The sequence below is a fragment of the Podarcis filfolensis genome (genome assembly GCF_964270895.1).
Source record: "Podarcis filfolensis genome assembly, chromosome: W".
NCBI classification, from domain to species: Eukaryota; Metazoa; Chordata; class Lepidosauria; order Squamata; family Lacertidae; genus Podarcis; species Podarcis filfolensis.
This window is the reverse complement of record NC_139619.1, coordinates 37,017,638-37,089,173: the sequence shown is the minus strand read 5'-3', so window position 1 is coordinate 37,089,173 and position 71,536 is coordinate 37,017,638. Positions and strand designations below refer to the sequence as shown.

The 71,536-nt window shown below is 48.4% G+C and overlaps 2 protein-coding genes across 2 annotated transcripts; both read left to right on the top strand.

Moving 5' to 3' along the window:
* Nucleotides 1-14,869: 14,869 nt before the first annotated feature.
* LOC310753735 (SCO-spondin-like) lies at nt 14,870-47,224 on the top strand (the record flags this gene model as incomplete). Its single annotated transcript, XM_083595079.1, has 18 exons — nt 14,870-14,874; nt 22,137-22,152; nt 22,242-22,405; nt 23,074-23,233; nt 23,336-23,390; nt 24,610-24,732; nt 25,712-25,930; nt 27,181-27,311; nt 29,016-29,157; nt 29,982-30,146; nt 36,715-36,898; nt 38,365-38,419; nt 39,362-39,413; nt 40,236-40,356; nt 41,607-41,829; nt 43,164-43,518; nt 45,701-45,847; nt 47,031-47,224. 18 exons carry the CDS (start codon nt 14,870-14,872, stop codon nt 47,222-47,224), a joined length of 2,511 nt encoding a protein of 836 aa, XP_083451205.1.
* A 2,465-nt stretch (nt 47,225-49,689) lies between these two features.
* On the top strand, nt 49,690-56,013 carry LOC310753734 (SCO-spondin-like; the record flags this gene model as incomplete). Its single annotated transcript, XM_083595078.1, has 6 exons — nt 49,690-49,729; nt 51,220-51,342; nt 51,470-51,599; nt 54,187-54,312; nt 54,860-54,951; nt 55,760-56,013. The coding sequence occupies 6 exons, from the start codon at nt 49,690-49,692 to the stop codon at nt 56,011-56,013; spliced, it is 765 nt and encodes a 254-aa protein (XP_083451204.1).
* Nucleotides 56,014-71,536: the final 15,523 nt, after the last annotated feature.

Sequence of the window (71,536 nt, the reverse complement as noted above, 5' to 3'; positions counted from 1 at the left end):
TTTCACAGCGAAGCAGAACACGGGCCGAATGGTCACTCTGTCATTGGATTTGGTGAAGTTAGACTGGCTTTGCAAAGGAGCTTGCCCCTGAAGCCAGTTGGTTGCCTGCCCGTGGCTGGCTGGTGGCTTGGCACCACCAAAACACAAAGAGACAGCCCCATGCAACCTCACACCCAAAGATTTCTGCCCATGCTTCAGACATGCAGCCCTAAGAGCAGCTCTGACTCCCACTCTAGGCCCCTCTGCCCCAGTCTTCCTCCTGATGTAGGCTACAGGATCTGGGAAGTCTGATCCAGCTTTGAGGTGTGGTTCCATATGGCCGTTAGTACTGTTGTGTTTTTGCCAGAGAGCCACGTGGTAAGGAAGATTTCCAAGCACGCTTCCTAGGGGGTCCTCTTTAATCCTCAGGTGTGCCCACAAAGGCATGATCCAGCACCCTCATGCCACAGCTGCCTCTGGAGTGACCCTCGCTCTGGTAAGAGGCGTGCCTCACAGCTGAGTGCCTGGTTGTTTGTGTAGGGCGGAGGCTGGGAATCTTGTGGGCTCCCAGATATTGCCAGATCCAATGGCCTTCTGCCTCAGCCAGCATGGCCGACGGTCAGGGGTGATGGAATCCAACAAAATCTAGAGGGCCACCGAATTCCCCATCCCTGGTCTAGTGAATTTGAGGTTCTTGGTTTCTCTCCCTCTGCCCCCTTTTGCCTGGAAAAGCACTTTGGCAGATTCCTTTGGAGGATTTGGGTGTGACAAGCTGTAGCAGTGCACTGAATAAAACAAATTTGAGAAGCTGAAACACTGGGCTGTTTTCTTTTCTAATAAAAATATTCACTGTGCAGTTCACAGGCACAAAACACAATGTTGATATTGTCCAGGAAATGGGTTTTCAGTTGGAGGGCATGGGTTGCGTGAGAGCATGTTGTGCGGGATAACCAGTCTCATATAACCAACATGCTTCAGTCTAATTAGTGCATGAAGGGGTTAACACCATAGAGTAAGCTGTCCTGCCATCTTAGCCATGACTCTTCCCCTTACCTTGGTAGTGAGTTCTGATCTATTCTGGTATTCACTTTTTCAGCGTTTAATGTACTGTAGGTTTTTCCTGATTTTATGGTTTTATCTTTCTGTAAACGGCTTTGATGTTTCTTACCATCTGGTAGTGTATAAATTTTATGAAATAAATAAATAATTTCGAACAAACAAACAAATAAATAAATAAATAGGAAGATGTAAAACCACAACCTCCGAAATGAAAGCTACTGTCCCACCAGACGGATGTTTTTGCCTGGAGGGGGGCCGTATTCTGCAATGTGCTATCGATGCAATAATAGTGCAGCTTTCTAATGGACTGTCCACGCAAACATCATTCTGCTTTCTCAGTTGCTCTGCAATGCTTCGCCAGGGTTACCACATCATGGCCACCTGGGGGTGCGCTCCTGTGTTGTAGCTCAGCAAAAGCAGGACAAAATTCCTCTAGTATGGCTCACAGTGAGGGCTGCTGAGAGTTGGGAGAGATCTCGGAGGCCAAAGAGTTTGCTTTTCTGCTCAGTACAGGGGATCTTGCCAGCTCTTCACCCCTGACTGGCCGAAGATGCCCATCTCTCTTCCATGCAGCTCCACAGTGTGCCTGGATGATGACTCAGATGGAGCTGGACACACCATTCCTGAAGGATGCAATAATATTGCAATTGTGGTGGACCAACTACATGCCAACAGGATGTCGGACTGAATGGGCCTTGGCCTGACCCAGCAAGGCTCTTCAAATACGCTTATGTTCCCGACTTTGGGGACGCCTTGCAGGAGTCTCACCCGTCTCATGGCTATTCTTCTAGTGTGGACCAGTTCTACAAGCTCTCCCCCGAAAGCAGGTGCACCATCCAGAACATGCTGGCGCTGTACCTGAAGAAGAAAGCGAACACAGACCAGGAGGCAGGGACTTCTAGGGGAAGCGAGGCCTTCATGCGGGAAGCCTTGACTCCTCACGTGCTCCCCGGGATCAGCTTCGACCCCACCACCCAGTCTTCTGCTGGTGTCACTCTTCCCCCTGGCCCAGAACAGGAGGCTCCTTCCCAACACGCAGAATGCCTTGCACGTGATCGATGGGCCTGTGCTCACTGTGACATAGGCAGGGCCGGATTTATGTATAGGCTAAGTAGGCAGAAGCCTAGGGCCTCTAGATCTAGGGGGCCTCGCCAGCCTGCCCGCTCCCCAGCGCCGCAGACAGTCTTCCCTCTCCCCAAATTGCAAACCCAAGACTTCATGCAGGGCATTTCTCCCCTATTTCAATGACATTTTGCTTCAAAAGGAAAGGTGGACTTGGAGAAGCCAAGCAAAATGCGAGGGAGATAGTGAAAGATACAGGAAATTGAATGCAGATTTCCAAAAAATAGCAAGGAGAGACAAGGGGGCCTTCTTAAACGAGCAATGCAAAGAAATAGAGGAAAACAACAGAATGGGAAGAACCAGAGATCTGTTCAAGAAAACTGAGCTATGAAAGGTCCCTGTGTCGTAAGAGAGTCAGGGTCAGAGAGGGAAATGAAGGAGAAGGACCCTACCAATATCAAATAGATCGTATTCTGCCTTAACACCCTACAAGAAGGTCAACTGTGCCTTTTTGCTGTATCTTTCTCATTGACTTTAAGAATGGATCTGAATGTATTTTTCGACTCAAATGTATTTTTCCTCAATATGCTGTACTTTTCTAAATGTATCCAAATGTATCCGAACGGGTTTTTGTATTTTCCCCCAATCTCATCGCCTAGAGAATGTTCCTTAAATGTGTATACTTTTATGGGAAAACGTAGCTAGGATAATGTGGAGATATATATATATATATATATATATATATATATATATATATATATTGCTTATAGTGCCTTTGAACAGTCAACGTTCCACCCTCTATCCTTTCATGAGCTGCCAAAAACACTCTCCACACCACACTGCCATCTACTGGGTCTACAAATGACACCATGAATACACACAAATACAAGCTCTAAAATAAATTAGTTTTATTTTCCCATAAGTATGCAAACATAAGACTATCACATCCGAATTGATAGCTATGCCATGGCATTTGGAAAACTCTGGAATTCTGAACTTGCCTTTTGCTTTCTTGCTCCTTCATTCAGTGGGTAGGTAGGTGTAGGTAGGGGCAAGTCGAAAGCTTCCTTGAAATTCCTCAGCCCCAGCCAGCATTGCCAATGGGCAGGATGATGAGACTTGTAGTTCAGCAACGTCTGGAGGGCCAGAGGTTACCCTCACCTGTTTTATCGGTTAGTGTGCTAAGATCTGGGCACAAGCCCAATTCAGCTGACGGTACTTAACAAGGGCTTGCTTTACACAAAACATGAGAGCTAATACACTATTCTGCTCCAATATACAAAACAGCCCCTTCTCTAGAGAAAGCTCAAGAAAATACAAACTTCGGGGTTTGTAGGTGGTTGTAAAGGTTGCTGAAAGGTTTCTAGTTCACTAGTTGGAAACAGCTTCCAGGCTAGGCAGGACCAAGGTTGATTTGTAACTGTTCCTGTCTGCCTGCTTGCCATCGTGCATATTTGTAAACCATTTCTGCCAAAATATATACATCTAGTAGTTTCTGGAAGCAGACCCTGCGAGAGTGCACGCTCCTTGAAGTCCATATGAAGAGTGTTACGGAATGGAGGCATATGAACGAAGTCTTACTCCCGAGTAAGAGACGTGGAGCCCGAGGCGATGACCTCAAGGGAACCCTGCCACACTAGGACTCCCCTCGCCCCGTCACAACGTCGCACCAAGCACCGCACAAAAGTCCAAAACCCCTTGAAGAAAGCGCCATTTCTGACCCCGTATCCCGATGCTATACACGATTGATGTATTTGATGAATGAACAATGTATTTGCAGGAGGATGCGCTCTAGCCAATCAGATGGCATTGAATGTAGCCCTTCAGCCAATCGCAGCAATGCCATGGCTCTGAAGAGGCAGCTCAGCTCCAGCTGTTTTGCACGCTCCACTGAGCGCTGACAAGCTGATGACAGCTCCCGCTGCGAGAACAACGGACTGAGTCAATCGAAACCTCGTTACCCTGTTAATCCAATCAAAACTAGATGTTGTTTAGTCGTTTAGTCGTGTCCGACTCTTCGTGACCCCCTGGACCAGAGCACGCCAGGCACTCCTGTCTTCCACTGCCTCCCACACTTTGCTCAAACTCATGCTGCTAGCTTCGAGAACACTGTCCCACCATCTCGTCCTCTGCCGTCCCCTTCTCCTAGTGCCCTCCATCTTTCCCAGCATCAGGGTCTTTTATAATTCCTCATAGTAATCCCATCTGATCACTACATCTCTCGATATTTGCACTCCTACATAGGCTGAGCCTGTGACCTGGCTCAGGAACTAAGTATTTGTCATTACAAAAGACTGGCCAGGCTCCCCAGGGTACCCAATCAAGTGAGCACTACCAGGTAACCTGCCAGACAGGAGGTAAACAACGCACTCAGATGTCTGTTGTAGACCGCCCTTTCTTTGATGTAGGTATGATGTATCTGGGGGGTTGTCTTGAGCTGCACCCCTTTCTGTGATGTAGGTACGATGTATCTGGGGGGTGGTCTTGAGCTACACCCCTTTCTGTGATGCAGGTACGATGTATCGGGGGGGGGGTGGTCTTGAGCTACATCCCTTCTGTGATGTAGGTATGATGTGTCTAGGGGTGGCCTTGGACTCCAGGGCGGGCAATTTAAAATGTCTCTATAAGGGCAGGCACATCTTTGTTCGGAGTCCTCCTCCTTCTCCTGCCTGTGGAGGGAGCACCCTGTTGCAACAGTTCAATAAAGATCAGGCTTACTAGCTGCTTTGCTTCTCAATCTTCTCTGCTTGGCCTCTGTTATTTTCTCCGACCGATGGAGAACCTACAAAGGACTCTAGAAGGGCTTTTGTGTTCCCCATAAGGGAATAAGGGCAGATTTTTGTTTATTACAACAAGCAGGAGTGGGCTGCAAATGACGGAGTTTGGCCTCATTAGGTCCCCCTACCATGAACTCCTTAGGTGGGCCACCCTGCGTCCGCCTCGGCATCGCGCCTCGCTATTCTGCAACTCGAGATAACACTGAACTGCTCTGCAGGGTTGTTGTAAGGATTGCAAGTCAAGGCATCCAAAGTGCCTTTGAACATTGAAAAGCCCCTAGTCAATGCTTTACTGTAGCTTTAAAAAGGAAACTCTGATTAGTAAGAGTTTGGGGAATTAAAAATTGGTTTGTCCTGGGGGCGCTGAAGCTGTGTTCTGGCTTGAAAAGCCAGTGAGACCACTGGGCCATCTAGTTCTGTATGGTCTGCCACAGCCAGCAGCTGCTCTCCAGGATTTCAGAGCTCTGCTTCTCATGAATGGATTGAAACTGCCGCTTTTTGCATCATGTGCCTCTCCCAGTGGGCCACCCCGAGCCATTTGCTGTATAGCGTTCTACATCCCATGTAGTCCTGCTTCTTCCAGCTCAGTTCAGTTCATTCTGCAACTGTGCAAGTTAGGCCGCATCTGCTTTATGCATTCAAAGCACCATCATGCCCCTTGACAATCTAACAGTTGCATCTTTGTATTCAATCCCTTCAGCACCTTGGACAGCAGTCTCTCAAGGCTCAGCCACAGGTACCTGGTGCCCCATGCTTCCTAGGCCCAGGTCCGTGCTTTAAAGGCACTGTGTCCGAGTGTTTTGTTGTCCCAGGGCTGTCTAATTGTGACTCATGTTCAGCATCCCTTTCCAGGGCAGCTTTATTTATTTCATGTCTTTAAGGAATCCTCTGTGCGTGGCAAAGGCTTGTTGCTGGGACAATAGGAGGCTGCCTTATACTGAGTCCCACTATGGTTCTATCTAGCTCAGTCTTGTCCACAATGGATGGCAAAAACTCTCCAGGGTTTCAGACAGAGGACATTCTAGCTGGAGATACAACAGATTGAACCGGAGAGCTTCTGCATGTAAGCAGCTGCTTTACCTTCTCCCATTGCTTCTGCCCTGAATGAACTGCAAGCCTGTCCTCCAGTCCTCCCAAAACTCTCTTTTGTGGCTACACTCTGCAGGAGGTCATTGGTTGCAGAAGTTGAGCTGTCTGCACAAGTGACTGAATCCGTGAGAAGGCTGATCTGTAATGAAATGCTGACTTTCAGGCATCTCTTGAAGACCTTTTCTATGCCAACAGGTCTGTGCTATCATTTAAACATTTCTTGAGCACCCAGACATTTGAATTCTTTGGACTGATTTTAATGTCCACCCTCCACCCACTTTTGTACATTGCTGTCTTTTATGACATGCCCTAGCTTCTGAGAAGCCTTTCGCTCAAACCAGTTAGACATGACATGAATTAGTCGTTTTATCCACCCGGCATGTATGGAACAGACCCTGACGAATCAAATGACAAGGCATAATTAATCCCCCAGCTGAACTGAACAGGGAGCATGCAAACAAGAAATTATTACTTCAAGGTACAGAAGCCCCAGAACACCCCAGCCACATGGAGTTAAGAATAGCAATTCCAGATTAAATGGCTTGCATCTGAGACATTTGTTCCTTCCTTTTTTCCAAGACAGGTGATGTTCCTACGAATACATGGGAAATTTTGAAAGGACCGTGGGCATTTGTCCTCCGCAGCTGAAGATCCAGAGCTATCTGAAGAGGGGAAAATACCAGGTCTTGCTCAGCTGGAGATGTCTTATTTCCTTTTTCAATATAAGCTAATGAGAATTTTAGGCTGCCGGGGGTGGGGCAAAATCTGAGGATGGGAAAAATGATATCACTGGCAGTCACATGGGAGGCTGCTGAAAATGCACACGGAGAAACAATGGGTCCTTGTACTGAGGGGACTGTTTGACCTGCAGGAGGAAGCCAGTTGTTGAAAGGGAACATGGATCTGAGAAGGAGCTTAGAGGGAGATTTCAACATCCAGCTGGAGCCATCAATGGCAGTTCGTCACTAGTTCGGAGTTGGGGACTTTTTTTCAGTCTTAAGGGCCATATTCTCCTCTGGGAAACCTTCCAGGGGCCGTGTGCCTGTGGTGGGAGGGGCCACAGGTGAAAGTGGGTGGAGTGATCAATGTAAACTTTGTTTTCCTAAGGGAGGCTGGTTTCTACACACATTCAACTCTCCACTCTCTGTCCTTCATGACTCAAGGGTGTGAGGGGAGGGGTAGTACCTCTGGTGGGGGGCACATTGTGCTCCTTCTGGGGTAGTTTGTCCACCTTTGGTCACTACAGCTCTCACCTGCGGCTCTTAGAAACTGTCAGCTTGCAGCAGCAGCCACACCCCAGGAATGGCTTCAACTGGCGGGCTAACCAGGTGAGGGGAGTTGATGGGTCTCAAACCCTCAGTGAGTTAGGGGCTTCCCCTGCATGCAACGCTAGTGTCGGGTACTGGCTAGAGGAGGAGGAATGGCAGGAGGCTACAGCCAGGGAACCCCCCAGGGAAGCATCAAAGTGGGAAGGCCCCAAGCCAGGAGACTGCTGGTGGGATGCAGGAGACAGGTCAGAAGAAGAAGAAGAAGAAGGGGGAACAGATGGCTTGGAGGCTAAACAAGCAACAGGTTTAAGGGAGACTGAGGCAGCTGAGGAGGAGGAGGAGGAGGAGGAGGCTGAGGCTGCAACAGATCCCTAGGCACCTGCCATGTCCACTGTTCCCTTCTCCCCACCTCCTCTGTCCCTAGGAACAAGGAAGGCATTACATGTAGCAGAACAAAAGGCACAGAGAGCCCCTCCACGACTGTTGGGAAGTCAGCCGACTGGGGAGGAGCCTTAGGCTAGGGATGCCATATTTCTAAAAGTAGAAACCAAGACACCCCGAAAGCTGTGGAGCTATTTTTAGGAAGACCCCCAAATTGTTGAGCTTCTTAAAGGAAGACCCAGAAGCTGTTGATGTATGATAGCCCTACCTTAGGAGGAGGCTAAGATCCTCCGTTCTGGCAACTGGGGCTAGTCCTGCCTGTGGAGTTTCTCTGTCGGGTTTTGTCTCTCTGAAGAAAGAGTCCACCTTACTGCTCATCTCTGAGTTTTGATGCTGAACTGCAGCTGAATCAGCCCTGACAGCCAGGCTCTGGACAATTGAGCAGATGAGACCACTAGGGGGTCCAACAGTCAAGAAGGTGGTTTCTGCCCGTGCTGTAGAGGGAAGTGAAGAGCAGTGGGGCTCATCCACCTGGGAAGGTAGCTCATTTAAGAGAAGGAAGTCCCTGATCCTAAATTTTGATTGATCCATTTAGCCCAGCATTGCCCACTTTCAGCCTGAGTGGCAGAAGCTCTCCAAGGTCTTGGGCAGAGAGAGGCTCCTACCTACATTGAGCTTCTAACTGCAGATGCTAGGGACTGCACCTGGGACCTTCTGCATGCAATGCAGGTGCTGACACACTGAGGCTATGGCGCCTCCACAAAACCTTCAGGTATGGGCAGGAGGCACTACTCGGCAACATTATATCCCACTCTTCCTCCCAAAGGAGTCCAGGGCAGCAAACACACAGCAGTTAAACAACCAAAACATCCAAAAACAGTTCCTACACAGAAGCAGACTAAGAAAAATCTCTCCTTAGAAGGCTTCTTGAAAGAGGAAGAGGAAGTAGGCATTGAAAAGATAGCAGAGAAGGGACCCCCGATAAGATGGTACCTGCAGGAAGCCGTCATCTGCAGAGCAGAGCCATCCATTGGGTATATAAGGGGTGATATGATTTTTCAGGTGCCTTAGCCTCAACCAATACCTCGAACTATCAATCAACCTCCTCAGTCTCCTATATGCTTCTGATGAAATAGGCTATGCCTGCATAAGTTTTTGTTATGTTGTCCTAAAATACCACTACTCTTTTGTCTCTTCCTTCTGAAGGATCCCGGTGAACAAGCAAAAAGCCCTTGGAAAAACACACACACACAAGAGGACAAGACAAGACAGGGCTGTGCACCACAAACTATCCCAAAATAAGCCTCCATTCCCCATCAATCAATATTGGGCTAAAAGCTATAGAACACAAAGCTACATGCACCTAAAAACTGGTTTTGAAACAGCCTTGGTCTTGCCTAGTCCCTCAGCCTTGTGAGTTTGGGAGCTAGTCTGCAAGGGTGAAAATCTAATGGAGGATTCCAATGTTGAATTAACCAAGCAAGGGTCATAGTTGCCACCTATGTACATTGTAGTTGCTCTGTGCCAGAGGGCAAATGAGGGTGGGCCTCCTCCCTCGCCTGGCTGGGAATGAGAAAGGAAAAGGTCAGAGTTGTGTGAGAGCTGGGCTGGAAGTTGGCAGAAGTCACAGAGAGAGAGCCATGCCTGATTTCTTCTTGATTCGAAGGCTGTAACTGGAAGAAGCAAGACCTTCTGGGGAGTTAATGCTGTGAGCCTCTCCATCTTCGGCTCAGGTTGTATATGTGTGTGAATAAACCATATATCATAAAGACACCACAGTCTCCGCTGAGCCTTATTCCAAGGAAACTTGCTCTAACAACCTCACTAATGCAGCCCCTTCAGTCCTTTATTCTAGTTCCCCTTTCCATGCCGTACCATACAAGGCTTTTCCAGTATTTTCAGGGTCATCTTCCACCACAATTTAGGGTTGCCATATGTCTGGGGAAACCCGGACATGTCCTCTTTTTGGGGACCAACATGCCTATCTGGGCGATTTTTTTACATTTTAAAGGAAATGTCCAGGTTGTTGTTTTTTTTTTTTATAATATTTTTATTTTTCCATATAGACACAACAGAACAAACATAAACATACAAAGACAAAAACAAAACAAAAAACATGTATCATTTCATATCCTAATTTCATATCCTATCTTCCCCGACTTCCTCATGCCTCCCCTTTCTGTATTCCAAATTCTTATCGATTGTTCAGCAAATCTTCCCTTATTTTAATTTAAATTTAGACTATTCTTCCTTATTCTCCTTGTCTTAACCATTACTAATAGTAACCATTTACTTTCCAGTCCAACATCATTCTAACTTTCATTAACTTTGTAATATTTCTTTAGATAGTCCTTGAATTTTTTCCATTCTTCTTGCGCTGCTTCTCTTCCCTGGTTTCGGATTCTGCTCGTCATTTCTGCCAAGCCCATATAGTCTATCACCTTCATCTGCCATTCTTCCAGTGTGGGTAGTTCTTGCGTCTTCCAGTACTTCGCAATGAGTATTCTAGCTGCTGTTGTAGCATACATAAAGAAAGTTATATCCGTCTTTAACACCCCTTGGCCGACAATACCCAAGAGAAAGGCCTCTGGTTTCTTGGGGAAAGTATATTTAAATACCTTTTTAAGTTCATTATAGATCATTTCCCAGAATGCCTTAATCTTCGGGCAAGTCCACCAAAGATGAAAAAATGTACCTTCAGTTTCTTTACATTTCCAACATTTGTTGTCAGGCACATGGTAAATCTTTGCAAGCTTGACTGGGGTTATGTACCACCTATATATCATTTTCATAATGTTTTCTCTTAAGGCATTACATGCCGTAAATTTTATCCCGGTGGTCCACAACTTTTCCCAATCAGCAAACAAGATATTATGACCAATGTCCTGAGCCCATTTAATCATGACCGATTTAACCGTTTCATCTTGTGTATTCCATTTCAGCAGCAAATTGTACATTTTGGACAAATTCTTAGTACTGGGTTCTAACAGTTCTGTCTCCAATTTTGATTTTTCCACCTGGAAGCCAATTTTACTGTCCAGTTTAAACGCTTCATTTATTTGATGGTAGTGGAACCAGTCTCTCACCTTCCCTTTTAATTTCTCAAAACTCTGCAATCTCAATTTGTCCCCTTCCTTTTCCAAAATTTCCCAGTATCTTGGGAAATGTCCAGGTTGAAGGGGAGGTGTTGGGGTCTCGGGCTCAGGTGGCTCGGGAGTGGGCTGCTCTGCCCGTCATGGCCCCTGCCAGCCCGAGCTGGGGAAAGGGGCATGGCAGTGGTGACCCCGCACACCTCTTTTCACAGCTCGGGCTGGCAGTGCCTCAGGCTGTCCTCTTTTTTTGCTTTTATTTATTAATTATTGAATTTATATACCACCCTATACCCACAGGTCTCAGGGTGTTTCACAAAGTAAATTGAAAATATAAAACCAAAAAAATAAATACAGTTGTACCCTCGTTTTCAAACAGCTTAGTTCTTGAACGTTTTGGCTCCCGGAACTGATTCCATTCAACTTCCAAGGTACGACTGTAATCAAAATAAAAACAACAACCACCCAGTAACCCACAATTGGATGGCCCCATTGGGTTCTGGAATTATGGAGGGATGAAAAACTTACCGCATTCCACTTTCTCTACACTATGCGTGTACCCCTGACCGTGTCCTCCCCCCTAAACTAGAAAGCCCCAAATGTTTTAGCTTCTCATTTGGGAGTTGCTCCAGCCCCTTGATAATTTTGGTTGCCCTCTGCTGAACATTCCTGCCCCCCCCCCCCAGCTCTGCCTTCAACTGCAAACTTGGCAGACAATGCCTTCCCTGCAGTTGCACTGCCAAAAAAGTTCAGTTTTACTTTTAAGGACAGGAAATTCTCCTGCAGGCCATCTGTGCTAAAGAGAGGGTGCAGATATAACTCTCCTTGTTTTGGACCACCCAATTTGCATAAAAATAAGACAAGATTAAAAGTGTTGAGTTTTCCCCGAGCTGTGGCTGCTACTTCCTGAGCATGAGAGATGAAAAGGGCCTGTATGGATTTGGCAAAGTCAGCATTCAGAGTTCGAGAATCACACTTGGCTCATGACCAAGGGTGTCAAAAAATAGCAAAAGCCAAACTTTTGGCTCAGAGTTGATCTGTGTCCCTCCAGATTTTGATGGTCTCCAATGCCCATCACCATCATGACCAATGGTCTGGGGTTATAGGATCTGGAGTCCAGAAACACCTGGGGGGCCTGAGCTTGAAATTAGGAGTGTCTGTTTTTCACTCTGGGCCTGTGACATTCTGAACAAAGGGACAGTCTCTGCAAGAGCGCTCCAATGCTGAAATGAAAAATATGGCATGTCAAACAATAGCTTGGGATCACACATCCACTCTGGAAGTCCTAAGGCCAGATGTGTGGGAGCTGTTTGGGCTTACTCACTGATCAGAGAAAGGAGTTCTGGGCACATCATTTTTTAAAAAAAGCATTCCCTTCTTTTCCTTTTTTAATTTAAGCAAGTGGGTTCTGAAACAAAACGTTGCAACTTGGAGAGTACTTATGCCCAAGGCCAGCCTAAGACATTTTGCTGCCTGAGGGAAAGGACAAAATGCACTGAGGTCAGCTGGGTTGTTAAAAAAGTAGTGGACAAGGCACGTGACAGCTCTCTTCTCCCACAGAAGCCGCCTAGTCAGGAGGAGGAGCTGAGGGGAATACTTTGCTGATAAATCTCATGCTAGTAATGTGCCTAGATAATTAACATTTTCTGTACAAGTATGAAATTAGTATTGTTTAAACAGTTGAACAAAAATATATATTTCCTAATAACATCAACTCTGATTTGGACCTATTTATAGTATATCCTGAGATTTTACCAATACATCTATATTTTGCATTATTCTCCAGACATGCCTGGAGTTGTTCAGTGACCATCCGTTCAATCACCTTGCCCAGGAATGGTAAGTTTGAGACTGGACAATAATTGGACATAATGGCCAGGTCCAAATATGTCTTTTTAATAAGCCGTTTAACAATCACTTCTTAAAGGGGGTCCGAGAAGACTCCCTCACAGAGGGAAGCATTCACCAGCCCACTGAGCCTATTGCTCAGCCATGGCTGGTTCCCTTTTAGAGCTAGGATGGGCGAGGATCAAGGAGACAGGTGGTAGGTTTCACTCGTTCAAGTCTGTCCACATCCTCAGAGGCAACAGGTTGTAATGGATCCCATCCAAGTTGACTAGACCCAGTGGCGTAGTGGGCTGCGGGGCACAGGGGCAGTTGCCCCAGGCACAAAATTGTTAGAGGTGCACAATTTCAGCACCCGGTGCTGCCTCAATACAGCTGCACGGTTCCATCACTGGGGTCCGATGACAACGGCTTGTCCATGCGATCAGGTAAGTGACCTCTCCAGACAATGGGATGGCTCTTCTTTTCTTATCTCTGGGGCTGTGATCCCCTGGGTGATGTGGATGCCATTAGGCAGTCGAATGCGCATGCATACTCCGTCTGTTTCCCTCCCTCCTACCCCCTCCTCCACGTGGCCCCGGGAACTGGCAAGCCATCCTATGTCTCTGACTAGGCAGAGCTCTGGCACCCTCCTACCTTGGTGGAGTCTACCTCTTTTTATCTGCAGAAAAACTCATGACAGGAGTCATTACAGGAGATCTTGGACTCTGTATCAGACCCTGATGGCAAAGGTGGTTCTGTTAGACTATGAACCACCTGAAAGAGTCTCCTGGTACTGTTTTCACCAACAGATCCAGCAACAATGGTCCTCCTCACCGTCGCTATCGCCACTTGGTAGGCTCGGCGTTGAGCTCTAACCCGTGTTTGGTCTCATTTGAAGTGGGTTTTTCACCACCAGCACTTTAGCTGTCTCAGTAATTGTTTCATCACCCTCAGCCCCAGGGGTAGAACCACAGGGTCATCCAAGTGCCATGCCATTGGAGAGGGTGCTTTTTAAGGTTTGTGGAGCAGCACACTCTTATCCCCCACCACCAAATGTGCTTTCCATGTGTTTGGTCGCCGTCTATCGGGTCTCCCCAGATGAATTTGCTATTAGAAGGAGGCATGTGAAGCCATAATCCTGGAAAGAGATTCTGGAGAGAAGCACTCGACCCAATTTTAGCCTTTGATTCTGTGAGAGGCGCCCAGTGCTTGGTCTTACTAGCTGCAGCTCAACTTTAACTATGTTTACAGCAGAGGAGCAAGTCCTGGAGGGCTGGCTTCCTATTCTGCCTCTATGGGTGAGTTGGCATTGATGAGGAAAATTCCGGGGTGTGAGGCTACTCAACAGCCCAGCTCGTCGGGCAGAGCCCGCAGGTACTTGCGGTCAGAAATGAAGGAGATTCCAGCTACAAATTGGAGCAAAACTTGTTCAGGAGACCAAGATCTTTTTTTCATAGAATCATAGAATCATAGAGTTGGAAGAGACCACAAGGGCCATTGAGTCCAACCCCCTGCCAAGCAGGAAACACCATCAGAGCACTCCTGACATATGGTTGTCAAGCCTCTGCTTGAAGACCTCCAAAGAAGGAGACTCCACCACACTCCTTGGCAGCAAATTCCACTGTCGAAGAGCTCTTACTGTCAGGAAGTTCTTCCTAATGTTTAGGTGGGATCTTCTTTCTTGTAGTTTGGATCCATTGCTCCGTGTCCGCTTCTCTGGAGCAGCAGAAAACAACCTTTCTCCCTCCTCTATGTGACATCCTTTTATATATTTGAACATGGCTATCATATCACCCCTTAACCTCCTCTTCTCCAGGCTAAACATGCCCAGCTCCCTTAGCCGTTCCTCATAAGGCATTGTTTCCAGGCCTTTGACCATTTTGGTTGCCCTCCTCTGGACACGTTCCAGTTTGTCAGTGTCCTTCTTGAACTGTGGTGCCCAGAACTGGACACAGTACTCCAGGTGAGGTCTGACCAGAGCAGAATACAGTGGCACTATTACTTCCCTTGATCTAGATGCTATACTCCTATTGATGCAGCCCAGAATTGCATTGGCTTTTTTAGCTGCCGCGTCACACTGTTGGCTCATGTCAACTTTGTGGTCAACCAAGACTCCTAGATCCTTTTCACATGTACTGCTCTCAAGCCAGGTGTCACCCATCTTGTATTTGTGCCTCTCATTTTTTTTGCCCAAGTGCAATACTTTACATTTCTCCCTGTTAAAATTCATCTTGTTTGTTTTGGCCCAGTTCTCTAATCTGTCAAGGTCATTTTGAAGTGTGATCCTGTCCTCTGGGGTGTTGCGCAACAGGTTCCCACAGGAGTAAGAACCCCGAACATGGGGTGAAATTGACTTTTAAAACTTCCCACGGTCACCCAGAATACATTGTGTACAGACCCAATCGCCTTCTCAATCGCTGGTCCAGGAATCAGCGTGTTTTAACATGAGTAGAATGTATCCTCTTGCTCAAAATGCATCTCTGGGTTATTTGTGGGGCATAGGAATCCGTTCATTATTTTTTTCAAAATATAGTCCGGCCCACCACATGCTCTTGTGGGATGTGAAGCACAAGAGCAGTCAAGTACAACATTCCTAGAGTGCACATGTTTACACATGGGGAGGAATGTTTGTCCAGCCAGCAGGTAAACTTCCTGTTTCCTTCTGGGCTGGGACAAACTTCCTCTACATGTGACTAAAGGTGGGTGTGGCCTCACCTGTGCAGGTAAGGACAAAAGCACAGGGCAGGGCAGCCATCTCTCTCTCTCTTTCACCACATGCATCGAAGAAGCAACATCTGCTTAGCCAAAGATGCCCTATTGGCCTCCAGCCAAGAGAGGACAAAGGGACTGTCTTCTTACGGAATAGTTTTCAAGTGTATGTTACTTTTCTAAGCTAAGTCTGCCTTCTGGGATCCGATTGTGAACAGAATGTGAGTAAACTCTTTTTACACTTTTCTAGAAGACTGTGTTATTATAGAGGCTATTATAGAGGCTTTAGCGAGCCTCTATACAGTTATTATAGAGGCTTTAGCGAGCCTGAGCAAACGCATCCACTGCCAATTTTAGAAGAGGGGAATGTTACTCTGCTAAATTGTGGAACTTGTTAACACAAGTTGGATAAGGATATAATCAGACAATATATCCTCTCCTGCATCCCTGAACATTCCCACAGGTCTGAGGGACGGTGGACAGGCCATAGGCAAACATGTCCAGACTTCTCACTCAGTACAAGCTTAACACAGGCAAACATGTCCAGGCACCTCTTAAGTAAAGCTAAAGGTAAAGGGAGCCCTGACCATTAGGTTCAGGGTTGCAGCACTCATCTCACCTTATTGGCCGCCGAGGGAGCCGCCATAAAGCTTCCGGGTCATGTGGCCAGCATGACTAAGCCGCTTCTGGCAAACCAGAGCTGCGCACAAAAACGCCATTTACCTTCCCGCCGGAGCGGCACCTATTGATCTACTTGCACTTAGACGTGCTTTCGAACTGCTAGGTTGGCAGGAGCAGGGATTGGGCAACGGGAGCTCAGCCCGTCGCGGGGATTCGAACTGCCGACCTTCTGATCGGCAACCCTAGGCTCTGTGGTTTAGACCACAGCGCCCCCCGCGTCCCTCCTGCACATCCATACCCTGGGGCAAGTCTGGGGATGGGCTCTTGGTTTCTTTGGCCAACTAACTGCTCAGTAATTGTCACCTTTGGGCACTTCCCTGGGTGTACACGTGTCCTCACGCTTGAGGGATTATGGCGGGAGATAGAGGGGAAAAGAGTCCTTTCCTTAAGGGCAAGAATGGCGTTGGAATGGAGGAAATTGATGCAGGAGGTTGATTTTCGAGGATTTTCTGAAGTGAGGGGCTTTTCCTAAGCCGGCAGTCCATAAGGGAAGTGGCTTGACAGATTTCTTGCAACAAAGGATCACTTTTGGCAATAGAAACCAGGTAATGGGCTTTTGATGGACTGAGTCCATTGTTCTCTCAGCAGGCGGCCACTCAGGAGCTCAGTCAAGCTGGCAAAGCTCCACTGCTCTGCAGAACGGAAACAGGCAGCGGCACAAGAAAGATTCTGTCCACTAGAGACCGCTATCCGCTATTGGCTACCTGTCCAAATCCGATGCTTTTGATTGGGCTATACGCAGCAGTATGTAAATACAGAGTTCATTCCCAAGTCCCCGTTCATATTGATACGCTTTCATACCAGAAAGAGGGAAGCAGGGTCTTTTATTAATAAAAGAAGATGTGGTGCTTGGTGCGACAGGGGAAGGAAAGGGCTTTCTCGAGCTCATTTTCTCGCGCCCTAGCTATGTGGAGGGGTTTCTGGGGAAGGCGAGATCCCTAGCGAATTTCCCCCTCAGAAATTCCGTATAGCATATTCTTAGAAAAGGGGGGGAAAAGAAAAAAGGAGGGGGAGAGAAAAGACTGAAAGGGAAGAAAGGTTTCCTCTGTTCCCCTCCACTCTTCCAAATAATTCCAAGCTGAGGTGCAGAGCTCTTTCCTCCCTTGTGACCTCCCCACCCTCCTCCTCCTCCCTTCCACATAACTGGCTGTGTCACCTTGCCTGCCAATCTGTTATGTACTGAGTTGAATAGGATCCAAACTGCAGCAGTCTGATTGGTCCTAGAACAATAGGATTCAGAATGCAGCAGTCTGATTGGTCCTAGAACAATGCAGCAGTATGATTGGCTGGCAGGAACCACCCAATCATGCTCCAGATAGAAGTGAATCCACAACTTGATTGGCTTACAGTAGAATTCCGGAATTAGCCAATCATGTGCAGCCCATTGTGTAAATAATGTATATAAAGCAGATACTTTGAGGGGACTTTCATTCATTCATTCCTCCTCACCACTATGAGCTGAATAAAGAGCATGAAATCACTTTGCGACTCTGAGTATATTTCACTGGCGACGAAGGTGGGATCCCGCTGAGCTGACTGCCACACACAGCACCGCAGCACCGCCACCTGCCGCACCGCTGCCTCGCACCGTGTATCCAGGCTTCAGCTCCGGGACACAAGGAACTCAGAATGGCAGCCGACAGCAGCTTCTCGCCGTTCAACCCAGCATCTGGAGACTGGGAAGCGTACGCCTCCCGTTTCACCTTCCTCCTAGAAGCCAAAGGGGTCACCGATGAAGAAGACGCCAAGAAGAGGGCAATATTCTTCAGCATCTGCGGAGAGGAGACCTTTGAAATCGCCTGGGCTCTCCTTGCACCCGAAGACGTCGCTACTGTTCCATACAAAACAATAATGGAACAGCTGAAGGGGCACTTTTCGCCACAGCCCTCAGTGGTGGCTCGTCGAAATGCCTTCTATGCAAAGCGGCAAGCCCCTGGGGAAACCATAACAGGGTTTGTGACCTCTCTCCGCCAAGCTGCCTGGTTCTGCAACTTCTCAGAGCTGGAGAACATGCTTCGTGACCGCCTCGTCGGTGGCCTGAAGGATGAGAAGCTGCAACGACGCCTCTACGCTAAGAAGGACCTAACGTTCCAGGTCGCTCTGGAGGAGGCCCTGGCAACGGAAGCTGCCGAGAGGTTGACGCAAGAGGCACGGCCGAGCCAGCCGTCCCAACCGAGGGTCCACCACGAAGACCTCACTGACGACTCAGGATCCAACAGGGAGGAGGTGCACCAAGTACAGCAGCGCACTCAAGCAGCCCACATACCACAGCTGCCTCGACGAGAAGGAGGGAACTGCGCAAGCTGTGGAGAAAGTCACGAGAGGAGGACCTGCCGTTTCCGCAACGCAGAGTGCAGGCAGTGCAGAAAATTGGGACACATCGCCCGGGTGTGTCGAGCTCGGCCCACCCGACGCCAGGCATCAGATGACCAATCCAAGAGCCCCAGGTCCCGGGGCCCAACACACCAAGGCAACTCGACGGAGCTCACGGACTTCCAGGTATACCAGTTGCCCCACCCCAACGTAGAGAAAATTTATGTAGAGGTACAGATAGAGGGGGCCCCATGCCGCATGGAGCTTGACACGGGTTCAACTCTATCCATAATCTCGGCAAGGACCTTAAGGAAACTGTGTCCTACTGGGGGTCCCAAACTCAGGCCGGCCCCATTCACCCTCCGGGTCTTCCAGAAACGTAAGGTCCCCACAATGGGGGTGGGGACCTTCAGGGTGCAATACCGAGGGCGGACGCGGCAACTGGACTTGCTTGTGGTCAAGGGCCCCTACATTAGCTTACTGGGATTGGCATGGTTTGGACCACTGGGGCTAGCCGTCACCGGGGTGAACCACACTACCTTACAAGTGGACGTGGACTGTCTATCTGTGCCATATGCAAGGAATTTCCGGGGGGGTTTGATGGGAAATTGGGACAGTATACGGGCCCCCCCATTGCTCTACAACTTGACCCCGCAGTACGACCAGTCAGGCTCAAGGCCCGCCGGGTCCCGTTCGCCCTGAAACCCCGTATAGACGAGGAATTGGACCGACTCGTGGAGCAAGGAGTGCTGGAGCCGGTGCCTAATGCCCCCTGGGAAACCCCAATCGTCACACCCGTCAAGCCTAACGGTTCGGTCCGCATCTGCGCAGACTACAAATGTACCATAAACAAGGCCCTCACGGCCCATGCATACCCAGTACCAGTGGTCAGCCACGTCCTTGCCACCCTGGCTGGGTCGAAAATTTTTGGCAAGCTGGACTTGGCCCAAGCATATCAACAACTGCCAGTAGATGAGGCCACAGCAGAGGCACAGACGATTGTGACGCACAGAGGAGCGTTCAGGGTAAAGCGGCTGCAATTCGGTGTCAGCGTGTCATCAGGCATATTCCAGAATCTAATGGACTCGCTCCTTAAAGGGATTCCTGGCGTCACACCCTTCTTCGATGATGTGTTGATTGCCGGGCCCACACCAGAGGAGTTTGAGGACCGCCTCCGCACCGTTCTGCACCGTTTCCAGACGGCGGGTCTCAAGGTGAAGCGGGAAAAATGTCTACTAGGAGTGCCTCAGGTGGACTTTCTGGGATTTATGGTGGACGCAGAAGGGGTCCACCCGACTGGAGACAAGGTACGGGCCATTTGTGATGCCCCAGCGCCCAAGAACAAGACTGAACTTCAGGCCTTCTTGGGACTATTGAACTTTTACCATTCCTTCCTTCCCCACAAGGCGGCGGTAGCGGAGCCCCTACACAGACTCCTGGACAAGCGGGCCCCTTGGGTGTGGGGCCAGCGCCAGGAGGCCGCATTCCAGGCAGTCAAGGACTTGCTTGTCTCAAACTCGGTCTTGGCACACTTCGACGAGAGGCTGCCGGTGGTGCTAGCATGCGACGCCTCACCATATGGCATTGGCGCTGTCCTGGGACACCAACTCCCGGATGGAAGAGAGGTACCGGTGGCATACTTTTCCCAGACACTCAACGCAACCGAGCGGAACTACTCGCAAATCGACAAGGAGGGTCTGGCAATCGTGAAGGGAGTAAAAAAATTCCATGATTTCTTGTACGGGCGGCCCTTCACCGTGGTGACTGACCACAAGCCGTTGCTTGGCTTGTTTGCCCCCGAAAAGCAGACCCCCCAAGTGCTGTCTCCTCGTGTCCTCAGGTGGTCAATTTTCCTTGCCAGCTACCAGTATGCACTGATTCACCGCCCTGAGAAGGCGATGGGCCATGCGGACGCCCTCAGCAGGCTACCACTACCGGAAACAGGCCCCGACCCAGCACCTGCACAAGAGGTTATGAGCCTGGAGCTGCTTCCCGACCGCCCCATTCAGGCACAAGAAGTTGCACACCATTCCAAGAAAGATAGGGTCATCTCCCGGGTCCTGGACTGGGTGTGGAGGGGATGGCCCAGCAGTAGCCCCGGGCCAGAATTCGCCGGCTACACAACCCGCAAACATGAACTGTCGGCCCACAAGGGGTGCCTGTTATGGGGAAGCAGGGTCGTTGTTCCCCAGCCCCTCCGCAAAAGGGTCCTCACAGCCCTACACGAGACACACCCAGGGGTAGTAAGAATGAAGGCCCTTGCCAGGAGTTATGTGTGGTGGCCGGGGATCGACGGAGAGATAGAGGCCTGGGTCAAACACTGCCAGGCCTGCCAAGAATCCCGCCCAGATCCCCCAAGGGCCCCAGTCCAGTCCTGGGAGTCCGCCCGAGCACCATGGTCACACCTGCATGTGGACTTCGCTGGTCCCTTTCAGGGGAAAACATTCTTCAGAGTGGTGGACTCCTACACCAAATGGCTGGAAGTCGCACTGGTACCGTCCACTTCTACATCCGCAGCCATCCGGGTACTACGCAGGCTGTTTGCAACCCACGGGCTCCCTGACACTCTCGTCTCAGACAACGGGACTGCATTTACGTCAGGAGAATTCCAAACCTTCACAGCGCAGAACGCCATCCGCCACACCCGTTCGGCGCCATTCTACCCTGCCACCAATGGCCAAGCAGAACGCATGGTGCGGACCACCAAGGACACCCTTCGCCGCATGACGCAAGGGGATTGGGAGTACCGCCTTGCCACATTCCTCCTAGCACAACACAGCACCCGCAGCTCAACGACTGGCCGGAGCCCCGCTGAACTACTAATGGGTCGGCGCCTTGCAATCAGATTGGACCGCCTTCACCCCGATAGAGCTCAGGATGAGGTAGTGGTGGGGGAAGGCAGGAACCCCCGGACCTTCGAGGCCCAGGACCCAGTGTATGCAAAGAATTTTGGGGCAGGCCCAGCATGGGTACCCGCCACAGTCACCAGGGTCACTGGTCCCGTGTCGTACGAGGTGCTAACGGATGGGGGGCAATGCTGGCGCCGCCACTGCGACCAGATACGGCGACGATTCCCGGGAGAAAACCAGGAGGAGGAAAGGTCAGAGGAGTCCCAAGGGAACAGAGGGGCAGTGAGGCCCATAGAGCAGGAGGGGCCAGCAGGAGAGGCAGAATCAGTAAATACAGAGAGGACCCGTGAGGCCGAAAGGACACCGGAACCAGAACCACGACTGAGCGAGCCGGTTGCGCCAGACCAAACAGGCCCATCACAGCCAGCATCCTTGGAACATGAGCCAGAACCTGAACCCCGGACCAGGGAACACCCCAGGCCGCAATGCACACGTAGGCCGCCGGCGTACCTCGAGGACTATGAATGCGACCTTCCGGGCAGGACTGGAACTTAGAGGGGAGGGGTGTTATGTCCTGAGTTGAATAGGATCCAAACTGCAGCAGTCTGATTGGTCCTAGAACAATAGGATTCAGAATGCAGCAGTCTGATTGGTCCTAGAACAATGCAGCAGTATGATTGGCTGGCAGGAACCACCCAATCATGCTCCAGATAGAAGTGAATCCACAACTTGATTGGCTTACAGTAGAATTCTGGAATTAGCCAATCATGTGTAGCCCATTGTGTAAATAATGTATATAAAGCAGATACTTTGAGGGGACTTTCATTCATTCATTCCTCCTCACCACTATGAGCTGAATAAAGAGCATGAAATCACTTTGCGACTCTGAGTATATTTCACAATCATACCTCCCTTTGAACTGAAGCAGATTTCCATCCCTGTTTGTGCCAGTTCTGGAGTCTAAAAGCCGAGGACCTAAATCAGCCAAAGGAAAATGACACCCTTCCTACCCACGCAAAAATGCAACTTTCATTGGTCTGTTTGCTACTCGAGGTGGTTGCCAAGCTTGGCAAAAGGGGCTTGTTTTTTTCTTTTGTTTTAAGAAGCAATAGCTCATTTGCTTGCTAGTGTGGGAGTCTGCAATTCTTGGTGTTCCAGGGCTTACTGCCAGTGAATTGCGGCTGGTCCTCCTGGTCGCCCTGGGGCGAGTGCCTGGGTCCCTGCGGGGTGCAGAGCATCCAGTGGTCTTTCCGCAGCCCCAACAACCCCAGCAAGCACGGCAACGGCCGCCAGTGCCGAGCCATCTACCGCAAAGCCCGCAGGTGAGCCACACAGAGCCAGCCATTGCTTGGAGGCCCTACGAGGTGCTCCTTTTTCACTAGAGGCTGAAGCTGAAAACTTTTCTCTCCCGCAATGGAGGGTTTATCCTCCCTCAATGGTTCATCATGTTTTTGCGGTATTTCATATGTGGTTTTTTAAAGATGTTATTGCTGTGAGCCTCATATATATATATATATATATAGAGAGAGAGAGAGAGAGAGGAGAGAGAGAGAGAGAGAGAGAGAGAGAGAGAGAGAGAGAGAGATGGTGGTATATAAATATCTTTCATAAATAAAGCAGAATGACTTCAATCCTAAAAAAAGCAGATAACTTCAATCCTAAAAAAATTCAACAACTTTGGTCGGCCCTCATGGCCCTTCACTTCATCAAATCTGGTCCTCTTTGAAAAAAGTTTGGACATCACAAATCTGTCATTCTCCTTGGAGAACATTTCTGATCCATGATCTCTCTCTCTTGCCTGACTGCCATGGTTTCTGCCTGAATCGGCTGCAGTCAACCAGCAAAAGCCAAACAAAGAAAAAACTGATTTGTCTGCTCTTTCTTGTGGGGGAGGGGAGGTTGCCCGGCTGCCTTTCCCCACTTACATGAGGGGCCCTGGTAGGAATCCACCAGCCATGATCTCCTGCAGCCCCTCCCTCCACCTTTGCAGGTGTCAGACTGATCCGTGCGAAGAGTGCGAGCACCACGGCCGGGCGCATGCCATCGGCGACCGCTGGCGCTCGGGGCAGTGCCAGGTGTGCCAATGCCTGCCCAACCTGACCGTCCAGTGCTCCCAATATTGCCCCTACAGCACAGTGGCCTGCCCTGAGGTGAGTCTGGCACGTTCCCTCCTCTTCCTGTGCACCAGGGTGCAAGGGTGCCTCTGAGCATGCGCCGACTTCCTCACTGATTCGCATTCCTCTGTCCTTCAGGGCCGAGTCCTGGTCGAGGGCCGAGGAGACGCCTGCTGCTACTGTGTGGAGGCAGGTGAGCCCCCCAGGGTGGCAGGGAAAGGGGGCAGAGACCCTGCACCTCTCCTCCCACCCCACATCGGACAGACTCTACAATTTCAGTTTTCTCCCCAGGCCTGTGCGTTTATATACACTGGGATTGTGAATTATTTGCTGCACCGAATGAGGAATAAGTTTTAGAACTCTAGATGCAGGATTCACAGCTCAAGAACCCCTGACAGATGGATAGCCAACCTCTGCTTAAAAGCCTCCGATGAATCACAGAATCCTAGAATTGCAGGGTTGGGAGGGCTCCCCAGCGGTCATCTAGTCCAACCCCCTGCAATTCAGGAATCACAACTAAGTAGGTCAACCCCCTGCAATGATCCAATTGCCGCTAATCATGGGGGACGACCCCTGTTTCCTTATCTTGCCCCTGGGGAATTTTATTCCTTGTTTTTTGAACTTTGGGGACGCTATGTTCAAATCTTACAATTCCCAAATATTTCGCAACATCCTGGAATTGTAGCGTTGGAAGGCAGCCCTGTTTAGGGAAGTTTTTAATGTTTGATGTTTTATTGCTTTTTTATTTTTATTACTGTCTTTTTCCATCTATAAGACGCCCCCATGTATAAGACGCCCACTATTTTTGGGGACTCAGGTTTAAGAAAATGGGGGGAGATGGCCCCATATATAAGACAGCCCCTAATTTTTGACATTATTTTTTAGGGGGAAACCTAGTCTTATACACGGAAAAATATGGTAATACAGTGGACGCTCGGGTTGCGAACGTGATCCGTGCGGGAAGTGCGTTTGCAACCCACAGTGGCAGGTCTGCGCACGAGCAGGTTGAGATTCAACACTTCTGCGCGTGCACAACCACCAAAACCCAGAAGTAACCCGTTCCGGTACTTCCAGGTTTCGGCGGTCCGTAACACAAAAAAACACAACCTGAAGCGACTGTAACCCAAGGTATGACTGTATTCTGCTGGGAGCCACCCAGTGTGGCTGGGGAAACCCAGCCAGATGGGCAGGGTATAATAATAATAATAATAATAATAATAATAATAATAATAATAATAATAAATTCTCCAACCCCCTACAATGCAGCACTCACAGGAGTATTGAGGTAACAAGCAGACTAAACAGAATTCCCCAGCTCAAAACCCTAGTTACCCCCAGGGTCTCGTGTTTGGTGGTGGCCCAGGGCGTCACCCCAGGATCTGCCCCACCCCTCCTGTTTCCTTCCTATGCAGGTGAGAACCAGACGGCTCTGCCAACTGTGCCAGCCCTGGGACCCCTGGGACCCACCGTGGCCAGCCCGGCTGCCTTGACCACAGCCTTGCCCTTCAACACCTTCCCAATGCCCCCTCTCGGAGGTGAGACTCTGCACGCATCGTTCCTTGCACCTGGGTAAATGCAGGCCTATGACTTGGGGCTTCTCGTCTGCAGCAACCAAGAGAGCCCCCTTCCGGGATGGAGGTTGTCCAAGAAAGGGTTGCTCCTCCCACTTGCTTGGTGGGCGGGGCTCTATATGCAAACAAGCTCCGTCACCTCGGACAGAGCACAGTGAATATGCCTCTGCCTGGTGTCAAGAGGCAGGGAGTCCCAAAGTTCGGGTCCTGCCACACTTTATCACAGAAAATTGCTGTCTTTTAAAATCTGTTTCTATTTTATTTATGATATTATTGTTTGAATACGTGTTGTATTTATGCATCATTTTATTGTTTTATTCTCTCTGTGCCCAGCTTTTTGGAGAGTTGTTGTTTTTCATGATCAAGTGGTGTGTAAATTTTATGAAACAAGAGAGAGAAAGGGAGGGAGGGAGGGAGGGAGGGAGGGAGGGAGGGAGGGAAAGCTGGAGCAGCTGATGAGCTCATCCAGAATGGCTTTTCCAATCAAAGTGGACCCTTAAAAGAGATGTTATCAGTGTTGGAAACTGAGATATGGGAGCTAAATGGCACCTTTAGGTTATGGGCACCACAACGGAATGTCTAAGTGCGCTTTTTAAATAACAGTAATACAATGCTGGAAATGAATGAACAGCAGCTAAAATATTTTGTTCATTTTTCACATGGTCTAGTCCTTTCCCTGCCCACCCCCCTAATATTCTTAAGGGAGTCTCTTCCTCAGAGAGTAGCTGGAAGTGGGGAGGCAGAAAAAGGTCCTTCTTTCCTTCCACTCTGCAGTTTCAATCTGAAATCTTAGGCTCCCATTGCTCAGAAACTCCTCACACTAATGAAATTCCCTGGCGCAATACGTGCCTAGAACGATGGGAGTTTCGAACGCTGGGTGTGATGTGTTTCCACGATGCCAGGCGCTCTCCTGACCCCCCCTCCCTTCTGTGCCACCCCCCAGACCTCTGCTATGGCCCGCTGGGCATTGCCTCTCTGCCGGACGCCAGCTTCACGGCTTCTTCGCAGCAGCCAGAGAACCCGGCTCATGCCGCCTGCCTCAACCGCGTCCTGCCCAGCGCCGACCTCCAGGGCTGGGCTCCCCCAGCAGACGTCTATCCTGAGCTGCTCTCCCGGCCCCCCTTCCTGCACGTGGATCTGGGGGAACCCAGGAACCTGACAGGTGGGTGCTCCCCTCGCTCTGGAAGGAAGCTCGCAGGAGAGCCGGCTTAGGTTGGGTGGGGGCTGTGCCAGATTTACGTACAGTGGAACCTTGAATTGTGGACATAATCTGCCCTGGAGGCGCGTCCGCAACTCGAAGCGTTCGCATCCAGAAGTGCCGTGTCTGCGCATGCATGCAGCGTGGTTTAGTGCTTTGTGCATGTGCGAGCAGTGAAACCCGGAAGCAACCCGTTCTGGTACTTCTGGGTTGCCGCGGGACGCAAGACAAAAACACGCAACCTGAATTGGACGCAACATGTGGTATGACTGTATAAGCTAAACAAGCTATAGTTTAGGGCCCCACTCTCTTGGGGGTCCCAAAAAAATTTAAAGGAAAGAAAACTGGATGTACATTTCCAAACTATAAGATAACAAACAAATAAAATAAAGCGTACATCCAGCAACAGTGTTTGTGTGTTGTGTAGGCTCCTATGATGTAAGTCATGGGCCCCGCCTGCTAGCCTGCTCCCTCAAATATCCCTGGTTTGCTCCTTTCTATATATAGGGTGCCTACATTCTGCTATTTATAATTATTAGTACTTTGCATCGTATATTTACACCTGTTATTATTTCATGTTATAGGAAGTTTCTAGAGACTAGACGACGAGTCTTTGTAAATTGTGTTTCTAAAGGAACTTTCGTTCTTGCCAAATACCAATGTGTTTGCATTACTAAGTTTGTTATGAATAAAAAATCCTTTTAAGTTAGAGCTTAATATGTAATTATTTCACTATTAATATACTTCTTCTTAATTGTATTTCAGTTCAACAATTAGCCTGCTCCCTCAAATACCACTGGTTTGCTCCTTTCTATATATAGGGTGATGGTTGGATAGTGTCTTCGAAACTACAAACATGAGTCTGAACAAACTGCGGGAGGCAGTGGAAGACAGAAGTGCCTGGCGTGCTCTGGTCCATGGGGTCACGAAGAGTCGGACACGACTAAACGACTAAACAACAACATATATAGGGTGCCTACATTCTGCATGGGCTGGTTGCATGGGGGCATGCAGCATGCGGCTGTAGCCTGCAGTGCAGCCCAGTTGAATGTAGGTCAAGCTGTTGTCCCTGTTTTCTAATATCAAAGAGTGCATGTAGACTGATGATCAGACAGCGTAGACTCAGGGTATGAGTCTTATGCCTACTGATTGATTTCATGTAATACATAATTTATTTCTTTTGATACCATTCTAAAATTGCCTTCCCTGCTCAGGGGTGGTGGTGCAGGGGGCCGGATCCTCTGATGCCTACGTGACCAGCTTCTTCCTGCGGTTCAGCCTGGATGGCATGAGGTGGCACGACTACCACGAGGCCTCTTCCGCGGGCACCGTGCCTGACCTAAAGGTGCAAGACCCACATGGTCTATCTCATTTGTTTATTCTCCAAGGAACTCAAGGTGGCGTCCCCGGTCACTTCTCTCCCTCCTCATTTACTCCCCCAACAACAGCCCTGCGAGGTAGGCTGGGCTGAGAGGCAGCCACTCGGCCCAGTGATCTTCATGGCCGAGTGGAGATTCGAACCCTGGTCTCTAACCCGGTCCTAGTCCGGCACTCTAACCCCTGGCTCAAGCGGGTGGAGTGGGGGGAATGAAGTCCCTACAGCACTGCAGGGCTAGGATCATGGGCCCACAGGGCAGCTTTTGCCAACATGGTGCCCTCCAGATGTTTTGGGAGGCAGCTGCAGTCAGTCCCAGTCGGCGCACTCTGGCAGGAGTTGTAGTTCAGAATGCCTGGAGGGCACCAGGTTGGCAAAGGATGCTTTCGGGACTCTGTGCGTCTGTATCTAAGACTGTTGATCTTATGGGTTTAGTTGAGTAACAACTGTAGGACATCTGTATTGCATAGAATCATGGAAGGGACCCAAGGGTCATCTAGTCCAACCCGCTGAAATTTAGGAATCTCGGCTTAAGCAGCCACTTATGCTCTGCTTATAAGCTTCTAAGGAAGGAGAGTCTACCACCTTTCAATGGAGAAAGAGAAAGAGAAAGAGAAAGAGAAAGAGAAAGAGAAAGAGAAAGAGAAAGAGAAAGAGAAAGAGAAAGAGAAAGAGAAAGAGAAAGAGAAAGAGCATGGTGCCTAGGGAACAACTTGCACCTTAATACCAGCAAGACAAAGGAGATGGTGTTGGACTTTTGGAGGAAGAAAGGAGAACCAGCCCCGCTGTGTGGAGAGAGTCTCTTCCTTGAAAGTCCTAGGAGTTTATCTCAGTCAAGACCTTACTTGGAAAATAAACAGAACCCAGGTGGTTAAGAAAGCCCAACAGAGACTCCGTCTCCCCAGAGTATTGCGGAAGAACGATGTCAATCAACATCTGATGATCTCCTTCTACCGGTCCACAATAGAAAGTGTCCTTTCCTACTGCATCACTGTGTGGGACGCTGGTTTGACATCAACGGATAGGAGGTGCCTACAGAGGGTGGTGGATACAGCACAAGGTTTTATGGGCTGTCCCGTGAATCCGCTGGAGAGTGAGGAAAATTCTCAGGGATGATTCACACCCTGGCCGGCACTTTCTTGATCTCCTGCCCTCGGGCAGAAGATATAGAAGCAAGAATAGTCGCGCCAACAGGGTAAAGAACAGCTTCTATCCGTTAGGCTGCTGAATGAAAAGAGAACAACAGGGCAACTGACTTTCGGGTTTGGTGGGTAAACGAGGGGAATTAAGACTAAGAGAGCTGAGTGGGGGGTGCTCGTGTAATCTCACTGTATACAAGTTGTACAAGTGACAATAAAGTATTTCAATTTCAATTTCAAAAGAAAGAGAAGGGAGGAAGGAAGAGAAAATGATGCTGATAAGAGATGTGTTTAAATATAGCCAGGGTAGTGAGGTCCTCAGACCATGTCTCAAAAGATGGTTGGTCCGTATATGTTTCTTGATGACGAGGTGCTTCGTAACGTTGGTATTAATACCGTACTTTATTGAAAAGTTTTTAATTATAAAGAAATAAAGTGATACAAAGAAAAAGAGACGGTATATCATTCAATAGGTGCTTTGTAACGTTGAATGAGTTCTGACGATGGGGCCTTCGGTGTCTTCCCCTCCCTCTAGCTCTTCCAAGGGAACTCCGATGACTCGACGCCCGTGGTCAGGACCTTCCAGCGCATGGTGCGCGCCCGGCATGTCCGGATCCTTCCCCGCGACTTCCACAACAGGATCTTCCTCCGCGTGGAGCTGCTGGGCTGTGGGAAAGGTAGGATGGCAGGATTGGCGAGGCGTATTGGCGGTGGGTGACTAATAATAATAATAATCATAATAATAATAAATTATTATTTCTACCCTGCCCATCTGGCTGGGTCTCCCCAGCCACTCTGGGTGGCTTCCAACAGAAGGTTAAAAATACATTTAAACATCAGTCGTTAAAAACTTCTCTAAACAGGGCTGCCTTCAGATGTCTTCTAAAAGTCAGATTGTTGTTTATTTCCTTGACATCTGGTGGAAAGGCGCCACCACCGAGAAGGCCCTCTGCCCGGTTCCCTGTAGCTTCACTTCTCGCAGGGAGGGAACCACCAGAAGGCCCTCGGAGCTGGACCTCAGCGTCTGGGCAGAATGATAGGGGTGGAGACGCTCCTTCAGGTATACTGGGCCGAGGCTGCTTATGGCTTGAAAGGTCAGCACCAACACTTGGCATTGTGCTCAGAAACGTACTAGGAGCCAATGTAGGTCTTTCAAGACCAGTGTTATGTGGTCTCGGTGGCCGTTCCCAGTCACCAGTCTAGCTGCCACATTCTGGATTAGTTGTAGTTTCCGGGTCACCTTCAAAGGTAGCCTCACGCGGGAGATAACTAGAGCAGGCACCACCAAACTCAGCCCTTCAGATATTTTGGGACTACAGTTCCCATCATCCCTGACCACTGGTCCTGTTAGCTAGGGATGATGGGAGTTGTAGTCCCAAAACATCTGGAGGGCTGAGATTGAGGATGCCTGAACTAGAGCACGCACCACCCTGGTGATTGGGCGTTGCTGTTCCTTCTGTCTAAACCCTCGAACTTCCCCACCCTCCTTGCCCCCTTTCAGTGTCCCCAGAGCCTCCCGGGACCCCAACGATGCCACCCACTGCCAGGCCTTGCTGGACCGGGGAGCTCCAGTGTCAGAACGGGCGCTGCGTCCCTGCGGGGCCCCATGGGGCCATTTGCGACGGATTCAACGACTGCGGGGACTTCTCGGATGAGAGGCACTGCGGTGAGTAGCGGGCAGAGACCCCTTAAGAAGCACGTAAAACCAAGCAATCCATCTAATATATTGCATGCAGTTCTGGTCGCCTCCGCTCAAAAAGGAGATTGCAGAATAGGAAAAGGTTCAGACTTTGGTATTCTTTTGTAATATGGCACCCCATGTGAGGCCAAAATCTGGCGCCCCCAAATGGCCCTTCTCTCTCTCTCTCTCTCTCTCTCTCTCTCTCTCTCTAAACAAGTTTAAATTCAAACATATCATTCACTTCCTCATTTAGGAGTCTCTGAATCCCTTGACTTCCCTCCGCCCTTCTATGGTTACCATTATCAATCTTTATTTTCATCTGCTTATCGTATTTTGTCTAGTTTGTTTTAAGAATAGTAATCCATTTTTCCACAGTTTTGCATGATCAGAAGCATTACTCAAATCCTGCCAAAGTTTTTAGTTGTTTACAGTGTTCTCTTAAATACATTATAATTCCGCCCCCCCCCCCATTTCTTCTTAAAATCAAGCAGATTCCAAGTTTCAAAGATAATGTTGCTTCCTTACTGCTAGTCTCTGCCAACTTCTGACAGCGGTCAGGACTTCCGGTCGGCGCCAGCGCTTAATGGCGGTCTCCCGCTGAGCTCCGCTCAGGGAGACTACTCCACGAGTTCGGGTCTGACCGCTACGGCAAAGCGGGAACCCCTAAAATCACAGGCGCGGAAGCCTGTGAACACGGAGACTCGGTGGGCACCTTAAGCGCCCCCCCTTACTGCAAAGGAGCCTTTTTAAAGGCTCCGGAGTGGCATCGGGTGTGAGCGCGGTGCTGAGAGTCGCTACCCAGCCCGTGGAGTGAAGCCGCGTCGCCATGGACGGAGAGCGCCGATTCCTTCCTGACATTTGGAACTTAATTTGACTATCCGTGAGTAGGATTGAACAACAACTTCAAAATAACCTTTGAAATTTGGCCGAAAACGGGGAAGGTAAAAAATAAGGAAGTCTGCCTTTCCCGGACTGCATGACAGCTAAAGCAACGAAATACAAAGCTGCAATTTGACGGAAAATAATTTTAAAACTGATTAACTCGGACATTGAATTTGAACTTCCCCCTTAGCAGGCAGGAGCGGGGGGGAAGATTTAATTTGTATTACCTGCATGAAAGAAGTAAAGAAGTGAAATTTTCTGCCGTTTTGAATCCTTGGAAAGGACTGCCTTGAAAGTAAGTCACCGGGACTGAGAACTGCCATTAGAGATTTGTTACAAAGTTGGTGCTTTGCCTATTTATTACAAAGTGGGGACTTTATTTGCTACAAGTTTGGGACTTTGCAGAAGTTACTAATTGACAGCTCTACCATTGGAAATATATTGGAAGATTTGTTGCTATTTTTGAGGGGAATCCTTGTTTCTTTGTATTTTGGACTTTGGACTGCTCCCTCTAGAGGGTTGTAGGGAAACAGTTACAAATTAGATGGCAAAGAGCAGGCCAGTGGAGTTTTCCATTTGAAAGTAATTCCTGTGGGAACGACCTTGGGACATGAGTGGCTCAGCAGAGGAGATAACAACAAGAGCTAAAAGTAAAGCTGCACAAAGGAAAAGGGGCTCTATATCAGGCTCAGTTCCAGCAGGTGCAGTTGGGCAGGAAAAAGTGTCAACTATACCTATGGAGCCAGTGACACAGGCATTAGTTAAAATAAATGAGGCCTTGGAAGCTTTGACTAAGCAGAGCACAGAAAATTCCAAACAGCTGACAGAACTGTCAACAAAATTAGACCTAAATACCAAAAGTGTCACATCCAATACAGAGACAATAAATAAATTAATTGAAGAAAATGCCACAATTCGAAAGATTGCTGAAGAGGCAAAAATTTCTGCAGAAACTACACAGGAAAAGTTAGTACCAGTCTGCAAAAAGCTGGATGAGCATGAGGCGGCCCTGTCCTTACTGGAATTACAGAGAAAAGAGAGAAATCTGAGACTGAGACTGGTTCCAGAAAGTGAAAATGATAATCTGATAGACTTTCTTACAAAAGAGCTTTCGGAATTTTGGCAAGTAAATTTGAAGGAGGAGGAATTCAAGATAGTAACTGCTTTTAGATTGGGTAGGAGACAAAGTAGAAAGAATCCAAGGGACTGTCTGATAACTTTAAGATCTAAGGAGGAGAGGGATAAAATATTAAACCTACACTTTCAAAGAATTCTGGAGATTAAAGATTCCTATGTGCAGATATATAAAGATATCCCTAAATATATTCTGGAGGTGAGAGCTCATTACAAGGACTTGGTCACTCTGTTGAGAAAGAACAATATATTATTTAGATGGGAGTTTCCACAAGGCTTGTCTTTTAACTACAAAGGAAAGAAAATGAAAATAAAAACAGTGCAAGACAAAGAACAATTTCTGGAAAGGAACGAAGAGGACCTCCTGAAGGAAGTGGTGGAACCTACAAATCTAGAGGAAGTACCAGATATTTCAAACGTGACCAGAGTACATAGAAAATTACTTATTAATAAAAGATTAGGACAGGAATTTATTTCATCAGATAAAGTGAAGAAAAGAGGAGTGGTGATCTACGCAAAGGAAAAGTTGGCTCCTAAGTTAATTTTTAAAGATGAACATGGAAGATATTTGGCAATTGAAATACAAGTCCAAGGAGAAAAACTATTGATAATAGGAATATATGCCCCAAATGAAGGGAAATCAGAATTTATCAAGAAATTGCATGAGACATTAATGGACTATCTGGATTATAATGTAATTATGATGGGAGATATGAATGGAGTGGTCTCTACAAATATGGATAAAGCACAAAGACAGGTGGTCTCCAAGGATGGGAGACTACCAAAGACTTTCTTTGAAATGACAGATAATATGGATCTGATTGACATTTGGAGAACAAGGAACCCTCTTGAGAGGGAGGGAACTTTCTTTTCTGAAGCAAAAATGACCTGGACTAGAATTGACCAAATTTGGGTAACTAGTGGGATGGCACCAAAGATAAAGAAAGTGGAAATCTGCCCAAAGACTTGCTCCGACCATAATGCTGTAAAGATGGAGATGAACTTAACAACAGCTGGTTCCTTCAGATGGAGGATGAATGACTCTCTATTTAGAGACGAAGAGGTGTACAAAAAGGCCCAGAAAGCGGTGAAAGATTACTTTGAGATAAATCTGAGAACAGAGGCGGAGAAAAGAGTAATTTGGGACGCAAGTAAAGCCGTCATGCGAGGATTTTTAATACAGCAGAATGCTATAAAAAGGAAGAGACAGAATGAGAAGAAGGATAAGATTCTGGAAAGGATAAAAGAAGGAGAAAAAAAACTGAGATCAAAGCCAAAGTCCCATGAAATTTTGAGAGAAATTAAGTTTTATCAGAGGCAATACATGGAACTGATGAATCAGGAGATAGAATGGAAAATAAAACAAATGAGACAAAAGACATTTGAATCGGCAGACAAATGTGGGAAACTTCTGGCATGGCAATTGAAGAAGAGACAAAAACTGAATATGGTTACAAGCTTAGAAGTTGAAGGAAGGAATATTTATAGACCAAATGAGATTAGAAACTGTTTTCAGAGTTATTTCAGGAGACTTTATGCACAAGGGCCGGTGAATGAAAAAGAGATAGAAGAATTTCTTAAAAAATATGGATTACAAAAAATTTCTGAACAAAGCAAGGTGACTTTGAACCAGAAGATAACTGAGCAAGAAATAGAGGGAGCCATTCAAAATATGCAATTGGGAAAATCTCCAGGACCAGATGGATTGACTTCCAGATACTACAAAGCTTTGAAAGAATGGCTGGTACAACCGTTGAAGGAAGTCTGTAATGAAATTCTAGAGGGGAAGAAGGCACCCGAATCGTGGAAAGAAGCGTATATTACACTTATACCAAAATCTGAGACTGAGAAGAACCAGATTAAGAACTACCGCCCTATATCATTACTTAATGTGGATTACAAAATTTTTGCAGACATTTTGGCAAAAAGACTGAAGAGAGTTTTGGTGGGAGAGATTCACAAAGACCAGGCTGGCTTTCTTCCAGGAAGACATTTATCTGACAATGTGAGAAACATAATAGATATTATGGAATTATTAGAAGCCAATATTAATACTAAGGCAATATTAATATTTGTGGACGCGGAGAAAGCCTTTGACAATATCTCTTGGAGCTTTATGAAAAAGAATCTTGAAGGTATGGGGGTAGGCCAAGGTTTTGAGAATGGTATAGGTGCAATTTATTCTGAACAAAAAGCAAAATTAATTGTAAATAATGTGGTTACTGAAGAATTTGCTATTGAAAAAGGGACACGACAGGGGTGCCCAATATCCCCATTACTTTTTATATCTGTCTTGGAGGTTTTATTAAACATGATCAGAGGGGACCAGCTGGTCAAAGGGATTCAGGTCGGAGCTAAACAATATAAACTGAGAGCGTTTGCAGATGACCTAGTATTAACTTTACAAGAGCCAGACACTAGTACGAAAAGAGTTTTAGAGCTAATACAAGTATTTGGTCAAGTAGCAGGTTTTAAGCTGAATAAACAGAAAACGAAAGTGCTGGAGAAAAATCTAACAGTTGCTGAAAGAGAGAGGTTTTATAGTGAAACCGGATTAATGGTAGCAAAGAAAGTGAAATACCTGGGGATTAATTTGACATCTAAGAATGTGAACTTATTTAAAGACAATTATGAGAAATGTTGGACAGAAGTTAAGAAAGATTTAGAAATATGGTCAAATTTGAGACTTTCCTTGTTAGGCCGAATTGCTGTTATTAAGATGAATGTTCTGCCGAGAATGTTGTTTTTGTTTCAAACATTGCAGATTGTGGATAAAATGGACTGTTTCAAGAGGTGGCAGAAAGACATATCTAGATTTGTCTGGCAGGGCAAAAAGCCCAGAATAAAATGTAAGATATTAACTGATGCAAAAGAAAGAGGGGGGTTTGCCCTGCCAGACTTAAAACTGTATTATGAATCAGCGGCTTTTTGCTGGCTGAAAAACTGGCTACTTCTTGAGAACACAGATATTTTGGATCTGGAAGGGTTTAATAACAGGTTTGGTTGGCACGCATATATATGGTATGACAAGGTAAAAATTCACAAAGGTTTCAAAAACCATATTGTTAGGAAAGCATTATATAATGTTTGGATTCGGTATAAAGATCTGTTGGAAAACAAAACTCCTAGGTGGTTGTCACCAATGGAAGCTAAGGAAGTGAAAAAACTTAATATGGAATCTAAATGGCCAAAATACTGGGAAATTATAGAACAAGAGGAGGGAAAAGTGAAACTACAGAGCTATGAGAAATTGAAGTTTAAAGTAAGAGACTGGCTTCATTATTACCAGATAAATGAAGTATTCAAACAGGACAGGAAAATTGGCTTTCAGGTGGAGAGATCAAAATTAGAAACAGAATTGTTGGAACCCAATACTAAGAATTTGTCAAGAATGTATAACTTGCTGTTGAAATGGAATACACAGGATGAGACGGTTAAATCAGCTATGATTAAATGGGCACAAGACATTGGTCATGACATTATGTTTGCTGACTGGGAACAGTTATGGACCACCGGTATAAAGTTTACGGCATGTAATGCCTTAAGAGAGAATATTATGAAAATGATTTATAGGTGGTACATGACCCCAGTCAAGCTTGCAAAAATCTATCATTTGCCCAATAATAAATGCTGGAAATGTAATGAAACTGAAGGTACTTTCTACCACCTTTGGTGGACGTGCCCAAGGATTAAGGTCTTCTGGGAAATGATCTATAATGAAATTAAGAAGGTCCTCAAGTGTACCTTTCATAAGAAACCAGAGGCCTTTCTCCTGGGCATGGTAGGCCAATTGGTGTCAAGGAAAGATAGGACGTTCTTTATGTGTGCTGCAACAGCAGCAAGAGTTCTTTTAGCAAAGTATTGGAAGACACAAGAACTACCCACGCTGGAAGAGTGGCAGACGAAGGTGATAGACTATATGGGACTGGCTGAGATGACTGGCAGAATCCGCGTCCAAGGAAAAGAGACGGTGGAAAAAGACTGGAAGAAATTTAAAGTTTATCTTAAGGATTGTTGTAAAATCAATGAGTGCTAAAATGTCATGGGTAACGTAAAACAGAATTGCAGCGATAAATGATTGGGTAAGAGAAAAAGGATTAAAGAAATTGAATCATAAGTAATTGAAATTAGGGGTTGCTGAAAAAGTTTAAAACAGGGATGCAGAAAAGGGAGGTATGGGGAAGTCGTTGAAATAAGGCTTAAGAAAAAAAGGTTATGAAATTATACGTGTTTATATGTTTGTTTGTCTATGTAATTGTTAGTTGTAAAGTGTTTTAATTCATGTTGGAAAATCAATAAAAATTTATAAAAAATAAAAAAACTTCTGACAGCGGTCAGTTCAGTCGGTCAGCCTAAACTTTCCCTCACCCTTCGTGAGTTGCAAGCTTGCAGTAAGAACTGTTTCCCTTTCTTACAGGCTTGGTTACTGGGGTACGTTTTAGCAGGCTGGGTTACTTTTCTACACAGAGTTGGGGTTCGTAATAAATCCTGTTCGATCCTTCCTTCACCGGATCTGTGCTGTGGGTTCCCTTGGCAGGAGTCGGCCCGTCTCCAGAGCCCTCCATCCCAGGGGGCTGCTTGCCCTCCCAGTTCCGCTGCGCCACGTCGGGGGTCTGCATCCAAGCATCCCAGAGGTGCGATGGGGTCACTGACTGCCCAGACGCCGACGATGAGGTCGGCTGTGTGCCCGAAAGTGGAGCGCCCTCTGCTGGGACCAGCAGGTAATGCATGGCGGGGGGAGTCTCCTTTAGAGCCTGCCCCCCAGCCTGGTGTCTGGGCTGTGGGTTTGGTGAGATAGCTCAGTCGGTGGATTCTTCATCTCAGGGCTGGGGCTTTGAGCCCCGTGTCGGGCAAAAGATTCCTGCATTGCAGGAGGTTGGGTTAGATGACCCTGATGGGATGTTTCCAGGGGAACGGGGGCAATTCACAGGCCCCCAGCTGGCTCCAGCCCACTGGCCGGTAGCCAGGCAAACTCCGGTCCTCGGAACAGCATCAAACAGCGACCCACAGCTTCAGAACTCCTCAGAAGCTGGAGCACCCTCTAATCAGCAGAGTAATTAACTCTTCGCAACAGAAGGTGTTATGTACTGAGTTAAATAGGATCCAGAATGCAGCAGTCTGATTGATCCTAGAACAATAGGATCCAGAATGCAGCAGTCTCATTGGTCCGCAGGAGCCACCCAATCCAACTCCAGGTGGAAGTGAATCCACAACCTGATTGGCCTACAGGAGAATCCCAGAATTAGCCAATCACGTGGGGCCCATTGTGTAAATAATGTATATAAAGCAGACATTTTGGGGGAACTTCCATTCCTCACTACTATGAGCTGAATAAAGAGCATGAAATCCACACTGGACTCCGAGTATATTTCAGAAGGGCGGACAGAGGCATATGTAAAGCATATTTACAAACAGTTTATTCAGCATAGATCAAGACAAAGAAAACATGTCTGCTCTCCTTCATGTCTAAGAGCAGAGAGAACACTAAGCAAAAGCAATGCACAAACGGAAGTTCCCAGCAAGCTGTGCTGGAATGTAAACAGACATGTGACACACAACAATCCACATATCTGGTCCTCTTAGGGTGGAATGGAACATCAATATCCTAACAGCGATTGTACGATTCTACAGAGCTAAACTGTGGAACTCTCTGCTGCAGGAAGCAGCGATGGCTGCCAACCTGGATGGCTTTAAAAGAGGATTAGGCAAATTCGTGGAGGAGGAGAGGCCTGGCAAAGGCAGCAAGACAGGATGGCCCTGCTCTGCTTCCATAGTCACAGGCAAAACAAACTTTTTAAAAATTCCTTCCAGTAGCACCTTAGACACCAACTAAGTTTGTTATTGGTATGAACTTTCATGTGCATGCACTCGAAAGCTCATACCAATAACAAACTTAGTTGGCCTCTAAGGTGCTACTGGAAGGAATTTTTTTATTTTGTTTCAACTACGGCAGACCAACACGGCTACCTACCTGTAAACAGTCAGAGGCAGCAATTCTCCTGAGTAGCACTTCCTGGAAGCCACAGGAGGCGAGAGGGCTCTTTGGCTCCGAGTTTCCCATAAGCACCTGATTAGACAGGCTTGGCTAAGCAATTGACCCTAGAGAGACATTCCTCCACCAACGATCGCAGTTTGAGAGCTTTTGTGGGGAACCCCTTAGCAAAAGTCCTTGCAATATTTATTTCAGCTCCTGGACCTCCGAAAAACAGCCACCCAAGCCTTCCGTGCCCCACGCAACTCAGGTGAGAGTGCCAAGGGGAATCGAGGCAGGATGGATGGGAGGGGGTTGCTGAGGACTCACGTTTCCAGGAGGGAGGGAGCCAAGGACAAGTGGTTCAAGTGACAGGCGAGGACTGGTGAGGACTGGGTTCAAATCCCCACTCAGCCAAGAGGCTTGTGGGCTGGGCTGGGGCTGCTTACCCTTTTCTTTGCTTTCCTTTTCCCTTTCCCTTTCCCTTTTCTTTTTTTTAAACTTCCATATTCATTCATCTCTTTATTTATCTTTCATTCACTTGGACAACATTTCTTTTCTTTTTTAAAAAAAATTTTCATTGGTTTTACATATAATCACATTACGTAACATCACACCCTCTTGTTTTATTTCTTTGGCTCAACTGAGCCTCACGGCTTCCCTCCCTCCTGTCTGACGGTCCACAAAATTAAACTTTGCATCTTTACATTTCGCTTCACTTCCTATCCTTGTTATACCATCACCTCAAATATTACGGTATATTACTCAACCTGCATAGGTAGCAATTTCACCTTACAGATCTTCGGATACCCCAGCTAATGGTGTTAATTGCTTCCAGTTGTCTTTCAAATATAATATAAATTTGTTCCAGTCCTTTTGGAATGCCTGGTCTCGCTGGTTCTTCCCGTCAGTTTCGCCAGTTCTGCAAAGTCCATCAGTTTCACCTGCCACTCTGCTAGCTCCTGTTGTTTCCATCTCTGGGCTAACAAAACTCTTGCCGCAGTTGTTGCATATAAGAACAGTTTTTAATCTCGTCTCGGTATCTCTTGGTTACCCTTTTCCAGCCTTCCTCGCAGGGCTGTGGTGCAGTTAAAACCAGGGAGCCAAGTGACAGCACCGCCAGCTCCCTGGAAGGAGGAGAGCAGGAAGGGCAATTCCCATTTATCCAAACTGGCTAGCGGAAGGTGGCTTTCTTTTCTCTCCATCCTTGCAGGTGTCCCCCAGCAGATGGCCACTTCCTGAAGGGCTCACCTTCCCCCAGCCAGGTAAAGCGCATCTCTTCCCAGACGGGGGGGGGGCTTGGTCCCAGCCCTCTCCCAGATCTGCACTCGTCACCTTTCATTCCTCTGTGCTGATGGGATAGCCCAGTGGGTAGAGCACGAGACTGCATTTTAAATTGCATTTTAACCTGTATTTTAAATTGGTTTTTATAATGTTTTTACTGTAATTTTACTGGTGTTAGCCGCCCTGAGCCCGGCTCTGGCTGGGGAGGGCGGGGTATAAAATAAAATTTATTATTATTATTATTATTCATGATTCTGAGTTGTCACAAGATAGACCATTATTGGTGATAGTGATTCATTTTTCTCATAAATTACTTACCGTACATCTGTGGCAGTGAAGGTTTGTGTGGGTTTGGAAAGTGGTTATACATAAATACGCCATAAATTTCCTCTGTCCTGTTTCCATTGATCAGAATGTGTGAAAATATTTTGCATGCAGTATTCGCTGCTGAATTTTACCGTTGTCTCCTCTAGCGGGTTGTGCAAACTGCTGTCCTGAGCAATGGTTTTTGTTTACTTATGGGATAGGGTTAGGGGGCACTGGGGAAGAGTTCGTGGTACTGAGCGGGTAGGAACTCCAAAACTTTTGGGAACCTTGGATACAGCAGAACTAACACTGGCCTACCTCGAGAGGCTGTTGTGCCGATTTCTAAGCTGACGCGTGTTGCGATGTGCCCTGAGATCCATGGGAAAAGGGCGGCATATTAGTGTAATAACATAAAAATAAAACTGGCTTTGCAAATCCACGGATGCGAAGCTGGGGGCGCCTCTAAACCTTTGGATTTGTGCACCCTCTCGACGCAGGTTCCTGCAGCGAAGCCCTCGGTCTGGAAGACGGGCGAATCCACCAGCAGCAGCTGAGCGCCTCATCCTACCAGGACGGGAACCCACCAGATGCCGGGCGCCTCAACATCGTGCCCAACATGTAAGTTTGGGGGGTCCAAGTCAGCTTCCTGGAGTCAGGGACAGATGGGGATGCTCAGAGAGCATTGGGGTGAGGGTACCATAGGGGTTTGCATTGCAGAAGGAAGGAAGGGACCAGACAATTTGATGGTGATCAAAGAAAGTGCATAGTTAATCTCTGGAACTCCCTGCTGCAGGAGAAAGGGACGGCCACCCATTTGGATGGGTTTATGATTATTTTTTAATACTTTTTATTTTCAATGCAAAGTTACAAGAAAAATTACAAACATAAAATCCTAAAAAAACGAACAAACCAACAAAATCAAAGCAAAACAAACAGAAAACAAAAAAGGAAAAAACCCACACCTGCAAAAAAAAACCCCATGCCATCATACTAATCTTTACATACATATACACATATTGACTTCCTTCCTCTGTTTTGAGACCTCAAGAAATTTAATCTTTCTGAATTGTTGTATCTAATGTAAATTACCTCTATCTTTACACCTTTCACACTGCTTTTCAATTTCTTTAACCCTGCAAAGCTTCATTCATTACATACCGATATACTTACTCCAGAACAATGTTTTTTCATATATTCTTTAACACAATCCCATTCTTTTGCTAATTTTTGGTCCGATTGTCCCCTTAAGAATGCTGTGAATCTTGCCAAATTTATATATTCACAAAGTTTAATTTGCCATTCTTTTATTGATGGGATTTCCCCCCCTTTCCAGTTTTTTGCTATGAGCATCCTGGCAGCTGTTGTTGCATAAAGGAATACGTTCCTTTGATTGCCAGGAACATCTTTTGTAATTATACCTAAAAGGAATGCCTCCGGTTTTTTACTAAAAGATATTTTAAACATTTTTTTTTATTTCTTCATATATTTCATTCCAAAATTGTTTAATAGGTCGGCATTCCCACCACATGTGAAACATTGTTCCTATTTCTTTCAATATGATTATTGTCATTTATTATTCCTATTTATTAAATTAGTAGGCTGCGCTTCAGCTGTAGACGTCAGGGCATAAAAATACAAGATGAAAACCACAAAATATGTTAAATCCTCTTTAAAAGGGGATTAGACAAATTCCTGGAGGAGGAGGAGAGGGCTGAGCAACTTGTGACTATTAATGTTAAAAAAAAAATGGGTTATGGAAAAATTTCTGTGTTGCCCCCCCTTCTTCTGATGCCCTAGGCAGCTGCTTATTTTGCTGAATGGTTAATAGGCCAAACCTTGATGCTTCTCCTTCCCCTGACCCCCACCAGGCAGAACATGGCCCCCGGGTGGAGCCCGGGCCCCTCGGACCCTGACCCCTATTTCCAGGTGGACTTCCTTCAGCCCACGTTCCTCACTGCCGTGGTCACGCAAGGCGGGGAGCCCTCCCGGGGCTATGTCTCCCGTTACCGCCTGGTCTACAGCGACGACGGGGTCAACTTCCGGGATTACGCCCGATCTGGATACGGCCCTAGCACTTCCCTGCGGGCCCAGGTACCACCTCTGCCCATGCCCTTCTTCCTGCCTGGCACGGGGTCCTCCTGAGCAGGTGCTGAGGATGGGCTCCCCCACTTCCCAGGAGATCTCTCTGGGCTCCCAAAAGAAGGCAGAGCTGCTCAGTGGGTTGGTGTGGGAAGGGATCTCCAAGGTTCATCTAGTCCACCCCCACCCCCCGCAACACAGGAATCACAGCTAAAGGCCCCCTGACAGACGACCCGCTTACTGGCGGGGGCACCTGGAGGGTTCTTCTGGGGGAAGGTGGTCGGCTGACAGGGCCTCTCTTCCAGAGTCTATGCCAGCCTCCTGCCCTTGTTCCTACCAAGGGTGTGCATGGAAGATAGGGGGTAGGGAATAGGGGAAGGCTGAGGCTGGCACAGGGCAAGGTTTTCTCCAAGAAAATCATGCCCCCCTCCATCTTTGCAATTGAGGCTTTATGGGAAGCTGCTTTGAGTACAGAGGTACAGTGGAACCTCGATTTTCGAATGTCTCTGTTGACAAACATTTCAGTTTTTGAATGCCGACACCCCGGAAGTAAATGCTTCTGTTTTTGAACGGTTCTGTTCCTGAACGGCTTCCGGGGCACATTTTTCATTTCCCCCCATTGACTTTGCAGCCAGCCCTTTGATCCTCAGTTTTCGAACTTTCCGGAAGCTGAACGGTCTTCTGGAACGGATTACGTTCGGAAACCGAGGTTCCACTGTACCTTGGTTTTCGAACGTCTCCGTTGATGAATGTTTCGGTTTTCGAATGGCGTAAAACCCGGAAGTAAGTGCTTCCGTTTTTGAACACACCTCAGAAGCCAAATGTATATATTATTTTTCTCAACTTCCTCCATTAAATTTGCAGACCGCCCTTTGCGCCTCGGTTTTCGAACGTTTGAGAACTCAAACAGCCTTCTGGAATAGATTATGTTCGAAAACCGAGGTACCACAGTTACTCCATTTGAAGGGGGCACTGCAAAACCTGCAGATTTTCCTGCAAAACTATTACAAAACTTTGGTACGGCTTTGGAGTGAATCGGATGTTGGATTTCCGTGTGTTAACCACGAACCCTGGTTTGATGTATCTATTACTTGGGGGCCCCCCTTGGTTTTGCTGTTTTTGTTTTCATTATTTTTTGCCTTTTTGCTTTGTAGTTTACCTTGCGAGCCGCCCTGCGGTCTTCTGATGAAGGGTGGTTTGTCAATCAAACACACAAACAAACAAGCAAACAGATAAAAATAAAACGTTTGGGGGTGCTGCAAAACACAGGGTTCGCGCTGCACAATGCTGCCAAGCAGCTGCAAAGCTTTGACACCGGTTTGGACCCCAAATTCTGGGGTTTGTAGTTCATGAGGCCGGACTCTCAAGCTTCTCCCATGCTTCTTTCCAACCCCACAGCTGGCGTGACCTCTACGGTCACTGGCACAAGACCCCCTGCCCCAGAGACAGCATCTCCTCCGCAGTGGCTCACCGGGCTGCCAAGTGTATCGCAGGAGTCCCAGCGCCCTGGACGAGCAACTGGTGTCCCAGAATCGCCCCGGATCCAGCCCTCCAAGGAGCATCCCGTCTCGCCTTCCTGGTCCACCTCCTGGCCGTTGGGACCCACTTTGCCCAGACTCGCCACTGGTACCCCTGGCACGACGGTGCTGCCCGCGTCCCAAACCTTCCCGTACCAGCCAGGCCTGCGAACCACGCTGTCCGGTAAGCAGGGCTGCCGTCTCCAAAGGGGGCGGCAGGGGGGTGCGTCTGGGGCTGACTTTGCTCAAGGAGCATTTGGAACGCTGTGTAGGGTTCTGGTCGCCTCACCTGAAAGAGGAGATTGTAGAGTTGGAAAAGGTTCAGAGGAGGCCAAACTTATGGAATATGCAGAAATGGTGAAACTTACAGGGAGAATAAGAAATCAAGACGACAGACTTTGTATAAAAGAATGGGAATGGTTTATTGAATATTTACAGGTAAACTGTAAACAGATAAAAAAACACTGGCAGTATTATTTTAATAAGCGCAGCTACATAAGAGTATATATTTAAAGAAGTAAGTTAAGTAAATTTGGATATGCAGAAAATATTAAAAATAAATTTAAGGAACCGCAGAAAGAGGGGGGAAGGAAGTCAGGTTTTAAAATGTCAAAATGATTGTAAAATCAGTGAAATGTATATATCTGAAAAGTATTTTTTAAAAAATTAAAAATTAAAAAAAGAAAAGAAAAAGTAAAGGCCAACCAAAATCATCAAGGGCATGGAACAAAAAGTGGCAGTGCTTGAGGCAGGTGCACCAACCCCAGGGGGCTGGGTACCTCAGCCCCCCAGTATTTGTTTTAAGGGAGCCAGGGCCCCTCAATCTTGAGGGTGCCCTGCGCATGGCGCACATGTGTGGAGTCATGCACACAACACACATCTCCCGTCGCAAGTCCAGGGGCCGGCTCCCCCAGAGCACTCTGCCTCCTCTGTCATGCACCATGTGTGCCAGGGCCCCTCAGTCCTGGGGGGCAACCTGGCCCCTCTAGCTTGAGGGTTTTGTTTTGGAGAAAAGGCAACACGACAGGAGTTTGGTAACATTATGCATGGAATGGAGAAAGGGAGAGAGCAAAGATTTCTCCCTCTCTCATAACACAAGAACTCATGGAAGCTGAATGTTGGAAGATTCAGGATTCATCATCATCATCATCAACATTTATTATTTATACCCTGCCCATCTGGCTGGGTTTCCCCAGCCACTCTGGGCGGCTCCCAAAAGAAAATTAAAAGCACGATAAAGCGTCTAGCATTAAAAACTTCCCTAGACGAGGCTGCCTTCAGATGTCTTCTAAACGTCCAATAGTTGTTTATTTCCTTGACATCTGGTGGGAGGGCGTTCCACAGGGTGGGAGCCACGACCAAGAAGGTCCTCTGCCTGGTTCCCTGTAACTTCACTTCTCTCAATGAGGGAACCGCCAGAAGGCCCTTGGAGCTGGACCTCAGTGTCCGAGTAGAACGATGGGGGTGGAGACACTCCTTCAGGTATACTGGGTCGTTTAGGGCTTTCAAGGTCAGCACTTTTATGGGAGTCTTGAAGTGTTAGGGATAGTAAACCGGGGGGATTTGAGTTTAGACGGGGCCAGAAGTTAAGAGTTCTTTGCCAAGTCTGTACTTCTACTGAAAGGAGACTTGCCTCCAGTCTCAATGATGCGTTTGGGACGCATGGCAGTACAGAAACTGATGGCTAACTGACGGCTGATTCAGGACTTCAAACTGTGCTCTTATATCAAATGTCCTTTTCTGTGTATACTGTAATGTTTTACTTTTGCTATGGTCATTGGCTAATGCAAATAAAGTTTTATCTATCTTTCAAGGTCAGCACCAACACTTTGAATTGTGCTCGGAAATGTACAGATAAAAGAAGTCCTCCTTAGTGCAGCACGTAGTTAAACTGTGGAACTCACTTCCACAAGAGGCAGTGGTGGCCACCAACTGCTGCTTAGGTGGCTTAAAAGAGGATTGAAAGTTGGATTTAAAAGAGGGTTAGACAAATTCACGGAGGAGAGGGCTATTGATGGCTACTAGCCAGGATGGCTGTGTTCTGCCTCCACAGTTGGAGACAGAGATGCTTCTGAATCTCGCTTGCTGGAAGCCATGTGAGGAAAAGAGGGCTCTTGTGTTCGAATCCTGCTGGTTTCCCACAGGCATCTGGTTGGCCAAGACGGGCCATTGGCCTGATCTCTCCCTATGTTCTGAAGATGCTAAGAACAGCCCTGTGGCTGGATCCGGCCTGTGGCCCATTTGGTCCAGCTTCCTTCTCTCACAAGGGCCATCCTGGGAAACCCGCAAGCAGGATCCGAGCCCCAGAGCAACTGGAACTAGGTCCCCCTGCCAGCCCCCGATAAGGTGCTGTTTTCCTCTGACAGTGCTGACTCGAACTCCCAGCCCCGGGCTTCCCAGAATCCTCTGCACCCAGGGGCAGTTCGCCTGTGAAGTCTTTGGCTGTGTCGAGGCTGCCTTTGTTTGCGATGGCCAAGAAGACTGTCTGGATGGTTCGGACGAGATGCACTGCGGTGAGTCTTGCTACCTGCCGCTCCCTTTGCCAGGCGGCGAGAAACTCCGGGGGTCCAAGACGCAGACGCAGCTCCAGTTTCCGTGGAACGGAATCCAATGTGGTGCCTTTAATTTGCACATATATCCAACCTGGGATCACAGGTGCTCTGTGGGTGCCAGGGAAGATCTCAAGGGTGCCACTGCACCCACGCACGGAGGCCACATGGCTGATGGCAATTGCTGTTAATCAAAAGTTCAGGGGTTGGTGGTTCTCCCACAGGATGCTTTTGCCGTCTGTCAAGTCACCCAATGGGCTTCAGGAACAAGGGTGTCAGGGAATGGTCTGAATCAGAGGATTGGAGAATGCGGAGGGGGCGGGCTGCCCTGGGCACAACCCGGGGGGGTGACAAGATGGCCCGCTGCCTCCCCCCAGCTGTAGAGCAGCGGAGGGGACACACGCAGTCAGTGTGGGCACCGCGCCCGCCCGGCGTCCATATGGGCTGCTGCTTGCATGGTGACCTTACGGACATCTGTATGGGCTGGCGCTCACGTGTGGTGTCTGTGCAGGCTGGCACTCATGTGGCAACCGTACCAGCTGCTGCGCGTGCACAGTCCGTACCAGCTGCCACATGTGCGCAGTCTGTACAGACGTCACACATGCATCACCGGGCGGTTCGCCCCACCCCTCGGCATCCTGCCCTGGGTGATGGAGAGGGTTCCTCCACCACTGGGATGAGGAGGAAGATCCCCCCCCCCATTTCCAGCAGTTTCAGGAACAGAGAGAGACACAGACACTGAGCTGTTTTGAGAGGAGTTGCCTAGTTACGATATAATGGAAAGAGAGACAGAAGGGAGGGAGCAGCCAGCAGAGGCGTCATTAGAGAGTGTGGTGGACCCTCCCTCCCCAAGAACTAGGAGGTCTGCCTGTATTAAAGAACAAAGACTAGAGAGGAGAAGGAAATTCCCATTGGTGCCCAAGATGTTGCTGGGGATGGAAAGGGGAGGATTTAGAGTAGTCAACCACTCTCCTTGTGGAGAGATGTGGATTTTTGCTTGTAACCAGGTAACAAAAAGGACTACAAAATATAAACTGCTCTTTAATTCTTGCCAGTGAAGTTACGCCTGACAAAGTGGGACTAGGCGCCTGGTCTCCCTGGTCCTAGTCCGACGCTCTAACCATTGCATTGCACTTCCCCCCCACAGGTGGTCCCACTGCTCCCGCCACCCCCGCCGCCACCCTGCTGCCCCCACTGGGCCCTCCCAGCGTCTGCTCTTCCAAGCAGTTCACCTGTGGCAGCGGGGAATGCCTGGCACTGGAGCGGCGCTGTGATCTCCGCCAGGATTGTCAGGATGGGTCAGACGAGGCCAACTGTGGTATGTCAGATTGGGGCGGATAATCGCTCCCCTCCCCCCCCATTCTTCACGAGAGCAGGGATGGGCAAATGAGGGCATGGCTCAGCCATACTCTGCCGCCCCTTCCCTGAGGGTTTTTGCCTGGCTGGACTGTGTCCCTGAAGGCGGAGGATGCCTCTCACTTGCCTGGATGGAAGGTGAGCGGGGAGTCCGTGGCAGAGAGAAGTCAAGCATCAGAGGCAGAAGCGGGTGAAGAGTCACAGGTGTCTCCCCCTCCTGCTGTGACAAGCTCCCCAGAACCAAGAGCGGCATTAAAAGGGCGGAGGAGAGGTTTGCCACACTCAGGCACGATCTCTGATTGCTTGGAAAAAACCCTGGATAGGAGGGGACTTAGGGGAGGCAGGGACTTTCAGTCTCAGCAACTGATCCATGGGGATGAGCTGTTGTGCTCATGAGTCCTGACAGTCAATCAATCAATCAATCATTTTATTTGTATGCCGCTTTCCCAAAGTTAAAACTATGCTCAAGGCAGCTTACAACATATTAAAAAACCCACATAACTACAAACATAAAAGCAGTTATAAATAATAAAGGAAGCTTCAAAAAGTGCACAACCCAACTGAACAATTATATTACCACATTAATCCAAAATGAAGATACAAAAAATTAGTATCAACAACCACAACAAAACCCCCTCAACAGTGCCCCAACCCAAAACGTTTCTGCATGTCATTTTTGACAGTCCACCAAGACTGTGCAGATTGTGTTCTTGCTAATAAAGAGCTAAATTGCAGAGTGTGGTTTCCTGCCAGCTCGCTCCTGACACCTGCCACGTGTAAAATTTAAATCTGTGGCTCCTCCCACTTCTGCCTCTGGCTCCACCCACCACTGGCCATGTGGCCCCTGGAATGTTGTCAAGCAGGGAATGTGGCCCTTGGGTGATGAAATGCCCCCCCCCATCCTAAAGAAAAGGGCACCGGCTCAGACCAAGGTTAGGATGTTTTGCTGCAAATGGAGGAAGTTTCTCTCCTGAACTATAGTTCTGGTCCAATCCTGCCTCTCTCCCTTCTCTGGCAGCGGACTGCATCATGTCACCGTGGACCACCTGGAGTGAATGCAGCCGGTCATGTGGGCTGGGAGTGACCTTCCGGCGCCGGGACTTGCTCCGCAACGCCCTCCCTGGGGGCCAGTGTGACCGCGATGAGTTTGACAGCCGCTCCTGCTTCCTGCGGGCCTGCCCAGGTAGGGCCTTCTCCCCACTTACCTGGGAGCAGCGGGTTCCTGGACAGACGGGGCTCAAAAGGCTTCCTCAGCTTCTCATCGTCTCTGCAGATGCCCGGCCTGAAGGAGGACCCTTTGGGCAAGGAATTGAATTTTGCAAGTGCTGAATATTTCAAACAGAAACTTATTCGTATAGAATCGGTGCCAACCAGATGCCCCCAAAGTGAAACCCACAAGCAGGATTCGAGCCCAAGAACCCTCTCAAGCCTTCTCAGGCCTGAAGCCCTTCATAAAAACATGGAATTATGGAATTGTAGGGTTGGAAGGGACCCTGAGGGTCATCTAGTCCAACCCCTTGCAATGCAGGAATATGCAGCTGGATCAAACCTGCAACCTTTGTGTTATGAGCACCACGTGCTAACCAACTGAGCTACCAACTGATTTATCTTTTTTGCATACTGTTTTGAGGCTGTTTAGTTTGCAATCTAGTGGTGTCTACGTTTTATGAAAGATGCAGAGTTCATTTCATAAAATGAATACACCACTAGATTACAAACTAAACAGCCTCAAAGCAGTTTATGGGGGGGAGAGATAAATCAAACGTTAGCAGTAAATAAGATTAACAGCAATAATTTAAGACATTCAAAAAGTTAAAATAACAACAAGAGGCTGAAAACAGGATTTAAACTTTCTAAAGACCTGAACAGGCTTGCCTGAACAATAACGTATTTAGCAGGTGCCAAAAAGAGTGCAATGAAGGCATCTCTGCCTGGTGTCAAGAGGCAGGGAGTTCCAAAGGACAGGTGCTGCCACATGAAAAGATCAAATTCTTGCAAATGCAGAATGGGTGTTATGCATCACCTGTGCCAATTTCTTAAAACAACCTTGCGAGGTGGGCTAAAGCGAAGAACTTGTAGCATTTTGCTTAAAACGTTCATTTTGCCAGACTCATAAAAACACATCTTTCATTCATAGTCGACGAAATCATTTAAACCGGCTCCCCATTATTAATTCCAAAAGGCACGGGAAGGTTGGCATGACAAACTACTGCCTTAAGATACAGGGGTCCAATTGCAAGTGTAGAATATTCTGTGATTGCATGACGAGGAGGAAGGAGCTCAGTCGCGTGGCTCTCTGTCTCCGCATAGTTAACGGCGCCTGGGCATCCTGGGGCGAATGGTCGGACTGCGACACCGAGTGCCGCGGCGGCGTGCAGAGCCGCACCAGGACCTGCGCCGACCCCCCGCCCAAGAACGGGGGGCAGCCTTGCCCGGGGGACGCTGTGCAGATGGAGACTTGCAACCAGCAGCCCTGCGGAGATGCCCGGGGTAAGTGCTGGCCACCGTTGGGAGCCAGGGAGGGTCAGAAAAGAAAGGTGGGCCGTTGATGGAGCAGTGGTGGCCTGAGATAGGGGGGTGAGCCTGGGGGATGGCAGGAACATTAGGAAACCAAACAAAAACAGTGAACAATTTGGGGAGAAAAGAAAGAGAGGTTTTGTCTTTCTTTACATCTGGCCTTGTACGTACCAGAGAGGCCTTCAACCAAACACACAGAGGAAAAAGTCCCTCAGAAACACACAGCCAATCAGGGCCCTGTGCTGCCTCGCTTGAGATCATGCCTGGTTGCTAAGCAACTCCTTCTCCACCCTCTATAGCCGAGTTACTGAATTAACCCTTGAGTTACAAACTGAATGATCCCTGGACTTCCAACACGGGGCAGATGGGCAGGAGCTATATGTTCTTCTGGTTTGCCTTGTGAATTACAAAGGTGCTGGTGATAAAAGAAGCTTATAAGTCCAGTGGGAAGATTTCTCTGGGCTTGCCTCCTTGAAATGAATGGAAGTTGCACAAGCCCAAGTACCCATTCACTTCAATGGAGCTTGCACAGGGGAGGGGAAGTGACTGCTGGGTTGTGCTGTCAGTTTTGGGGTCTCCATATTGTCGTCTTCGAACACAGGGGCAAGGGGCTGGGGGGAGATCAGTTTTAAAGGTTAGGTCAGCCAGGAGGCGTTTCCTCAAATCAACTGCAGCCCCACTTCATAATCTTTGGATACTGAGACTCTCTACACACTACTAGATCCTTTTTAAAGCACATTTCTCCCCCTTCAAAGAATTCTGGGCACTGTTAAGGGCTGCTGGGAATTGTAACTCTTTGGGGTAAAACTACATTTCCCAGAATTCTTTGAGGGAAAGATTGTGCTTTGAAGGTGCTTTAAAAGCAAGGTTTTATTTGCTGATGATATTATTATTATTAGTCATGTTCATCATGCAGAGAGGTGGGTAGAATTCATCCTTGCTTGATATGAATATGGATGGATGAACTTTTTTTGGTATTTTCATTTATGACTGTGGCTTTAATGCTTCTTAGGTTGTATGTCTCTTATTTATATCCCATTTCCCCCTCCAGGGAGCACCATTGTTCTCCCCCCACAGCAACCCTGTGAGGTAGGCTAGTCTGAGGGACAGCGACTGGCCCAAAGGACGCACCCAGTGAACTTCATGGGAGAATTTGAACCCTGGTCTCTCCCAGGCTCTCGTCCGGCACTCTAACCATTGTGCCACACTGTTTCTTCTCACTTGTACGGAGTACCTCCATCTCTTTTTTTTGCAGCCATTTTTTTGGCAGCCATTTTGCACGGGCACATCATTTTTTAGATACAAAAAAAATGTTTAAAGGTGCAGCGTATACGCACCCTGAAAACCTGAGGCTGGAAGGGGAGGAAGGCTGGATGGCTGCAAGCCCTGCTCCCTCCATCCACTAGGCTTCGCTTCCCTTCTCCCGCGCCACAACCTCCTCCCCTCGCCTGTTTCCTCTGCAGACTGCGGGCCAGACGTGGTCTACGTGCAAGCCGGGCACTGTGAGCGAGGCCTCGTGGCTCCCTGTCCCCAAACGTGCCACCAGCTGAGCCTAAAGACGAGTTGCCCCAGCAGCTGCGTGGAGGGTGAGCATGTTTTCCCTGGGGCTGGGAGGGGGCACCACGTTCCTGATCCCTTCCTAGCCTAGAAAAGGGGCTCCCTTGATCCGTGCCCCCTGCTCTGACCTCCAGCCCCCTCTGTCTCTCCTCCCAGGCTGCCGCTGCCCCCCGGGGCTCTTCCTGCAGGACGGGGGCTACGTGAATGTCAGCCAGTGCCACTGCTTCTTCGACCACGAGCGCTGCCTCCCGGGGGAGATGTTCCTGAGGGACAACTGCAGCCAGTGGTGAGCGGGGGACGGGGTCCCTCTGGTGCCCCACCCTCCTCCTCCTCCTCCTCCTCTGGCAGGGCTCCGAAGAGCGCAGGGTACAGTCAGGCAACCAGGGGAGCAACCCAGGAGAGGGGACCGGCAATTAATATTAATATTAATATTAATATTAATATTAATATTAATATTAATATTAATATTAATATTAATAATTTATACCCCACCCTCCCCAGCCAGAGCCAGGCTCAGGGCGGCTAGCACAGGTACAGTAAAAACATAATGAGAAGGGGAAAAAACACATTTAAAATACAGGTTAAAATGCAATTTAAAATGCAGCCTCATTTTAAAAGTAGCCCATAGATCAAAACCATAAGGGGAGGGCAACATAAGGGTCAGACCAAGTCCAAACCAAAGGCCAGGCGGAACAGCTCTGTCTTGCAGGCCCTGCAGAAAGATGTCAAGTCCCGCAGGGCCCTAGTCTCTTGTGACAGAGCGTTCCACCAAGTTGGGGCCAGTGCTGAAAAGGCCCTGGCCATGGTTGAAACCAATCTAACCACCTTGTGACCTAGGACCTCTAAAATGTTGTCGTTTGTGGACCTTAAGGTCCTCTGCGGGGCATAGCAGGAGAGGCGGTCCTGTAGGTACGTGGTTCCTAGGCTGCGTACGGCTTTAAAGGTCAAAACCAGCCCCTTAAACCTGAGCCTGTACAGCACTGGGAGCCCCGCCACCCACAAGGCAGGAGTCTGAGTGTCAGGCTTCAGGGAATCTGACCCCCCTCCCTCACGGCAGGCTGCCAGTAATGGAAAGACAAGAAGCTCTCACCAAGGTCTTTTATTCAATATTCACCGAGAGATGTGGAAGTGCCGTCTCTGGGATAATGGCATTGCTCTGAGTAAAGTCCCACCCCCTCCGTCTCTCCTATTATACGTCATCCCTACATTGGCTGACCTGTGCTTTCTGCCTCTGAGCTTTCTGTTCTCCTACTTTCGATGCCCGCCGGATTCTGGGAAGGGGGTTCTGGCATGCTTTCTAAAGACACTGAGTCTTTCTCTCCCCTGGTGCTTCTTCGACTTCTTCCTGCTCATCTCCCAATATTTCCCAGCTTCTCCCCTCTGCAGCCTCTGAACTGTGACCTTCTGCAAACCACTATTCTAAATCTATACTGTCTTCCCTTTTTCTGGGAAGTGCAGGAGGAGGGGGTGGTCTCCACCATTCCTCCTCAGTCCAGTCCCTGACACTGAAGAGGAGGGAGAGTCTGAGGCGGAGGAAGGCACACGGGATTGGGCAGAGGAAGAAGGGATGGTTCAGGCGAGGGACAAGTCAGTAGATTGCCCACCTTCCCCTGCTCCACTACCTCCTAGCGCCAGGAGGGGCGTGAAAAGGGAAGAGCAATGATGACTTCTGCGCGGGAGAAGTCTCGGGTTGTGGGCCCATAACCTGCCAGGGAGGGTATCTATGCCGGAGGAGCCAAGGGTCCCGTTCTTTCGGAAACTGCTCCATTCCACCCAGCCCTGTGGCCAGCCGCCTAGAGGCTAATGCTTGGGAGGCCGCCCAGAAAAGAATGTGGCCCTCCCACCAGACAGGAATGGCAGGTGAAGTTAATGGACTGTGCTGAAATGGCTAAAATGACCGGAAGAGTCAGAAATCAGCAAGACCAAAATTTTAACAAGGAATGGGGGGAAATTATAACTTAAAGACCATTGTAAACAGTTAAAATAGTTAGTAGGATTAGAATATTACTTATAGTCTAATGCTGAATTCTGGACATAACATAAGAGGCAAAGGATTACAGTGGTACCTTGGTTCTCAAACTTAATCCATTCCGGAAGTCCGTTCCAAAACCAAGGCATGCTTTTCCATAGAAAGTAATGCAAAACGGATTAATCCATTTCAGACTTTTAAAAACAACCCCTAAAACAGCAAATTAACATGACTTTTACTATCTAATGAAGCCACTGATCCATTAAATGAAAGCAATAAACAATGTACTGCAGTCACACAATCAATCAATCAGTAGCTCAACTGGCTTCCACGCAGTCACAAAAACAAAACAAAAACGCAAAGTAAATAGCAAAAACAGACAGCCCTCAGCGTAACTCTCAAAACAGAAGTGGGGCTCTCAAATCAGAAGCGTAACACTCAAAACAGAGCATGTTTGGCTTCCAAAAAAAGTTTGCAAACTGGAACACTTACTTCTGGGTTTGCAGCCTTTGGGTTCCAAGATGTATGAGTACCAAGGCGTTTGAGAACCAAGGTACCACTGTATCATAAAAGATGCAGGAGGAAAGGAGAGGACCCACAAAGGGGAGGGTGGAAGTCCAGGAGATTCCTGTGAATCTTGTTTTTATTATTTATGTGTGATATATCTCTGTACAATATTTGAAAAACCAAATAAATTTTATATATATAAAAAGAGAATGTGGCCCTCAAGATATGAAAGGTTCCCAATCTCTGCCTTTGCCCCTGGGGTTGATGGGAGTTGGAGTCCAATCAGGGCTTGGAGGGTCACAGGTTTCCCCCTTTTCGGGTGGGGTGGTGGTGATGGGGTCCAGATTCAGTCCTGACGAGCTTTTGTCCTCCGCCTCCTTCCCGCTCCCACCGCCAGCGTCTGCCTGGAAGGCGCCGTGACCTGCGACTCGGTTTCCTGCCCCGTGAAGTGCGGCTGGTCAGCTTGGTCTCCGTGGAGCCCTTGCGGAAGGAGCTGCGGGGTCGGCATGCAGCAGAGATTCAGGTGAAGGAGGGCAGCCTCCACCTGTGGGCGGGATGTGGCTGATGGGATACTGCTGGAGAGACGGGGGCATCAGGCAGGCCCCCAGCTGGCTCAAGCCACCGGCCAGCAGCCGGACAATCACCGGTCTCCCTTGGAACAGCATCAATCAGTGACACAAGCCTCAGATACGTTTAGAGACTCGTGCACGCTCTGTCAGCAGAGTGAATAAATCTTCTCACAGCAGAAGTGGCAGACAGAGAAATGTGTAAGCATATTTACAGCATTTATTCAGCATAGTTCCGGAACTAAGTAAAACATGTCTGCTTCCCTTCATCTCCAGCCAAACAGCTAAAAGCAAAAGCGATATACAAACGGAAGTTCCCAGCAAGTGCTGGAAGTAAACAGGCATGTGACACACAACATTCATGCCTGTACCCTTTTAAGGTAGAACGGAACTATATCCTAACAGTGCAGAGGCAAAGCTGCACTCAGTTCCCTTTTGGCTGGCCACCCACCCACCCCTCTCTTCCCCGCCCCCAACTTACGGACCACCCTGCCTCTTTTGCAGGTCTCCCTCCAACCCGGCCACTGCCAATGGCGGTGCCCCGTGCCAAGGCGATGCCCAGGAGGTCCGCGAATGCCACACCATCTGCATCTCAGGTAAGGGGTCCCGACAAGGGAGAGGTGCGTCACTTCCATCAAATAAGTAAATCCAATGTCTTGGGAGGCTGGAGGAGAAGCTCCACTCCTCTGCATCAGTTCTCAAGTGAGTCTTTTGTTCAGGGAGTGGTTTTGCAATTTTTTTTTAATATAATGCTTTATTGATATTCAAAAACCACAACAAACAAATGTATGAAACAACCAATTGAGAATACAAGAAAATAGCAATATTTGCTAATTCATATCACCATACATTCTTCTTAAAAAATTCTTACGACTTCACACCTTACCATGTATTTACAGTATTACTTTTCTGATACACAGTTAATTTCTATTTTCTTTTTACTAATATTCGTCAATATTATATTCGCTTATATTTATTTATCCTAATACAGAAGTCATTCAAATGCTGCCACTGACAATAATCCTCTAGGGATTTTCTGTACATGTCTCATTTTCGAATAAAGGTTTTTCTGGCATTTTTGCCAGTTCGGCGTACTCCAACTTTGTCACCCCAGCTTCGTTGGGATTTCCTCTCCCTTCCAATTCATTGCGATCAGTATTCTTGCTGCTACCGTTGCATACAAGAATATTTCCTTTGCATTTTTTGGTATGCCTGGGCCCAAATTCCCCAGGAGAAAAGACTCCAGGTTTTGTTTTTTAAAAATGATACCTTGATCATTTTTTCAAATTCCTCATTATTCCGCCTGCCAGTAGACTAGAGCCCTCACTTCTCCTTGATGGGGACCCCGTGACCCCAACCCAGACACTTCCCGCGCCCCACACTCTTTCTCCTGTCCCTCCCCAGAGATCACCTTCTCCTGGAGCGAATGGACGCCCTGGTCCCCCTGCTCAAAAACCTGCTACTACGCCACGGACGTGGTGGGCGTCAGGAAGCGGTTCCGGGACTGCAATGGCACCACGGACGCCGCCAGCTGCAGCGGGGAGACGGTGCAGGAGGAGCTTTGCGACACGCCTCCCTGCCCAGGTGAGAGGAGGGGGGCAGAAAAGAGTTTACTCACGTTCTGTTCACAATATGATCCCAGAAGGCAGACAGCTTAAAAAAAGGTAAAATACACTCAGAATCTATCTTGTAGTAAGATAGTCCCGTCCTCTCTTGGCTGAGAGCCAAGAGAGCATCCTTAGATGTTTCCTCATCGAAGGAAGATGGCAGAGAGAGAGAGAGAGAGAGAGAGATGGCTGCCTGCCCTGTGCTTTTATCATTTACCTGCACAGGTGAGGCCACACCCACCTCTGGTCATATGCGGAGGAAGTCCGTCCCCAGGAAGTTTACCTGCTTGCTGGACAGACATCCCTCCCCATGTTCTAACATGTACACTCTAGGAATGTTGTCACTGACTGCTCCTGTGTTTACATCCCACACCTTTGGCAACCAGGAGTTCCATGCAAGCAAAGTGAGCAGGTGAAGGAGAGCTGGATCTCTCTCTTCCTCCATGGCTTGGTGTCCATTCTGGCTGCAGAGGAAAGGAAGTCCATCCAGCCCTCAACTCTAGCCCTCCTCCAACAGCTTGCTTAGCAGAAAGCCATGTTTAAAATATATGTTTTACTAGCCTGCTCAGGAGGATGGAAAGGCAGGACACTACAAGCATCTCAGCAGACTAGGAAAAACAAACAAGCTTACTTACAAAGGCTCAACTATCAAGCAGACGCTTACCTGGAGTCCCAGCGATCTGTTTTAGAGTCAAATTTGTACGTCGGGATGAACTTGATCTCTCCCTCTGTGAAATCAGCAAAAGCTGTCTTTTGGGTACGCTGAGTGTTTAGCTAAAGCCAAAAAGAAATTGCTTATCAGCAGAGAAGCAGAAGACCCCTTGTTGCCTGACAATGGAGTCTATTAACAGCCACTGTTGTGCTGGAAGACCAAGGTGAAGTACTAGTAGGTTAAAGGTAAAGGTAAAGGGACCCCTGACCATCAGGTCCAGTCGTGACCGACTCTGGGTTTGCGGCGCTCATCTCGCATTATTGGCCGAGGGAGCCGGCGTACAGCTTCCGGATCATGTGGCCAGCATGACTAAGCCGCTTCTGGTGAACCAGAGCAGCACACAGAAACAGCGTTTACCTTCCTGCCGGAGCGGTACCTATTTATCTACTTGCACTTAGACGTGCTTTCGAACTGCTAGATTGGCAGGAGCAGGGACCGAGCAACGGGAGCTCACCCCGTCGCGGGGATTCGAACCGCCAACCTTCTGATCATCAAGCCCTAGGCTCTGTGGTTTAACCCACAGCGCCACCCGCGTCCCTACTAGTAGGTTAGCCAGGTGTAAAAAAAGGGGTATACCTGCTGAAATCTTATCTCATACACAATTATTAAAGGTACAGGATGCTTGTGCATTTTTGCCCCATGTCATCTTAAATTACTTTGCTGCATCACACGACAGGAAAATCCTCTAACTCAGGAGCAGCAGACACGTGGCCCTCACAATGCTGCAGAACTACAATTCCCATCATCCCTGATTACTGGCCATGATGGCTGGAGCCAACAGGAACTGCAGCTCAGTAACATCTGGCAGACCACAGGCCGCTCCCTCCTCAGGCTAATGCCACCTGGCCCAGGGGGCGGGGCCCAGACTGACTCGCCACCGCCACAGCTTAAGAGGCCTCATTGAGGCACTGGGCCCACACTCGCCACCGCTACAATTTTAAGGACACTGGTGTTGCTGCAGCAAATGTTAAAAATGTTTTTATATATTTTACAGTGTTATAAAGGGGTTTTTACTTTTTACTTTGTTGTACCACCGTGAACGGTGGTTTTTATTGATGTATTTTTATTTTGTTCTGTTTTATTTTGGTTTGGGGTTGGATATTGAGTGGGGTGGGGATTTGTTTTGTTTGGTACAATTGTTTTTGGTTTGATTTGTTTTTCTATTTTGTAAATGGAGGTTGGTTTGAGGCTTGGGATTGCTACCGTAGTGGGGCGAGGGAGGTATGGCGGTGGGGGCAGATGTCATAGGCGAAGGGGATCGAGATACGGATATGCTCATACCCCTTCCAATCTGCGCCCCATCCCGAGGGACGAAGGTAGGGTGAACAAGGATTACTCACCTCCATCACTGGTGTTGTGCAATGCCAGGTCTATAGGCAACAAAACCGCCACCCTGCGAGATTTCTTCACCTCGCAGGGGGTTGACCTGGCTTGTGTGACGGAGACCTGGGTGCGCGAAGGGGAAACTGTTACCTTACGAGAGATGGCGCCCCCAGGTTTCTCCGTCCTCCACCAGTCGCAGACTGTGGGCCGGGGGGGAGGGGTGGCACTATTAATCCGGGAAGATTGTTCTTTCAGGGCTCTACCATCGCCATCGATCCCTGGCATTGAATGTGTTGGGCTAGTGTGGGGCTCTGAGGTGAGCTTGGCTGTTTGGCTGGTGTACTGGCCACCTAGCACACCAGCAGCCACCCTGTCAGGCCTGCTGGAGGCAGTGGCCGGCTGGGCCTTGGAGTTCCCTAACCTATTGGTATGGGGGGACTTCAACATCCATGCTGATGCCACTCCCTCCTCACAGGCTCTGGACCTGGTGTCTTCCATGGCGACACTAGGGCTCTCCCAGTTTGTTTTGGGCCCCACACACCAAGCAGTCCACACGCTGGATTTGATCTTTGGCGTCGGTATAGATGTGATCATGTCTCCTTCGATGAAGGTGCCATGGTCTGATCACTACGCTCTGAAAGCCAGGATTGATTTTCCACCCCCACCCTGCTTAGGTGGCGAGCCAATTTGGGCTCGCCCGCAGAGGCTGATGGACCCTGATAGATTCCGTCAGGCCTTGCGGGACCTTGCTCCCCCTGGCGACTCATTGACTGAGCTTGTTGAGGGCTGGAATATCCAGCTCCTAGCAGCCATCGATGAGATTGCACCTAGGCGCCCTCTGCGACCCCGCAGAAACCGGGCTCCTTGGTTTACCGAGGAGCTTCGGAAAATGAAGCGGGACCTCAGACGGCTAGAGCGAGTATGGCAGGGTGCCCGTGACGGAGCCTCAAGAACATCTTATAGGATTTTTATGAAAACCTACGAGATGGCAGTGAAGGCCGCTAAGAAGTCCTACTTCTCGGCCTCCATTGCCTCCGCTAGCTCTCGCCCGGCGCAATTATTTAGTATAATTAGGTCTTTAACGTCCCTTGAAGGACAGCCAAATTTAAATAACAATTTGACACACAGCTGTGAGGCATTTGCGAGCTTTTTTGCGGAGAAGGTCCTGTTGCTCCGCCATGACCTCCCTGCCAATTTGGATACAATAAAGGAACTGGAGGCCCCTCGACTGTCCTCGGGTCCAGTATTGGACCACTTTGACCGGATATCCCCAGCCGATGTGGACAGACTCCTCCGAGCTGGAAAGCCCATCACCTGTCCTCTTGACCCGTGCCCATCTTGGCTGATTAGAGCGTGTCCAGACGAGGTGCAGGCCCCCCAGGGTGATATCATCAATTTGTCCCTTGGCACCCGGATATTCCCAGGGGAACTGAAGGAGGCAGTGGTGCGCCTGCTCTTAAAGAAAACATCATTAGATCCCTTAGATCTATCCAATTACCGCCCGGTTTCGAATCTTCCATTCCTGGGTAAGGTGATTGAGAGAGCGGTTGCTGAACAGCTTGGTAGGTTTCTGGATGAAACATCGGCTCTCGATCCATTCCAGTCCGGCTTCTGCGCTGGTCATGGGACCGAGACAGCTCTGGTCGCCCTAACAGATGATCTCCGCAGGCAGCTGGATCGAGGCGGGTCGGGGCTGCTGATTCTTCTAGACCTGTCAGCAGCCTTAGACATGGTCAATCACAAACTCCTGGACCACCGCCTTGCCGACGTGGGGATCCAGGGCACAGTCCTTCAATGGCTGCGCTCGTTTCTCTCTGGTCAGGGACAGAGGGTGGCGCTTGGGGGGGGAATTGTCATCGTGCCACTCCTTGGTGTGTGGAGTGCCTCAGGGTGCGATTCTCTCCCTGATGCTTTTTAACATCTTTATGCGCCCCCTCGCCCAGCTTGTCCGGAGTTTTGGGCTGGGTTGCCATCAGTATGCCAATGACACCCAACTCTATCTGTTGATGGATGGCCATCCTGACTCGGCCCCAGACACACTGACCAGATGTCTGGAAGCTGTGGCTGGATGGTTACGTGGGAGCCGGTTGAAGTTAAATCCTTCGAAGAGAGAGGCCCTCTGGCAGGGACGGGGCAATATGGGATTGAGGGGGCAACTCCCATCTCTTGCAGGGGTGCAATTAGTGCCAGCATCGTCCGTTAAGAGTTTGGGTGTAATCTTCGATACCTCCCTCTCTATGGAGGTGCAGATTACAGCTATAACAAAGGCGGCATTTTTTCATCTCCGCCAAGCTAAGCAGTTGGCTCCTTATCTCTCTCGCCCTGACCTAGCCACTGTGATCCACGCGACGGTCACCTCCAGACTGGATTATTGTAACTCGCTCTACGTGGGGCTGCCCTTGAGACTGACCCAGAAACTCCAGCGGGTGCAGAATGCCGCGGCGAGACTCCTTATGGGGTCTTCGCTGCGAGATCATATTCATCCGGTACTATACAAGCTGCACTGGCTCCCAGTGGAGTACAGGATCAGGTTTAAGGTGCTGGTTTAAACCTTTAAAGCCCTATACAGCCTAGGACCCACGTACCTATGGGACCGCCTCTCCTGGTATGTCCCACAGAGAAATTTACGGTCTGCAAATAAAAACATCCTGAAGATCCCAGGCCACAGAGAGGTTAGGCTGGCCTCAACTAGAGCCAGGGCTTTCTCGGCCGCGGCTCCAACCTGGTGGAACGCTCTGTCACAAGAGACTAGGGCCCTGCGGGACCTGACATCTTTCCGCAGGGCCTGCAAGACAGAGCTGTTCCACCAGGCCTTTGGTCAGGGCGCAGCCTGACCCCCTCCTCTGGCAATCTGCACAGAATTTTGCTTAATGGTTGCCATCAATTTGATTTTAATTAATTTTATAATGAATGTTTTTAGAATGTTGGATTATTTTGATTGTTGTTAGCCGCCCTGAGCCCAGCTTCGGCTGGGGAGGGCGGGATATAAATAAAAATTTATTATTATTATTAATGGAAGTATCTGCTGATAAGAACATGTGAGCAACGCAGATTTTCCAGACAGATGCAAAACCTAGAGCAGGAAACCTTAGACCTTTAGATATTGCTGGACAGCAGCTATGCTGGGGCTGATGGGAGTCCAACAACATCTGGAGCGTGTGCTGAGCTAGGAAAGCCCTCTAACTGGGAAACTGCAGAGCAGTCCTACTTATTCCAAGGCAACCCTCCAACTTAATTGGGACTTGCTTCTAATTCAGGTTGCACAAACCTGCAACCTTAAAAAGCATTTGTAGAAGTCGCAGTCATCCTATGTTATAGCTACACTTTGCTCCTAACTGTCTGAAAGTGGTTTCTCTAGCCTAGGCTGGGGTATCCCAGACAAAGGAAATAAACAGGGCAATATCCTAAACCACCACATATAACACAAAGATGTCTCTCACCTGGTCGTAGGTCAGAAGTCTCTGAAGCTCATTTTTAGTGATCAGATGACAATGCTGGAAAAAAGCAAAGGAACCACAGCTACAGGCTAGCTCACGGGGGCGGGGGGTGGGGGGCAGCCTGCTGCCACTTCCTGCAACATGTAGTAAGACTGATAACTAGGATTGGGCAGTATGATCATATTAGGCTAGTGCTCTGTGAACTAGACTGGCTCTTGAACTGCTTCCAGGCCCAATTCAGAGCATCCCATTTGGCCTTTCAAGTGTTTCAAGGTTTGGGGAAAGGGTACCAGAAGAAGGCCCACTTATGTTTGCACTGCCTCTCCACTGACTAGAATCCCTTTCCCAGGGAACTCCTGCTCTTTCAAGCATGGCAGGGCCTTTTCAGTCATGGCACCCGACCTTTCAGAATAATCTCCCAAAGAGGTTCACCTGGCCCCTGCTTTGATGTCCTTTCAGCAAAGACTTTTAGAATTTCCCCTAGTTCTTGAATTCATGGGCAGGGCGCTTGTGGCCCTCCAAACCCTGCTGTAGTACACAGGAACATAGGAAGCTACCTTATATTGAGGCAGACCATTGACCCATCAAGCTCAGGACTGACTACATGGACTGGCAGCAGCTTTCAGGCAGAGATCATGCCCAGCCCTAGCTGCACACACTGGTGACTGAGCCTGGAACCTTCTCCATGCAAAATGGCCGCTCTGCTTTCGCGTTACTGCCCTTAACAAACTGCAACTCCCACCCCGATCACTGGAGAAGTTGCCCACATTTGCTATAATCTAATCTAATACATCTCTGCCACTCGGTTTATGTTGCTCTCTACTGGCTGCTCTAGTAGAAACCTTAGTGGTGCAGCTGCAGCAGCAGGGATCGCCGACACTGCACCCTCCTGGTGTTGCTGAAGTGGAACTCTCATGAGCCCCAGTCAGCAAGGCCAATTCTTAGCAATTATGGGAATTTTCGTCTATCAACATTTGGAGAGCACTATGCTGCCTGCCATAAAGAAGGCTGATCACCGAAGAATTGATGCTTTTGAATTCTGGTGCTGGAGGAGACTCTTGAGAGTCCCATGTACTGCAAGAAGATCAAACCTCTCCATTCTGAAGGAAATCGGCCCTGAGTGCTCACTGGAAGGACAGATCCTGAAGCTGAGGCTCCAAGACTTTGGCCATCTCATGAGAAGAGAAGACTCCCTGGAAAAGACTCTGATGTTGGGAAAGATGGAGGGCACAAGGAGAAGGGGACGACAGAGGACGAGATGGTGGGACAGTGTTCTCGAAGCTACCAGCATGAGTTTGACCAAACTGCGGGAGGCAGTGGAAGACAGGAGGGCCTGGCGTGCTCTGGTCCAGGGGGTCACGAAGAGGCGGACACGACTAAACGACTAAACAACAACAAATGCTGCCTACCCTGAGCTACACACAGGCAGGAACGTTACAGAAACATGACTCAATTTGCTTCTCCAGATAGCGGAGACCAGCAAGTTACATCAGCCAAGGCTCTCTCCCTCCAAGCCCTCAAAACGCACTCGTTTTCATGATTGTCAGCTGCGGCAAACCCTGGTCAGGGGGCAGGAAGCTCATCTGGGCACAGATATCCTTATAATCCTGGTTTCGGCGCTCAAAGTCTTCCACGTGGGCAGCAAGGTGGGAATTGACAACGCAGAAGCTGGTATTGTTGCAGACAAACCTCGCGGCCACACACCCCTTGTTACCCTGCAGGGGCGGAGCAAAGATAGCTGTTAGTGAGCAAGCAGGAAAGAGGGGGAAACTGGTTGGCAGAGATTAGAAAAACAGATAGACAGACAGAAAGACTGACGTAGGGAATTCCGCTGTCAGGGTCTACTCCCCATCTTCCCCATGATGCCTGTGCCCACTGTCTCCCTCATCACTTCCTTGATGCGGCTGAGCTGGTCCTTCCTGACAAAGATGAGCACCAGCTGCACCTAGAAGATGCAAGGTACTGGGATGTCTACCAGCTCTGTTCATTGCTTGCTGTCCTGGGCCGGCTGGATGCAGATAGGAGTGGCAGGTGGCACCAACTGAGGATCCCCCAAGGGAAGAAGGCTCAGAGCCAGGGAACTGGTGGGGGGTCGTCCGAGGGAGAAGAGGGAGCAGACTGTGAGCAAGAGGAGGTGTTGGAATCTGAAGAGGCAGGAGGGCAGGAAGATTCTGTGGCAAACAGCAGCCCAGAATCCGAGGCAGAAGTGGAGGCTGGAGGCGGGGGTCAAGAGGCAGAGATCAGGCAGGGTGCTGAAGAAGCCAGGGGGTCTCCCCATCCTGCTGCAATCAGCTCCCCTCCCTGCTGGTCTCCCAGAACACAGAGAAATTAAGAGGAGGGAGCAAAGACAGGCAAAGTGTCAGAGTCTCAGGTTGCTTGGGAAGGACCAGGGGGAGGAGGAGACTTCAGAGCGTGGTGGGAGGGTAGCAACCTTCAGCCTTCACAACTACCTCACTGGTGCAAGACCTGTTGGGAAAGGTTTCTGTGGTCACTAGGCCTGCACGGTTTGGGTTTCTTTGAATAAAGAATGTTGGCTTCTTTTGAATAAAACACCACTGACACCAGGTGTTTTTTCTTGCTGACCTCCTCCGCCGCCTCCTCCGCCTCCTCCTCCTCACTCCAGCTCCTGACAGCTGTCTGGCTGCTGAAGAAATGGGTGGGGTTGGACTTACTTTCTTGTACTTGGATTTGGAACGCAAAGCCTTTTCCACAGCTGTCAGCCAGTCCAAGTAGAAGAAAGCCTCTGTGCTCAGGTCCAGCTCCTGGAACCTAATGCCAAAGTGCCAAAGAGAAGGATGTGGAACTGCAGGAATAGGACTCCAATCGGAACAGACGTGCTGGTTAAATATGCAAAGACAACAGGAGTGTGTGGCAGGTAGGATTACAGGGGCAGGCAAGATCAGGACCAAGAACAAACAAGTAATACCAGCCACTTCTTCCTCAGCTTAGCTATTCGGGGCCCCAAAGGAGCTTTGCTAATGAAAGAAAAAAAGCTTTTTCCTTGTATTTTTTAAGATGTGTCAGCCAGCCTGATATTTAAGCACTATCCCAGTAGCCACAGGCAGCCAGAAATTCTTTGAAGGCAAGTGAGTTGGTTGATCTCTCCATTCTTCCTTCACCTGGCAACCTGGTTTCCAGGCTGGCTTTTCGGGAGCAGAAAACCACCTCTCAGATCTGCTGTGCCAAGCTTGTTTGCTAGAAGATAAAAAGAGCAAGCTGAACAGCCTCTGTAAAACTGTAGGATCTGAAGCTGCTAACCACATACTGATAAACATATCATAAAAGCAGACATGAAAAACAAATGGCCACTGGGTACTACTAATGGTACGAGGAAATAACCAAAGCAAAAACTTTGTTTGAAGTAGTAAGCTTAGCCTTATAAGGATGACCCACACCAAGTGTTTGGGGGGGAGTCACACCTCTCTGTCCTCCAGCACAGCTTTTAGCTTCAGTTTTGGATTAACTGCATCTTGTCACAATGTCTGAAGCTGCACAAACCGCTTCATTTGAACCATGGCTCATTCAAACAAGCCAACTTCCAATCGTGGGTTTACAAAGCTGGTAAAATTAACCACCTTAGGATCTGGACACACCCAACTGTGGTTAATTTAAAATCCAAGTGGAAGCTTCCCAATAGGCTTGGGGTGGGGGAGAGGTGTGCAAACCTGGAGGAGAGGCTGCCGTCCTGCTCATAATATGAAGCCACGGTTCAGTATGTGGCACCAAGGAAAATTGCCCACCACAACTAATACTTTCAATTACCCACCCATGTGGCCTGAGTGAACAGGACAGACTTTGCCTGGCACCCAACAATAAAGCTGTCATATAGATGTCGCTTTCTCCAACCCCAACTCTGATACAGGTTCCACTGGTGTTTGCACTTTTGCATGATCTGACCTGAAATTCTGGGTGTTGACATATTCCTTCTCTCTCTTGGCGAGGACGTGCTTGATGAGTCCCTCTCTCTGTCCGGACTGCGTATGTGTGGAAGGCACAAAGAGCTTGCGCATAGTGTGGGTCATTGGGGTTGCTTCTTGCTCATGCTCTCCTTGTCACGGATACGCCTCAGGGAGATGAGAATAGAACTCAAGTAGTCCTTAAAAGCAAGGAGGCGGGAGGGCACAGTACACCTCTAAGGCAACTTACAGCCTGCTTGGTGGCAGCGGTGGGGTTGGAGGCTCCCGGCGGGCACTCATTTGCTGATTCTGCAGGTTTCTTTCCTTCTCCATGAAGTTATCCTCGAATCCCAGAATTCCGGAGAGAGGAAAAGACTTCTGAGGTTAGAGAGGCTTCAGAACCGTTTGGGGAAGTTTCGGGAAAGGAACTTAGAAAATACTTAACTGCAGGAAAATGTTCCTGCCTCCCCACAGCACCACATTTGCCGGACAATTGCCTCTCAGCTTATGCATGTTTAGGAAGGATTGTGGAGGCAACAGGTCCTCCCCTCAAGGCCTTTTCCTCTAAAGGAGGTAGACTGGTCTTCTCCAATCCTCTGGCCACTGCTGAGTTTTCCAAACTTGCTGGCATATTGCGTGTAGCACCTTAACAGCATCATCTTTAACAAAATTTAATAGTTCAGCTGGAATGCCATCACTTCCACTGGCCTTGTTATTAGCACTGCTTTCTAAGGCCCATTTGACTTTGCTCTCCAGGATGTCAGGCTCAAGGTCAGCAACCACACTACCTGGGGTGTATGAGACATCCATAACTTTCTGGTATAGTTCCTCTGTGTATTCTTGCCACCTCTTCTTGACGTCTTCTGCTTCTGTTAGGTCCTTACCACTTTTGTCCTTTATTATGGTAATCTTTGTACGAAATGTTCCTTTCATAGCTCCAGTTTTCTTGAACAGATCTCTGGTTCTTCCCATTCTGTTGTTTTCCTCTATTTCTTTGCATTGCTCGTGTAAGAAGGCCCCCTTGTCTCTCCTTGCTATTTTTTGGAAATCTGCATTCAATTTCCTGTATCTTTCACTATCTCCCTCGCATTTTGCTTGCCTTCTCCAAGTCCACCTTTCCTTTTGAAGCAAAATGTCCTTGAAATAGGGGAGAAATGCCCTGCATGAAGTCTTGGGTTTGCAATTTGGGGAGAGGGAAGACTGTCTGCGGCGCTGGGGAGCGGGCAGGCTGGCGAGGCCCCCTAGATCTAGAGGCCCTAGGCTTCAGCCTACTTAGCCTATACATAAATCCGGCCCTGCCTATGTCACAGTGAGCACAGGCCCATCGATCACGTGCAAGGCATTCTGCGTGTTGGGAAGGAGCCTCCTGTTCTGGGCCAGGGGGAAGAGTGACTCCGCCAGATGGTTGAAAGGGGAGGAATGCCCATCCTCATCTGCTGCAGCAGAAGACTGGGTGGTGGGGTCGAAGCTGATCCCGTGGAGCACGTGAGGAGTCAAGGCTTCCCGCATGAAGGCCTCGCTTCCCCTAGAAGTCCCTGCCTCCTGGTCTGTGTTCGCTTTCTTCTTCAGGTACAGCGCCAGCATGTTCTGGATGGTGCACCTGCTTTCGGGGGAATTTTGGAATTTTGGAATTTGGGGCTGGAGAAAGACTTTAAGATAGTAAGTGCATTCAGACTTGGAAGAGGGGGGAGAAAAAACAGGGTGAGAGACTGTTTGGTTATCCTCCGAACGAAAGAAGAGAGAGATAAAATACTGAGTGCGCACTTCCAGAAGACTTTGGAGATTAACGACTCGAGAGTGGAGATTTTTAAGGATATACCGAAACATCTATTGGATCTTAGAACCAACTACGGAGATCTGGTGGCCCTATTGAGAAGAAACAGAATTGTTTTTAGGTGGGAATTCCCCCAGGGACTATCTTTTACCTTTAAAGGGAAAAGGTTCAAAATAAGATCAGTGGAAGATAAGGAAAAAATTTTGAGAGACCACGAAGAAGACCTGCAAAAAGAAGTACTAGAAGAGCTAAGAGCTTTAAGATCAGGAGTACTAGGCATAGTACCACCACCTTTGGGACTGGACAAACTCAAAAAAGCGATACCACCGTCAGAACAAGAAGAACTTTTGGGAGCAGTTGGAGAATAGAATAACCACACCATGTCTCTGCAATTATTAAGTTGGAACATTCATTGATTTAATTCCCCGGAGAAGAGGAAGAAAGTCTTTCATTTATTGAGAAAGGAACAACTGGACTTAATTTGTTTACAGGAAACTCATGTGATAAGGCTTCACAGGAAAGTACTGATTAATAAAAGATTGGGTCAAGAGTTTATTTCATCGGACAAGGTTAAAAAGAGAGGAGTGGTTATTTATGCCAAAGAGAGCCTATCACTGAAATTTGTTTTTAAAGATGAACAAGGAAGATTTGTGGCAATTGAGATTCAATCATAAGGAGAAAAATTTTTGATTGTAGGAGTTTATGCACCAAATGAGGGGAAATCTGAATTCTTCAAGAAATTGCATGAGACATTGCTTGACTACATGGACTACAACATTATCATGATGGGAGATATGAATGGAGTGGTATCTACAAATATGGATAAGTCGCAGAGACAGGTTGTAACTAAAGATGGCAGACTACCAAAAACCTTTTTTGAACTGACTGACAATATGGACTTGATTGACATCTGGAGAACTGAGAACCCCCTTGGAAGAGAGGGAACATTCTTCTCTGAAGCCAAAATGACATGGACAAGAATTGACCAAATATGGATAACTAGAGGACTGGCACCTAAGACTCGAAAAGTGGAAATTTGCCCAAAAACTTGCTCCGACCATAATGCGGTGAAGATGGAGATGAAACTAACACCAATCGGTTCCTTCAGATGGAGGATGAATGACACCTTATTTAGAGATCAAGAGGTTACCAAGAAGGCCCAAAAAAATCTTGAGAGATTATTTTGAGATAAATTTGAATACCACGATTGAAAAAAGAGTAATCTGGGACGCAAGCAAAGCGGTCATGAGAGGGTTTCTGATTCAACAGAACGCAATAAAGAAGAGAACTCAAAATGAGAAAAAAGATAAAATCTTGGAAAAAATAAAAGAAGGAGAGAAGAAATTAAGAGCGAAACCAAAGTTGCAAGAGATTCTGAGAGAAATAAAGCTATATCAAGTACAATACATGAAAATGATAAATCAGGAAGTAGAATGGAAAATTAAGCAGATGAGACAAAAGACATTTGAAACGGCTAATAAATGCGGAAAACTGCTAGCCTGGCAGATGAAAAAAAGACAAAAATTAAACACCATCACAAATTTGGATGTGGAAGGAAAGAACATACAGAATCCATTGGAGATTAGAAAGTGCTTCCAGAGATATTTTAAACAATTATATACACAAGGGCCACAGAAAGAGACTGATTTAGACCAATTTTTAAGAACAAATGGATTACAAAAAATCTCTCAAGAAAATAGGATAATGTTGAATTACAAAATTATAGAACAGGAGGTTGAAGGTGCCATTCAGAACATGCAGTTGGGTAAATCTCCAGGGCCGGATGGTCTAACCTCCAAATACTATAGAGCTTTGAAAGATTGGTTAATTCAGCCACTAAAGGAGGTCTGTAATGAAATTTTGGAGGGGGAAAAGGCCAGAGTCGTGGAAGGAAGCTTACATTACACTTATACCGAAAACTGAGTCTGAAAAGACACAACTTAAGAACTACCGCCCCATATCCCTGCTTAATGTGGATTACAAAATTTTTGCTGATATAATAATAATAATAATAATAATAATAATTTATTATTTATACCCCGCCCATCTGGCTGGGCCTCCCCAGCCACTCTGGGCGGCTTCCATAAAAACCAAAAATACAGTAAAATATCACACGTTAAAAACTTCCCTGAGCCTTAAGATGTCTTCTGAATGTCAGGTAGTTGTTTATCGCTTTGACATCTGCTGGAAGGGCGTTCCACAGGGCGGGCGCCACTACCGAGAAGGCCCTCTGCCTGGTTCCCTGTAGCTTTGCTTCTCACAATGAGGGAACCGCCAGAAGGCCCTCGGCGCTGGACCTCAGCGTCCGGGCAGAATGATGGGGGTGGAGATGCTTCTTCAGGTATACTGGACCGAGGCCGTTTAGGGCTTTAAAGGTCAGCACCAACACTTTGAATTGTGCTCGGAAACGTACTGGGAGCCAATGTAGGTCTTTCAAGACTGGTGTTATATGGTCTCGGCGGCCGCCCCCAGTCACCAGTCTAGCTGCCGCATTCTGGATTAGTTGTAGTTTCCGAGTCACCTTCAAAGGTAGCCCCACGTAGAGTGCATTGCAGTAGTCCAAGCGGGAGATAACCAGAGCATGCACCACTCTGGCGAGACAGTCTGCAGGCAGATAGGGTCTCAGCCTACGTACCAGATGGAGCTGGTAAACTGCTGCCCTGGACACAGATTTGACCTGTGCCTCCATGGACAGCTGTGAGTCCAAAATGACTCCCAGGCTGCGCACCTGGTCCTTCAGGGGCACAGTTACCCCATTCAGGACCAGGGAATCCTCCACACCTGCCCGCCTCCTGTCCCCCAAAAACAGTACTTCTGTCTTGTCAGGATTCAACCTCAATCTGTTAGCCGCCATCCATCCTCCAACCGCTTCCAGACACTCACACAGGACCTTCACCGCCCTCACTGGTTCTGATTTAAAAGAGAGGTAGAGCTGGGTATCATCTGCATACTGATGAACACCCAGCCCAAACCTCCTGATGATCTCTCCCAGAGGCTGCATGTAGATGTTGAAAAGCATGGGGGAGAGGACAGAACCCTGAGGCACCCCACAATTGAGAGCCCAGGGGTCTGAACACTCATCCCCCACCACCACTTTCTGAACACGGCCCAGGAGGAAGGAGCGGAACCACTGTATGACAGTGCCTCCAGCTCCCAGCCCCTGAAGACGGTCCAGAAGGATGTTATGGTCAATGGTATCAAACGCCGCTGAGAGATCCAGCAGAACTAGGAAACAGCTCTCACCTTTGTCCCTAGCCCGCCGGAGATCATCAACCAGTGCGCCAAGGCAGTTTCAGTCCCATGATGAGGCCTGAATCCCGACTGGAAGGGATCCAAATGGTCCGCTTCTTCCAGGCGTGCCTGGAGTTGTTCGGCAACCGCTCGCTCAATCACCTTGCCCAAGAATGGAAGATTTGAGACTGGGCGATAGTTGGCCATCGTGGCCGCATCTAAAGATGGTTTTTTAAGAAGCGGTTTAATAACCGCCTCTTTCAGCGGGTCTGGGAAGGCTCCCTCACGGAGGGAAGCATTCACCACCCCACGAAGCCCATCGCCCAGTCCTTCCCGGCTAGCTTTTATAAGCCAGTATGGGCAAGGATCCAGGAGACAGGTGGTTGGTTTCACTCGTCCAAGCAGCCTGTCCACATCCTCGGAGGTAACAGATTGGAATTGATCCCACTCAACTTGACTAGACAAAACTCTAGCACTCTCCCGCCCCGGCCCTGCTCCCACGGTGGAGTCTACTTCTTCCCGAATCTGAGCGATTTTATCTGCAAAAAACTTTGCAAAATCATTGCAGGAGAACATGTGGCCCGTACTGGGCCCCGATGTTGCAGGTGGTTCCACTAAATTGTGAACCACCTGAAAAAGTCTCCTGCTGCTGTTTTCTGCAGATGCAATAGAGGCGGCGAAGAAATTCTTCTTCGCCGTCGCTATCGCCACTTGGTAGGCTCGACGTTGAGCTCTAACCTGTGTCCGGTCAGATTCGGAATGAGTTATCCGCCACTGGCGCTCTAGCCGTCTCAACGATTGTTTCATTGCCCTCAGATCCGTGGAAAACCACGGGGCTGTCCGGGCTCCATGCAATCGGAGAGGGCGCTTCGGAGCCAAACAGTCAATAGCCCTGGTTAACTCCACATTCCAGCGGGCCACCAGGGAATCAGCTGAAAGGCCATCAACATGGGATAAAACGTCCCCTACCACTCTCTGGAAACCATTTGGATCCATTAAGTGGCGGGGGCGGACCATCCGAATTGGTCCCACCTCCCTGCAGAGGGGATGGGTCGCAGAGAAGTCCAGTTGCACCAGGAAGTGATCTGACCATGGCACTTCTTTTGTTTCGCTTTTATTTAGTGTCAGATCACCAACATCCATAGAGGTAAACACCAGGTCCAAGGCATGTCCGCGGCTATGGGTTGGGCCAGACTTATTC